Source organism: Cupressus sempervirens, chromosome 4 (assembly GCF_028749045.1).
Source record: "Cupressus sempervirens isolate cs-2001-9-10 chromosome 4, ASM2874904v1, whole genome shotgun sequence".
Lineage (NCBI taxonomy): Eukaryota > Viridiplantae > Streptophyta > Pinopsida > Cupressales > Cupressaceae > Cupressus > Cupressus sempervirens.
The window spans coordinates 746,417,028-746,489,116 of NC_143121.1; the positions used below are offsets into that span (position 1 = coordinate 746,417,028).

The window sequence follows — 72,089 nt, forward strand, 5'->3', positions numbered from 1 at the left end:
GGTCATGCAAGTACCCAAGTGTGCCCTAATAGTGCCAAGTGCACCCTATCAGTACCAACTATGTCATTGATGCACTTGGAGCAAGTTTGGGCGCAGTTGGTAGTTTCTAGGCGCAGTTGGTAAGCTAGGAAGAATGTTTGCTGATTCTGAGGGCTATGGTTACCAAACTAACATGCCAGGAAGCCAAGATGTTGGGGTTGATGTTAGGATGGGTTGGGAGATGAAAAATGAAGGTTATTACATATAGAATGATGTCTTAAGTTAAGGTGATGAAGATTAGGTGTTATAGAATGCAGATCTGGGCAAGCTAGTGCAAGGGGAGCTAACCAGGTACCTAAGGACACTGTTGAAGCCCCAAAATGTTATCTAGAACCCAAAACTGGATCTTAGGACCACCAAGTGCACCCATATAGTGAAAAATACATCAATGACATAGTTGGGGCCCAGTTGGGCGCAGTTGGTAGTTTCTGGGCGCAGTTGGTAAGCTGGACTAAAACTGAGGCAATTCTGGAGGCTATGGTTTCAAGATTGATGTCATAGAGAGATAAATGGTAGAGGATAGTGTTAGGGCCAGTTTGGATGCTCAAAATAATGATTAGGACACCCAAAATGATGGATAAAGTGCTCAAGATGATGAATAGGTATGCAAAGATGCAAGGTGGTGAATGCAAAGTGCTAATTTTGAGATGGGAATGCAAAAACTAAGGAAAGTACACTGAACCTAAATGGATGCAATATAAAAGGTAATAGATACTAAATGAGGACTAAAAGGTGCAATATGAAGTCTATATGATGCAAGAATGAAGCCTAGACTAGGGTGAATGCAAGTGAAATCTATGCAAGTGTGAGATCTACGTTTTGCCAAGCACATTTAAGAGCACAAGTCACCATGTTTTCCAAGGTTTGAGTGTGTTGAATCAATGTTTGGAAAGTTTGATAAAGGTTGAAATGTTTTGGCAATGTGTGAGGTTTTGACAAATTCAAATGATATCCAAGGTGTAAATTTAAAAGTTTGGCTTTTATCTTGATTATGTTTTACACACACGCAAGACACATTAAGACAAGAATAGTTGTTGTAAAAGTTAACAAACACACCACAACCTAGGCTTTTAGGATTGTATCCACTGAATTCCTACTTGAACCGAAGTTCAACCACGCTTATCCAGAGTGGACAACCTAGGATCTTAGCACCACAAGCTCCCCCTTACCACACACTCACTTCTCGAGGCTACCAAGATCCGCTTCCCAAGGGACTGTTGCCTCTACTAAGGACCACGAGAATGTAGGATGTCTTCATGGGCATGGGTGACCCCTTGATCTAGTAGATAGAAGGGATTTTGACCACTAAAACATGGTTTTAGTAAGGGCATTTTGTTCGGCAAGTTAATGATAAACTTTCGCAGAAGGCCTCCCAGCCTTGAGAATCGAGGTTTGACGCACCACCAAGGTACTGGAGGAGAGCTATCACGCAGCAATACCATCGACACAGCTTTCACTATAATCAAGTTTTATATAGCGACTGGAATGTTGACCTGGCTTTGGCCCGTTACCGCTCTAAGGTCGTCCCTTGGCATACCCAATATCGAGTATCTTGGTCCAAGGCAGGCCTCCTATAGAAGTTACACGGATTTCTCTTACACCCAAGATCCACGAATGGCGAGGGGAGAGGATAAGTCCAATGCAACTCCTAGGGATCTAACACCGTAGACACGCCAGGCAGAAAAGAAAAAGGTTCTTTTTAAGCACCAAACGAAATGTTATCTAATCTAGGAAATCCATACACATAGTTTTGAAAGACACACAAAGTCTTCGACAACGTCCTACAAACAAAGCATTAGTAGTTTATGATCATTTCTTCATCCCACGATTGCCACATGCTACAAATAGATCATCAGTAACATAAAATCACCTAATCTATGTCCTAGAGAGTGGTAGGAGCTTGAAATGCAGATTTTGATTGGTGCATGTGCTTACTATGAATCTAAGTGTGCTCTGACAGTGCAAATTGCTTCCCAAAAGGCCAAAATGGCTCTGTACATCCCCAAGTGCACCTAGACAGTGCAGACTACATCAATGATGTAGTTGGGGCCTAGTTGGGCACCGTTGCTAGTTTTAGGGTGCAGTTGGGAAGTCAGGTGCAGGGTGTGGGGAAATGGGTGCCTAGTCAAGACCCAGAAACTGAAATTTTCAAAGCTACACTCCCAAGTGCGCCCAAACAGTGTAGACTACATTAATGACATAGTTGGGGCCTAGATGGGCGCAATTGGTAAGTTGGAAACAACAAAAAGAGGTTTTGGTGGTTTTTGGACTCCTAAAAGTGCTCCTAGGGGTCCCAAGTGCGCCCTAACAGAGCAGAGTGCACCCTAGGACAACAAGCTAACAGAATGCATGAAACAATAGCATATAAGAATTTTACTAGACCCCCTAATTAATCTAGGTGTGAAAAGGAAGAGCAGATAGTCGTTATACCCTTCCAAGTGAGCTCCTTCCTTGCACCTACAAGCACAAAACAAGAAAACCCAAGTTAGATATGCATGTTCACGTCGGGTTCACCAAATGTAGGACCAGAAAAATGGGTTAGAAGCATAACACACTATGAGCAAATCACAAACTCAATCAACATGTATTAACACCCACTAGTCTACCATGAAAGCCAAACTAAACAAAAGAAAGCAAACATAATAAAAAACTCCCTTTTTCCATTTGTAGCTCCCATGTCCTTCTTTCTTCTCCAAAAGATTATAGTTCCAAAGTTGCCTATAGTGCACACAAAATTGAAGCAAAAGCCTATGATAGTGATAATGCCATGAGAATACTTGAAGTGTGATTTTATGTGAGAGAGAGAATGCAAAATGAAAATTAGTAGAGACTCAAAAACTCAAAGATTCAAGGACTCAAGACTTAGGCATTCGGATTCAAGGGACTCTAGGACTCGAAAAGAGAGAAAGAGTGTTCATTTTATAATTTTCATGGAGAGTGAGAGCATTGAATTTTCCACCCATAAATGTGCGATGTGGAAAGAGATTCTTATTACGCATATGACAGAATATGCCAATTTTGAGATTCTATGACACATGCAAGTCAAATTTGCAAGAGAATCTATGACACGTCATAAGATTCCTCAACCCACTTAAAGCCAAGAATCTATGACAAAGAAGCCAAATAGGGACATGTGTAAGAGGTAATAATAATTCCTATGATGCATATGACAGAATATGCCAAAAGTAAGATTCTATGACACATGAGAGTCAAATTTGGAAGAGAATCTATGACGCGTCATAAGATTCCTCAACCCACTTAAAGCCAAGAATCTATGACAAATAAGCCAAATAGGGACATGCATAAGAGGTAATAATAATTCCTATGACACATATGATAGAATATGCCAAAAGTAAGATTCTATGACACATGAGAGTCAAATTTGGAAGAGAACCTATGACGCGTCATAAGATTCCTCAACCCACTTAAAGCCAAGAATCTATGACGAATAAGCCAAATAGGGATATGTGTAAGAGGTAATAATATTTGATTATGACAAATCTCAGCCAAGTGTCAAAGGAGAATCCACGAGGTGTGACATCCAAGTGTCATGATGATGAAATATTTTATGGAATATTTGAATTAAAAATCCTTTTATTCGACAAAATAAGAATTAGTAGAAAATGGAATTAATGATGGAAAATGGAACTTAGGAAATTGTAAATTTCCATGGTTTGCATATAATGAATCAATTAATTAATAAAATTAATTAATTGGGGATGATAATCAGGAAGAATAATTAGTGAGAATAATAGAATTAAATTATGGGTTATTTAATCCTATAGAGAAAATTAGTAGATGATTGGCCAAATTGATTAAATGAATGCGACCGTATCTTTTGATGAAAATGTGACGATGATGGATATTGAATAAGATGATGAAAAGGTAGACCAAAGCCATGGTCAAATTAATTGATAGATTGAAATTGATAACATGCCAAGGACACATGACATGAATTAATTGATATGTAACATTTAACCGACATTATAAATGCTACAGGATTGAAATTGATTGATAAGGTTTGATCATAATAACATCGACGGAGACTGTCAATATTATTAAAATGGTTAATGATGCCATGATCCGACATTGAAAGCCTCAACAATGTCAAAAATTGGATGACATGAATGATAGTTTGACCTAGCACTGAGAGCCACGGCAGTACTAAGGTCAAATTGATAAGATTGATAAGTTGATAGGTTTCCAAGGCACTGAAAGCCACAACAATGCCTAGGAGTGGATAAATGATGATTGATTTGGGATGTTTGATATGTTTCGGGTTGATTAGGACTGATTTTGAGTGATTCTGGGTTGATTTGGGGTGATTTCGAGTTGATTTGATATGATTCTGAGTTGATTTGATATGATTTTGAGTTGATACTAAATTGATGTGAAAGGGGATACAAATGACGAAATATGGTCAATCTGGCCAAAAGATCAGAGTTAGTAGAATGAGAAAATGGGACAAATTAGTATGAAGAAGTGATGAAATCGTAGATGCCAACCATTTTTGAGCGTCTACAATGACTTGTAGAAAAATTCAAGAATAGAGAGCTGAAACATCCTACACCAATGTGTAGATCAGGAAATTCTACCCCAAAACAAAAAAATTGCTCACAAAAAGAAGTCCATATGAGGGAGATATATCTATTTGAAAATCGCCTTTGCAATTATTTTTCCTGAATCATCACCGTCGTGCCTCCAAAAATCAATTGACTCTAGATATCACCTCAGGTGTCCAATTTTGGTGAAACAAAGTCAATTTAGGGGTTTTTTGACCTTCTAAATATGATGTCAATATCTAATTAGCACCAGCAGGCACCAATCTTGTCTTGCAAAAAATCTCTCATCTACAAGCTTGATGGCCAAAAAATTTTCCAGACAAAATACACAAATTCAAAAAATAATGCAGAGAAATTGAAAAGACTAAAATAATAAAATATACATATCTAAAAATTAAATTCATAGATCTGAAATGATCATACCAAATTCTGCAAACAAAAATTTGCCTCAATTTTGACTATTGCCTAATACAGGCAAATTTATAGTCAATTTTTATTGAATCGACACTCTAGACACAATGGTGGGGTCCATTTTGGCTCTAGATGCTCCCAATATCGACAAATACTCCAGATCTGGGTCAAGGTGTTCTTAGAGAGGTGAAGCATGATCGGTCTCCAGTGGCTATGAAATGATGCTCCTATGGCTTTGATACCATGTAAGAATTTTCCTTAGGGAAAAATTCACCCAAGACCAAGAAGCACAATAACTAACACAAAAGGACCAATAAAGTATGATCAGAATAACAATATGATATTCAATTCATTTTAATTGATTGTATAGTACACTAGAGGTGCCTGTATATAAAGGCCTCTATGAAGCATCTAGAATGTCTAGGAGTTAGCCATATGATAAGGCTCACAACTAAGCACGTGTCCACCAGGAATGGGTTATCCTCCATTAAGCACATGAGTTAGTGCAATGATGAGAGGATAAGCCTACAAATGTGTGTTACATAAAATTATATTGTAGACACTGTGTGCTTAATTAAGAGTGTGAACAACTGTGTTGTCTACATGATGACTCAGTTGCTTATGCAAACTCCAGTGTTGCAGACACCATGTGCTAAATTAGAGTTGCTTACGCATGTGTTGTCAATAAGACAACTCATATGAGTATGCAAACTCCTAGGTCTCTAACCTAAGAAATAATAAAATAATGCATTTATCCTAAGTAAACTTAAGTGTAAATAATAATTATTTACACTAACATGGATGACAAATTTATTCCTGACCTATAAACTTTTGCTCACTGCAATAGTCTTATTTCATAATTGTGTTTCAATTAATGGGTCAAATCTTCCAATAGTTCCAGTTCTCTTTGTGAACATTCCTTTTAGTGTCTTGTTGGGAATTTTAATCTTCCTTATATTCAGAGAAGAGTTTATCATAAAAAAATAATAATTATTTAGATTCCCAAAGTTTTGAATATGCTCTAATACCATGATAATGTTTTAAGGATCGTTTCTACAAATGTAATAACATTGCCATGATATTGGTATGTTCCAAATGCAGATTTGAATATCATATAAATATGAGAGGAGGAGACATGTCTCATGGAGAGACATGTCTCTATGGTTTAATCATCATTTAATTAATAATAATATATTAACAAAAACAATAATATGTATAATAATATGTATAATAATATGTATAATTATATATATATATATATATATATATATGTATGTATGTATGTATGTATGTATGTATGTATGTATGTATGTATGTATGTATATTATATACAATAATATATATTATTTAACATGAATAAGTATGATTTACCAATAACAATAATGTATCTCAGATCAAATGAATTTGACTGAAGCTACAACCTTAACAGGGGCAACCTAGTTGCTTTAAAACCTTCTTCATGTTGTCTATTATTTGAAAATGTATTTGAAGTAGTGTTGTACCAACATTATATCGAAGAGGGGCAAAATGTAGACACCTAAATCTAATCACATAATTTTGTAATCAAATTTAGTCATCTTCTAAAGCATGTTTTAATTAAATATTAAATATTAAATTATTTTAACACTATCCCCTGATTAATTAATTTAATTAATTAATTATAGCCTAATTAATAAATTAATAGACAAAGAATAGTCTAATTTATTAATAAAATCCCCTTCCTCTATTAAACTAAATAAATGCAAAATCTATTTAATTTAATCTCCAAAACCACTCTCTATTTAATTCATTTAGTTAATTAAATCTCATGCACCAAATATTCCTCTTTTAATTAAATAATTCATTTATTTAATTAAATCTCATGCACTAAATATTCCTCTTTTAATTAAACAATTCATTTATTTAATTAAATCTCATGCACCAAATATTCCTCCTTAATTAAATAATTCATTTATTTAATTAAAATCTCATGCACCAATAATTTTCCTTTTAATTAAAAAAATTATTTATTTAATTAAGCTCACCCACCAATCTTTTTTTCTAACAAATACATCCACCTCCCACATCATCCAGTCAACTGAGCCACCTCACCCACCTTAATTGAAACACATCACCTCCTCTTCAATGTCTAAAATCCCTCTCTAGATCACTTGCATAAATTAAGACATGATTTATTCCCTCTTACTCAACCTCAAGTCCACTCTTATGTCACATCTCCCTCATCCATCTCTAAACACAAAAGTCCATCTCATCCGCTTATCTGAGTCAACTAAAGCCTATATCACAGCTCACTTAGCTAACTATTCATCATGAATTCTTATCTCCTCCTCACCCAATTGCCTATAAATTGAACCCTTTTCTTCTCACAAATCATCCACCTTCTGAGTAGAATGATACCGTTTTGAGAGCTAATTAATTTTAAACCGCTATTTCATGATATTCATATTTTCATGCATCCATCTATCAAATCCATCCATTGTTGGAGCATTGACCATACAATTGAGCACACATCCATGATCACGACCACATGAACACATCAAGGAGGCTACATAGTTATTCAAGTTTGCATTCTCATTGTTTGGGTTTCTTTATTGGTTTATCATATATGTTTGTTAATTGACTTAGTTTTTAGATGTTTGACTTTGGCTTTATATCTTTTGCATCCTAATTCTAACGCATACAATACTTAGACAATTTTCTAAGTCCCATAAAAACTTCATCTTCATGATTTTCTCACTTAATTTTGAATATGTGTTGCCATAATGACAACCTTACATCATCTACCCTACCAAATTGCCAACAGTCTCCCCCTTTGACATTGATGGCAACATATGGGAATATTGGTTAAGTCCCAAAAACTCAAAATTATAAAATTTCAAAACTTGTAACACTTATTACACGACCATTACAAAATTTTCAAAAAGTGGATCACTATCTTATTTATACCATCTTTGCATAAGGATACTCCTCATTTGATTATGCTCTTACTTATAACTCCCTTATACAATTCTTTACTATATTTCCTTTCATGTATATACAATTTTCCTTATTGTACTCCCCTTTTGACGTCAATGATAAAGGTGGTGTCAAAGCTTATATACAAATCAAAATTTGAACTTCTACATTTAAGATTGCTAGGTGGATATTTGTGTGATGCAATCTACAAAATTCTTCTTTGAGATAGAGAATTCCTTGTCAAACCTATTCTTGACTGCTTCAAATTGATTAAGGCACATAGCCCATATGATGCGATCTCTATTGCATTCAAAGCTATGTATGTAAATTTCTCATATGATGCTTTGGTTGAAAGGCATTCATCCAACTATTTTGCACATAGTCAATCTATAAGGTAAGGTGCTCTCTCAATAGCTAAAATATTTTCAATATCCTTTCCTTTTTCAACTCTAGTAGCTCAATGTCATCATAAATTTCACTATCTAAGTCCATTATCTATAAATTAGGACATTGTAGCTCAATGAAAAAGGTTTTCAAATCTATTAATTTGATTGTTAGCTCATTTGAGATATCTTGACAAAATAATGTTTTTGCTTCAGTCAAAAATCTCCTCAATTCCTTGATGCATATATAAAGACTCTTCAAGTCTTCTCTAATGTTCTCACAAACCTTTCTGAACATTTTAGCATCATGAAGGGTTTGAGATTTTATAGCTGTGACTTCTGATAATTGTGTCAACTCGTTATCAAAAGCCTTGAAAACTTCCTTTTCTCTTGTCCAAGGGTCTAATTTAGTAACTCTAACTGGTATGATACTCTGTATTTTCTCAATAACTTCCATCAATGCACCTTATGGATTCTTTACTCTTTTGCTCTTCTCAATGATCTTTCTCAAATATGATATCAATTCAATTTGATCATCATCATCTCTAGATAGAGTTGCCAAAGCTAATTAAAGTGGAGATCTTGAAGAACTCAGTTCACTTACCTTTTATGGAGTTTGTTGATCAAGTAAACTGACTTCTACTTCTTGCCTTCCTACCTCTATTTGCGTGGATGCTTCCTCTATTTCAACATGCTTTAGCTGAGGTTTGAAGTTGGAAGTGTCTTGAACTATGATTTTCCATTTATCTTTCATTTTCTCAACCACTTTCTTAAGCTTTTCTTCCTTATCTTCTTCTTCTGTCTTCCTTTCCTATTCTCTCTTCTTCCTTTCCTCTTCTCTCTTCTTCCTTTCTTCTCCCTCCTTCCCTTCATCTTCAGAGCTTGTGTAATATACCAAATTGTCAATGATAGAGGGGTCATAATCCTTAAAAGGATCTTATTATGTGTCCATTGTAATGCTTGTGTTGTCCACATGTATTGTATCTATGCCAATTGTTACTTGTGACATTTTTTATGCTTCTGAAGGTTTACTAGTTGTTGCCTCTTCCATCTCCGTGTCATTTGTGGTCTCTTCTACTGCTGGTTTAGATATTGATCTATCTTTTCTTATGCTTGTACCTTTATTGTAGATTGAGTAGGGATTTCTCCCCCTGTCACTTTATTTTCCTTTCTTATGCTTGCTTCATTAGAAGTCATGACCTTTACAATATCCTATTTGGTTTCTTTATCGACTTCTTCATAATTTCCTCCCATTATCAATATGGATCTTTTCTTTTTTCTCAGTAAAGGCTCATTATTCTTTCAAGGTGCTCATCATTTTCTACTTCACATAATTACCTTATTAGTATTTCCCTTATACACTTGTCCTCTTCAACAACTCTCTTCTTTTTGTTAACTAATTTTTCATATAGATCTTTGAGAATTTGACCTTGAATGTCTTGAAATTTCTTATTAGACAAGATCATATGTCTAATAATTGTGTTTTCCAATTGAAATTTGTCAAGATTATTATAGAGGTGGTAATATTTGTTTAATTATGTAAAGTTTCCATTCTCAATTATCATACAATTTAACATTTCAACCTTTGGTTTCCATCTAGTAGAATTTTATGGTTTTCTTTTCTTTATTTCTCTTTAGGATTCTTCTTCTACTCTCTCTTTCTTTGAATTTTATTTCTCTATATCTTGTGTAGTCCTCTTCTTTTACTTGTGCATATAAGTCACCAGTGTCTTTCTTTTCTTTCTAGGTCAAGTGGCAATTTCTTTCACTCTTTTATATTTAGGTGGCTCAATTGGTTCTTGTTTCACTTATGCAAATCTCGTAAACTTTTTGGTGCTTGGCAGAGTAATTGTTTGAACTTTTATGATACTGACACCTTCTTCATATTTTTTTGAACAGGTGGAACAAACTGTGATTGCACAGGTGCAACTGCTACATATGGTGCTATAGGCATATGTGCAGATGGAATTGCTATTGTTACACCCTTAGATCCGCTATCAATGGCAAATGGCTTAACAATAAGAATATCATATTACCCACTTGCTTTCATTTCCATTTTTGTTCCCATGGCTTCTATGAATTCTTCCTTGTTCATGCTTGATTCCTTCATGGTACTATCTATTTTCTTGTCAACTTTCTTCTTAATGTCCTTACTATACAACTAATTGTCTACTTCTTTGACTTTCTCTTCATAGGTGCCCCATCTAGGACACTCCTTATCCTTTTCTAATTCCAAGATTATCTTTGTATATCCTTGAATTAGTTCCTCTATCATTTCATATCCCATAGGTTTAATGAACTTTATTCTTGGTTCTACTGCTTCCATGCATGTGACATCAGTTCCTACCATTAAACAAAATCTTTGTACTTCTCTACTAGGGATGGTGGAATCCTAAATCTTTTCTTCATTTATGCTTGAGAGATTTTCATCATCCTTATAATATCCTCTGTCTTTCTATCCTTAGATTAGGTCCATTGTACATCTACTGGATTTCCATTCATAATCAGGCGTACCAGGAAACTTTCTTACTTCTTGGAAGAGCAAATGTGTCAATAAAGATTCAAATCTAGAAGTTTAATTCTTGGTTTTCGTGAGCCTGTCTATGTCATCTAGTAGTTGTTGTCTCAGAATTTCACACATATTAACTTTCTCTCTTTTTAGTGTCATCATATATGTTGCATGGATAAATCTAGTAGGTACATAGCCGATTCTAGAAGTGTAATTCATCTAATATCCAATTATTTTGCTAAAAAATCTAACTTCATGTCTCTTCCATTTGACATTGTTTTTAGGTTCTTTTCAACTAATTTCTTAATATTCTTTACATTTATAGGGTTGCTTCTCTCATTGATTAATTTAGTTAACTTGTGAAACATGTCATTGTCAATCATAACAAGTATGTCTCCTACCCATAACATATCTTCATGTATACGGCTTAGAATTATCCTTGTTGACTCATGGTTATCAAATTCTGAATAGAACATATGCTTAGTGATTTTTAAGTCTCTCAAATGTTAAAACCCTTATTTCAGTATCAGGTCATTGTTGTATACCAGGTTCATGTCTTTGTGAATGTCATTGTCTCCAATTAACTCAAACTTGCAGTGAATATAAGCACGAATGTCTTGTACGTGCAAAACACTATTAGGTACTTGTGAAAATGCTCCATATGGATCATCTCCTAGTGAAATGTATGGATGCTTCTTAAATTTATATCTAGGTCTCTCACTCACACCATTAACATTAGGGGTTTTCATTCCTTTCAAATTAAACTCTAAATTATGACTATGCAAGTGATAAATACCTCAAATTCATGAAATTATGGCTTGTTGAATTCACTTTCAAATCTACTTCAAAACACTTAAATTTCTTCTTAAATTTTCTCCAAGGAATCCTTAACTTATTGCACAATCAAATGGTAGCCAAAAATCCAATTTCAACCTTAAAATCTCTTTCAATTGACTTTTGCATTAATTACACAAGTACATAGGCAATAAGCAAGTTATTTTTGTTTACCAATGAACTTCTTTTACTTTGTGCACTCACATAGAAACTCTAAATCTCATGTGCTCTTAACCATAGCTTCCTTACATCCTTTTGTACCTCATACTAACTTCATAAGTCTCAATTCCTTCCCTAAGGTTTTCTATATTGTCATGGTCCTAATTCTTTTATATTAACTCCTCAATTAGATTGTGATTGGTTGGAAACTATCACTGACTTCAATCTATTTTTAGGTGCTTTACTCGATCAACTTTCCAACACCACATGTGAACTTGCTGGATCCATAGCTTTAATAAATGATTTAGCAAGGTTTCCTACAAGGTCTTTCATATTTTTTATCTGACCGTTGTTGTTATTCTCATTCCTTCTATTGTTGTTTATATTCCTTCTAAGATTAGGGTTTGTCATGTTGTTCCTTGTTTTGTTAGGAATTCTCATATTTTTCATCCACAAAGTCTTGTTGTATGACCCAAGTTGTTACAAAATTGACAAATTATAGCATTGTTTCCATATCTAGGTCCTAAATGTTTGATCTATGCTCTTTAATCTCTAGCTATATGCCCAAAATTATTGCACTTAGAATACATAATGTCATTCCTTATAATATTGGTTCCTCCAATAGGTCTTTTAGCTATATGATAAGTACCTGTAAACATTCTACTATTATCATTATTAAATTTAGGTTTCTTACATTCAATAACTCTATGACCAAGACCATGATAGTTATAAAAATAACCAGAGAGGGGTTAAAATGATTTACCTATACAATCCTTCTTCATGTGACCAAGTTCATTACATGCATAACATCTTCCTCTGAATTGGTTCCTTACTTCATTAGGTGATTCAACTTGTTCAAGTTTCTCAATACATCTTTAGATTGATTTGACTCAACCTTGTTCAAATCCTCCCTTTCATGCTTAGGTTGTTGAATCACAATATTTGATTCCGTTGTAACCTCATTTTTCTTAGATGATTCTCCTTCAAAATATCCAAGTGTAGTCTTATCATAAGAAGGCCACTATATATAGTTATGCTCATCAAGCTTCTCACTGCTTGAGTATAACTTCTCAAGATGTTGCTTAGACTATGTTAGTTCTCCTTTTACAACTGCATTATGCTTCTCAAGTTCTGCATACTGCAATTTACTGCAATTTTGATCATTCAAGTTCATATGTCATCTTCAAAAGTTTGGATCTCAGATCTCAAATTTGATTCAATCTTCTTGTCATCATCCTTCAAACTCAACTTTATATTTGTAATCTCTAGCTCATGTTTTAGGATTTCATTCTCTTTCTTAATCCTTGAAACTTCATTGCAATCCTTGGTCTAATATTTAGACTCTTTCTTGGATTTGATATGTTCAATCTTGTCCTTCAATTTTTGAATACAGTCCTTAGCATTTGCATACTTGTCTTTCAAAGTATCTCTCTCTTCTATAAGTACATCAAGTTATTCAAGAGATTCTTCTAGGTTTTTTTGCAACAGATCCATATCCATAGAGATCTTACTCAAGTTGTTAGGCCATTTTTGAGTAACTATACTCTGAAACCAATTGTTAGAAATAAGAAATATTGAGAAGGTGGGGGGGGTGTGCAGGGGGGATGAATCAGTATTTCACAAACTTTTGTTCAATTATGGATGCATTAACAATCTTATAACTTGCATATGAAAGTAAATTGATCAACCTAAATAGTAAAGACAACCATAAAGTAATTCAACACATAACACCATATTTTGTTAACTAGGGAAACCCTGATCAAGGGAAAACCCTAGTGGGGATGGTACCCACAAAATGATCCACTAATCAAAAGTTTCTTGTGAAAGATATTGACCCTGTTAAGAGCCTATTACATCTATATAGTGTCTCAGTCCTTGTTAGAAGCCTCAACCCTATTAGGAGTTGTTATTACAATTAGAGAAAGTATGCAAGATGAGTCCATTGCCCAAACATGCAATATATAGTCACTTTTTGTACACAAAAGGTATAGATACAAAAATCTCTTGCCAATGCTGATATCTTCAATATTTGATTTGACTTTGTTGCTCTTCACAAAACTAATCATATGTCTATAGTGCTATGATCTAACATCAAAATTCACATCTCAAAACAATAGAATTTCAATGTCATAGAAATCACAAAACGTTGCATCTAAAGTTTTTTCGTTTATACCGAATTATTTTGTTCTATCAACCTTCATGTCTTCACACATGTCCCTAAATACCAAACTACATTTTTTTTACTTAGAGTTAACATCTAGGATGTCATCCCTAATTAGTCACATAATTATTTTGATAAACAAAAGTATTCATTAACCTAAAATATCCAATTCCTTATCTTTACCTTATCTTGTTTGTTCAACACTATAACTGGAAAACTGCTATATCTTTGTTTGTATCATCTATACAACCAAACACTCTCAAATGTGGAATCCTCATAGTCAATTCTATTTGTCCTCAAGTGCACACGTACCAATATTACCTCTATTAACTACACCAATCAAAGTAGTTCTTGTGCTAATAGATAAACTTTGTGATACTTAGAAAAATTTCTAAGTCCTTCTATCAAAACTTCATCTTCATGATTTGCTCACTTAATCCTAAATATATGTTATCATAAATGACAACCTTATATCATCTACCCTAGCCAAATTTCCAACAAATTTATCATTGTGTTGTTAGTTAAGTGACTATTATTTAGTTTACTTGAAATGTTTAAGAGATTAACTAATTTTGGAGTCAATACTAATTCACCCCCCTCTCAATACGAGTTGAAGACAACACAAAGCAAGGTCATAATGCAAAGGGTATTCACAAGAAGAAGGTATAGATTTTGAGGAAACTTTTGCCTTTGTTGAAATATTAGAAGCAATAAGAATGTTTTTGACTTATGCATCTAACAAAGACTTCAAGGTATATCATATGTCCATGTAAAGTCATTTTTCTAAAATGACGAACTTGAGGAAGATGTATGCATTGAACAACCTGATGGTTTTCCACTTATTGAAGAAAAATATATGGCATGCAGACTAAAGAAGACATTATATAGATTAAAGAAAGCACCTAGAGCTTGGTATGTAAGGTTGGATAAAGATTTATTGAGTTTGGAGATTAAGAAAAGCAATACAGACGATATATTGTATTTATGGACAAATTCATATGCCTTTTTTTATCATTGTAGTATTTGTTGATGACAATTTTTTTGGAGGCAATGACGAAGCTAGTGAGATTTTTTATTATGAAATGAAGAATGAATTTGAGATTTCTATGATTGGAGAAACAAAATATTTCTTGGGATTACAAATAACACACAACAAAGATGGCATTTTTATATCTCTAGGCAAATATTGAAGGATTTATTAATGAGATTTGGTTTGGAGAATTGTAAACCTATTAGATCACCTATGGTGATTGGATGCAAATTATCAAGCAAGGACGAGTCTTCTAGTGTTATGTAGACTAGGTACAGATCTATGATCAATGGACTACAATATTTTATACACGCAAGTCCATATATAGCGAATAAAATTGGAATACTTGTGAGATTTCAAGCAGATCCTAAAGAGACACATTTATCAACAATAAAAAGGCTATTCTAATATTTGAAGGGAACATCAGATTTTAGTTTATGGTATGATCATTCTAATGATTTTACATTGTGTGCATATATTGATGCTAATTTGGCAGGAAATGTTGATGATAGGAAGAGTACAAGTGGTGGTGCATTCTTTCTAGAAGGAAGATTGGTTTCTTGGTTAAGTAAGAAACAAGATTGTGTAGTGCCCACCTACAGTTTGCTTTTCCATTATAATTACCAAACTCTTTTATACCTATTTCATGGATGTGTTAGTTTCAAGGATATTATTTCATAACTTGGACTAGAGATATATCAACGATTATTACTTAGTTGACTATATTTCATGTGTTGTTTAATGATTATGGTTACTAGTATATTAATGATTCTTTAATGATTCATAGTTAATAAATGTTATTCCTTTCATAGCAATGTCAGATGATGCTTTAATGATAATTAATTCATATTCGTAACAATGCATTATTTTATCTAAGCATTTGATGTTTGACTTATAATTATTATGGTACTTACCCCATACTTGCATGTGTATGGCATGTGTGTCTGTTTTATCTTTTTGTTTGTCGTGTTTGATGTGGTTAAGGGAGGGAGTCGTAGTTAGCTGCTAGTTGAGATCTACACGATGTACCACTTCCTGCCATTGCTTGTTTAGTTTAGATATATTTATTTACATGTACATGCTCATCTTTTATGCAGAATGTAGGTACCGAACATCGACTTTCCTGAATTGCCAGGATGAGTATGCCCTATCACAATAACTCAATGGTAAGAATGGAGAGATAATGTTCAGGTCCAATCCCATCCATAACCTAAATACTTGTCTTGCAAAGAGGACTCGTAATTGACTTTCCACTCTTTTTAAAATCCACGAGTTTATCTCTGTTTGTGTTGTTTGATTTTGAGTTTTGATATGTTTTGGTAATGTTTCTTTTATGTAGATTTTGCTATGTGATTTATTTAATAAATGATTTAATTATAATATTTAGGTTAATCATATAATTAAATATTATTTGATTAAAAAGAAAGTATTAAAGCATGAGAATATTTAATTAATTAAAAAATAATAATTAAATATATGCTTTAATTTAAAAGTCTTAATTATTTAGAAAATTGGTTAAAGAGCAATTAGAATATGATGATATTTAATTAATTATAAATTAATTAAATATGTACTTAGGTCTAAAAGAATTAATTTAAGAAGTTGGACAAAAAGAGATAATTAAAATATTTAATATTACTTTATTATAATTATTTTTTTAATAATAATTAAATTAGAGTTGCATTTAAACAATTAACTTTGATTATTTTTATTAATTTAAATAATAAACTATGCTTTAATTAGTGTTTGCACTAATTAAAAAGTGGAGGAAAAGAAAATATAAAAAAATATTTTAATTAAAAAGTTCTCTAAATGTGCATGTAAGAATTAAATTTACAAGATTTGATTAAAGTTATAATTTAAATGTATTTATATTTATTTAAGAATTTTATTTTTAATAAACTCTAAATAATATTATTAGTTAAATTAATAAATTTGAAAACAAATATTTATGATTACATGCATGTGAAAACAAATATGCTAAAAATAGAAAGCTAAGTATAGTATGGTTACATGTATGTGAAAATAAATATGCTAAAAATAGAAAGCTAAGTATAGTATGGTTACATGCATGTGAAAATAAATATGCTAAAAATAGAAAGCTAAGTATAGTAGGGTTGCATGTGAAAACAAATATGCTAAAAATAGAAAAATAAGTATAGTATGGTTGCATTATTTGAGAAATCAGAGACATGCAAAAATACTAATTGCATGTGTATTTTTATTTAATATAATTTAATTTTCAAACTTTTTTTTAATAAAAAATTAATTAAAAATAAATTAGTTAATTAAAAATAAAAATTTAAAATTATTTATTAATTTCTCAAAATTTAAATAAATATTATTCATTTAGTTAAAGTGAATGTTAGTAATATTAGTGATTCTTTAAGTCTAATTAAACTCTTAGTTGCATATAAATGATTTTATATTTATTAATGCAAGAGGGGGGTTAATAAATAAATATTTATAATTTTATTATATTTTAAGAGAAGTTGTGGTAGAGTTCACTTTGTAATCATTTTGTTAATAACTATTTGACTTTATGAGAGAAATTATAAATAATTAAATTAAATTTATAATTTTATCTCTAGTTGCATTATGAATTAAAAAGAAAATAAATATTAATATTAGACTTAAATAAAAATCATATTAATATTTTAGAAATTGAAATTAATATCAATATTTAAATATAATAGTATACATTTATGTTATTAATTAAATAATTTAAGATTTAAGATCATTTAAATTAATAACATGATAATATTGCATGATATTCTATATACACAAAGACTAGATATTTAAATACTTATTACTTTAAATAAGTATATTAGCATAACAATTTATATTAACATATATATTCTTACTTTATTTCTAAACACATTCTTGTGACCCAAGCTAAACAAGAGAAATTGGTGGATTTAAATCATGTGGCTAAAAACTATGTTTTTTATAATATTCTACTTATAGTCTAGTGATGTTTATTTTCTTGATAGTTTTTCTTTGTGGGTTGCTTAGTTGGCCAAGTTAGGATGTGCACTAGAGGCATTTTTTGAATTTTTTTTATGATTATTTGACTGGATGTCATGATAAACTTTATGATTTGAATTGAGATTTATGTTTTATGAGCTTTATGCTATAGAGCATTTATGAGAACTTGGATTTTGGGGAACCAATGTTATTTATGGGTTGCCTGTTAAGGAACCAAATTCAATCAATATTACTCTTGTGGTATGGGACACTGTTGTGGTTGTGATTTTTGAGAAGGTAGTTTAGGTGCATGTCTATGGGAGTGGCTTACAATGGGGGCTGGGGCCCAAAGTGGCTGCAAGGGTAACTCATTGTAAGTTGTGTAACAAGTGATAACATAGTAATTAAAATATCTTACTTAGCCCTTTTCCTTGAGATACATTAAAAAGATAAGTTAGAGATTTTTCCTCATCCATGCCTTGAGTGTTTGTATAGACTAAGGATGAGATGAAGATAATACTTTGAGATGTATGATTAGTTTCCTTGTTATCACGAGAGGGTATTTTAGTTCCGCATAGAGTCATTAGGGATCAGAGACTACTAGGGTAACTCTAGAGTTGACTCATGTGATGACACTCCATAGTATGTAGCTTGAGTCTCCTTCATGTTTTTTTATATTTGCCTCTAGTGGTCTACTTATTGAATATTTTTTTTGATGGTGTATTTATTGTGAATTATTACTTATTGATTGGATGTCATTTATTTTTGACAATTGACTTTTATTTATGAATGATCAGTTATTCATTGGTGGTTTTTTTTTTGGTTGAAATTAGTGATTGGTAGTTTACTTTTATTGATGATAGTTGTTATCTGTTGGTCATTGTGCTTGTGGCACTTGACATTGATTTTGAGGAGGTTGTATATTTTTGGTCTTGGTATTTATATGTTGACTTGGTATGAGATGTTAGTATTGGAATGAGTGTCCTTTTGATTTTGATTATCTCTTCTTCTTGAGTAGTTTGTGTTACCCTTGAGGTAGTTTTGGCTATTAGGATTCCTTGCCTAAGATTATTTTATGATTTGATTATCTGTGTGTGGATTGTACATTATCTCTCCTGCACGGTGGGAGTGAAGCCTGATTAGGTGACCATTCGGTCGAGAGGTAGTGTATTCTTACTATTTGGGTCCCCCTCAGATTGACAAATGTTTGATGCTCCTTGATATAGTGGTACCATTATCCTTCTTCTTCTTATCTTGAAGACTTATATCCATTTGATGTATCTATGTATCATGTGTTTTGAGATACTACGGGATATTGTATTGTATGTCGATGTACTTGTATCTATTTTCACATACCCTATGACATGTGCAGTGGATGTTATTCATTCAATTTGCTTTCATATTATTAGTTGTACTTATGAATTTTCTTATATGACTATATATGTGTTTATTCATTTTATGATTATGGATATTGTAATTGAGACTTAAACTTATTAATACAACTTTCTTAAATGTGACTCAACGTGAAGGAACCTTTGAGGAATTGAAACTATATTTGCAATTGATTACGTATTCTTGATGTGTATGTATATATTGCTTCCGCATTATTGTTACTTTGATGTTGTTTAAACTTTAAAAAAAATATAGTTCAGTAAGCTTTGTAACCTATTAGGTTTATTTCTTTTGGGTTTTTGAGCAGGACGTTACAAATTGTATATCATAATCCACACAAGAGGTAGAATGTGTTTCAACAAAAAACAATTGTAATTAGGTTTTGTGGATGAAACAAGTGTTGAAGGATATTGACATTGAATTTTTAGAACATATATTTTTTTACTATGAAAATATTAGTACTTAGAAGTATGTTAAAGAATCCATTTTACATTCAAAGACTAAAGATATTTCTATTAAGTATTATTTTCTAAAAGAGAAGGTTGTAGAAGAGGCTTGATTAGACAAGAATACATGAGCACAAGGGAACAAATAGTATATATCTTTACTAAATCATTAGTTAATGATACATTTGACTACCTCAAAGGTATTCTTGGGGTAATGCCCCCACCTGATTCAGAGTAATTGATGGAAGATTGCATTAATCCAATACAAGCAGAGTATTATTCATACATGTGGGCGTGATGCTTGGTGCTACTCCTATGGGGGATTCATCACATAGAGTAGAGTTAAATAAAGAATTCTTGTGTAATTTTTTTAGTACAATAGTGTCTGTTGGCACTTGGTATCATTTTTGTTTTGGATCTAGATAATCTATTGTAGATACAATAATGAGAGCACTTTAGATTTCTACTTGGCATATTGACACCTTTGTCATTAATATTAAAGGGGGAGAGTGATACATGAAGATTCTAAGGGGGAGAAATGAAATTGAGAAGAGTTACACCAAAGAGGGAGAGTACAAAAGAAAATTGAAATCAAATGAGAGATTGTATATGTTGCAGATATGTTGTTTATGGTTTTTCATCATATGTTGCCATCAATTCCAAAGTGGGAGATTGTTAGGATTACAAGATTGGTTGACACTTAGACATGTTGTTCATGTGTTGAATTGGTGACAAGTTTGTCATTAATGTCAACACATATGTTTGAGTTCATGACAGATAAAGATTCGGTACATCACATATGTTTATTGGGTCAAAGTAGTTGGCACATAACAAGTTAAGGTATGCAAGCTTGGGATTATGTCCACAGATGAGTATACACGCTACATATATATTCACTTGTGTTTATATAGAGTGTAAGAGGAGTTACAATTCATTTGGTGAAGATTGGTAGTAGGCTAGTTTGTAGGAAATAGGTTACTGGTAATTCGATTGTATCTTATCAGTGAGGTGGAAAGAAGGTTAGCGAGCTTGGATCATAGTCGAAGACATGTTTGTAATTCTATGTTTATGTTAGAATATCTTGGAGATCATTTTAGATAGGTCACAGATGCTAAATAGATGATATGTTTCACTAGCAAATTATTTTGTTTGTGTAGCACGTTGATCCTCATTGGATGAAGTGATAATTATATTGCAACAAGTGGAAACATTATTGTAATATTTGTAATGATGCTTTCAAAGGTGTGTATTCCTTAATGAGGTCCTATGTAATTATTGTATAATGAGAAAGCCTTAACAGGTCTACCTAATTAGTTGATAGGATAGGATATAAAGGAAACATATTTTCCTACATGGTTAGTGTGCTATTGTATGTGATGAATGTGTATCAAGGATGTGAAATTCATTAGAGTAGAGTAGATGATTAAATTGATGTTGGATTTGGACTTTAAAGGAACTATATGGAAATTAACTTGGAGTATTGGATAGTTTAGCTTTTGGATATGTTATCTTAAAGATCTATTCTTCGTTGTTGACTAAATTAATTTGGACAATGGTTTCAATTGTCTTCGTATCAACCTTTAACAGTGATGGAACCTTTTGATAAGAGTTCAAAGTCTCTTGACATGGACTAATATGTTGATTTCACTGTAATTGGTTCCTAACATGGTTACATCCTTTCATAAGGAACTTATATATTAGTACATCATCTTGTGGGTGCCTTCCCTGCTGAGGTTTTCACTTTGATCAAGGGTTTCCATAGTTAACAAATCATTGTGTCATTGTGTATGATTTATCTCTCGTTATTGTTCATTTTTTTGGTTATTGAAATTGGATTTAATACGTTGGATATAAGTTCAATTTGCTCACAACTAATTCACCCCCATCCACTCTCAGTTGTGTGCGTGGACTTTACCTTCTAACATAATTTTCCCTAATTGACTTAGTCCCAAGATAAGTACACCCCAACCAACTGAGTCCCTTCACTTTTGCCCAAAATTTAGATCTGGGGTTAGTTACAATCTATTCTTTTTGGATCATCTACTAGATTTCACTTGCCAATTTTCAATTTGCCTTGACATTTTGAATATCATATTCTCTCCTTATTTTGACCTAGCTTCTTCATTCATCTTCCATAATTAAATAAACATACTCTATTTTACTATAAAGTGCTATTGTTTAACCTTGTGATCAAGAATCCTTGAGCAACTGGATCATTTTCCTTCCTAAGGTAATTAAAGTAGAAATAGCCGTAAGCTTCCTATTTTTCCCACACAAGCTAGTGAATCGTTTTCCGCCATCAATATGGTAACCAACGACAAGAAACAATTTAAATTTGACATTATTTAGATGCTTACAATAACGATATTGCTATTAGACCAAACATCTTTCAATGGTTGTAAGATCATTAAACTTGACTATTAACAAATGACACAAACAATTCAAATTTGACATAATTAAGATGCTTACAATGATGACATTACCATTATAGTAAATACCTTTCGATGATTACAAGATCATGAATCTCAATTAGTAACAAACATGATGCTCACATAAATGATATTTACATTGGACCAATTGCCTTTCAATGACCACAAGATGATGAAACTTAACTATTAAAAAACAACTTTAGATATAATAACAAACATTATAAAATATTTAATATCCAATCAACTTAGATGCAATGAGCGAGTGCTAAGTGTGCCATTCATTCTTGTGAGAGACGAGTTCTTGTGAATTACTACTCATGAAAACAAGGGTGAATGAGTTTGACTTAGGAACTACACAATTGATCCACATAGAGCCTTATCCCAAAGAAAATTTGACACTATGGTTTACCCTCCTTTCAAAGCATATTAGAACAAATATATCTAAACATAAAGTATAAGATATATTTTATTTATATATTGCAACAATTCAAAGTTGACCTCATTTAGATGCTTACAACAATGGCATTATCATTAGACCGAGTGCCTCTAGACCATTACAAGACCTTGAAACTAAATTGTTGACATCCAACAAACTTTTCAAGACCCAACCTAAATTATTGAATATCCAATAAAAATAAAGATTTCAACAACCTAGTTGCAACACATGCTAAGCATACCATTTGATCTCATGGGAGATGGTGTTTACGAATCACGACTCATAATATATAGATCAATAAGGGTGACTCAAAAATTACATAAATGATTCTCGACAACCATATAATTATTTTAAAAACCTATATGCAATGAATACTAAATATAGCATTCAAAACAACAGACTTGGCTATCCTCCATCCAAACTGTACAGTTGACCAATTTTCAAAAAAAAAAAAAACCATCATGGACATTTATGAAAATTTTAGCATGATCTGCATAGTTTGTAATCGAAAACAACAAAAAAATTGAAAAAAAATCATTACTTTTAATTGTAACAGATTTCCACAATCCATAAAATTATGTATTCGAGCTTCTGGGTGTGATTCCATTCTTTTTCTTAGCTCTCTTATTATCATCCTGATGATGGATCATAGAGTATGATCCGAAACGTTGATGTTAATAATCATACACAACCACATCCAGAAGCTCGAATACAGAATCATTACTTTTTCTTATTTTTGTAAATTTGAAAAAAAAAAAAATTGACTTTATTTTGTCTTTAGTGCATTTTGAATGGAGATTAGCCTTTCCCCAAAACAACACCCTCACTTTACTACTATATACTACTACATATAAAAACCCTAACAACAATATTAAAAAAATACATTCTTACAACTCTTGATCCCATAGAAATCCTATTAGCACATCTACCAATGATACCTAACCTTTTTAACCATGACAAACTTTTGAAGAAAACCTAGGCTAAATGAACCAAATCTTGAACTACACGGCCCAAAATGAGACCCCAAAATATGGCGGATCCATCCCCCCACATGCGTCTTCTACGCTAACCAACCTAAACATGCAACGGTACAACTTCACCGATGTAACACATGGCACAATAATTACTCCTAAATTTTGAAAACAAATAACCGTAATCAAACTATATCACCCCAAACCCTTTTCCCTTAAACAAACCAGAAATGAAAAATCCGTCACCACCATAATAACTAAACGTGGAACATATAAACGAAGACATTTTAATCTCAGAAGCGACGGCGCAAATCAAATTATTAAAAATACGGTGGAAAAATATAAGTTTTTCAGGAAAAAGTGCCTGACAGAGACACTCGCTGCAGGAAATACTAAAATAATATCAGTTAAATAAAAATAATATTTTTTTCTGAAAATCCACAGAGGTTCATGGCGGCCATGGATGACGAGGCAATCGAAAAGCAAAAAGAGATATTTTACCAGATCGTATGGTCGTGTCTGCGAGATTATCCTCAGACGCGCCTGAGGCCTTTACCGGTGATGATCGCGCAAGGGAAGCATGTTGATCTTTTTGAGCTTTCCACCCAGGTTCGAGACCTGGGAGGCTTCGACGCCGTTACGCAGAAGAAGTTATGGCCTGCAATTGCTTCTGAAAGCCTCGGGCTTGATCCTTCCTGTGGCGCGGCTCTGAAACTGGTGTTTCTCAAGTATTTAAAGCAGCCGCAGAAATGGCTTCAGGGAGGCGGTACTGGCATGCCCCGCGGTTCAATTGCTGGCCGGGAAGTGCAGGAATTTAGGGCGGAGAGGAAGAGGGCGGGAAAGAGGCGGAGGGATTCTCTTGCGGAAATGATGGAGTTTGTGAGATTTGTTGCGAAGAATGCCGGGAGCGAGCTCAAGGGCGCCTGGGTTGAGGAATGCGTGCCTAGGGCTTTGAAGGCCAGGGCGGCTTTGTTTGGCAATTCTGGCGATTTTGCTCTAAAGGTGTGTAGTGGTTTCGCTTCGATTTTATCTTATTCGTCGTCCGCAAGAATACATTTTGGTTTTGTCTGGCACTTCTGGGGATCTTGCTGTAAAGGTGTGTCATGACTTTGCCTCGATTTTAATGTTTTCGTGTGCGCAAGAATGTATTTTGGTTATGTTTGGCACTTCCTGGCGATCTTGCTGTAAAGGCGTGTAACAATTTCGCGTCAATTTTTATTTTATTCGCGTGCGCAAGAATGCATTTTGGTTGACTGGCACTTCCTGGCGATCTTTTTGTAAAGCTGTGTAATGGTTGCACTTCGATTTTCATTTTATTCGCGTGCGCAGGAGTGCGATTTGATTTTGGTTTTGGCATATTTTGAATTTGTACGGAACTTTGAGAGCTTTTGTCTCATTGATTTTGTTTATTTTGGGTGGCGGATTTGTTTTGCGTGTTCTGGTTGTCCGTTTGAATTTTGAATGGTAAAGATCGAGATTTTTAATACAATTTACGGAAGTCTGATGGTTTTGACTAGTGTATCTATTTACCTGCAAATATTTTGTCTAGTTGAAGACTTAAAATTTCCATAATTATGATACTGACCTTATCTTTAAGTTCTTGCATTCTATGCCGTGACACTATCTTTCAATTTGTACATTTACAATCGAGGTCTCTTCTCCACCTTATGTCAAGCTTCATCCCTTAATTTATGCACCCTATTTCTTGGCCTCATTCTATAATCTATAAACTTTCAGTTTCCATTTTTAGAATTTTGACATTGTCCCTTGATTCATTCACCGTATCTCATGATCTCATTGTATAATTTATAAACTATTAGTTTCCAATTTATTTTCCCTCTGCTTGCACATAAAACCCTACGAACTTCAAATTCCCTAATGCAAGGATTTCTACTAGCGAAATGTCGATGTTTTTCAATCGGTGCCCTTAGATGATGCATGATTAGAGTGCTTGGTCTATTTGTTGTTGTTTAGTCGTTGAAAAAAAAAAATGAATGTTCAATTAATTTTCTTGAGGTTGGAACCCTAAAGCTTTTTATTTTCCTTTTTCTCGTAAAAGGGGGGGACAATGAATATCTTATTGTTTTTCATTTTTAAAAATTTCCTCCTTCAACGTTTGGTGGACCTCAAACGATTTATTGGGTTTTATGCCACGGTGATCATTTATGGACATTCAAGGGCATGTGCAGTTGTCTTTTCTTCCTACTACGAAAAATGGAAGTAGTGGATCGAGTGCTTATTCTTTTTTACTTTAGGTTAGGATTGTAGGTTTTTTATATTTGTTTGGTAATCTAAACTGTGTGAACTTGTAAGACTAGTGGATTTGTATTGTAAAATTGGTTGTTATAGGAAAAAAGGATCATTATATTGATTTGTATGTGAGTTAATTTCCGCAACACATTTCCATTTAGTTCAAGGCTTTTTCTTTTCTTTGCATTTGTTTGCAGTTTTTGAATTGTGATGAAGGTGGAGAACTTGTCCAATATAGTGAGTGCACTTCATTAAGGAGTGTTTAATAGCACTCAAAAGGCATTTCATATGGTTTTAGCCTTTACTTATGTAGAAGCCGCAAATCTGTTTTCTTTCTAATGTTCCTTCCATATTTTTTAAATGGATACAATTGATTTACAAGATAGTGCAATTTTTGGCAAATAAGCTTACACCATGGTTTTAGCCTTTACTTATGTAGAAGCCGCAAATCTGTTTTCTTTCTACTGTTTCTTCCATATTTTTTAAATGGATACAATTGATTTACAAGGTAATGCAATTTTTGGCAAATAAGCTTACACCTTATTTTGGCTGCCATAATTAGGAGAATTCATTTGGATTGCTTACATATCTTTTGGAGCCCGGACTTTACAAAAGCTCAGTACTCCAAAATTTTGATGTAGGCATTTGACTTGGCAAAAAATTGACAAATCTTGGTTAACTCTACCAAAATCGAAAACTATAAAAACCAATAAAATAAATTAAAATATCATGTAAAATTTTGTTACAAAGCATAAAAAGTGATTTCGTTGAAATACATGATTACTAATCTATTGAAGACTTATTTAAAATTTTAGCAAAAACAAAAATTGGAAAAAAATATGTGTTTTTTTCTAATGTTTGGAGAGTTTTATGGTAGAAACTTGCTATTTCTCACTAGTAATTCCATAAATAGCTCGGAAAACTAGGCAAAAAATTGCTAGTCACTTCTGGCTCATGAGCTCCATGAGTTTCAAAATTAAAATCCCTTAAAATTTTATTTACCTTGGCCCTTTCTGTTTGCCTTAATTTTCTCTTTTGTTGTTCTTGCAACACTGATGGTGTAGAGCTTGTATGTATTTGGTTTGTATTGGAAAGTTTTTTTTTATATTGAATGAGGTTAATTCTGTGATTTGTTATAGAGAGTTTCACAGTTTTTTTTTCCATATTACAAAGTACCACGGAATGGAATGTCCATGCATCTTGCATATTTGTATGGGCTGTTGCAGTTGTTGTTTGCCAATTTCCGAATGCCATAGATGTCCAGGGTATAAAAGTAAGTTTCTTGTGGAGGCTGCAATTTAGAACTTTGGCAGTTTTGTGATTTAATGTTCAAGGTACTTGAATCAAGTAACAGAAGGAGAAATTCGAAAGAAAATTTTGTTTTATGATAAGGTGTAGATATGTTGTTTCGATAACATTTTTGATTTTGACACAACCTGTACAAGAGATACTAACCCTTAACAGTCAGCTAGAAACTAGAATCAATATTCTTAGGGAACATAATTCTGCAAAATGCTTTGATAGTTTCGGTCAACTATGTGATGATCTCTCATTTCCCATTAAACATTGCCAAATCCTTAAGGCAGTAACTTGAATATTAAGTAGGGCATGCCAATTATCGACAATAATTCTGAATGCCTCTGGATGTATAGAGCCTATCAGTGATGGCAGAAAATTAGAGTAAATGCTCATGCCATAGTATGATTCTCATTTGGCAAACCAAATTATACATACATGTCTTGTTTTAATCAATGGGGAGTGATGTGTATGATTGCTTTCAGTTTTGACTGTATATATCTTTAACTTTTTACATTAAAAGATATTCACTGTCAAAACCAAAAGCAATCATACGTGTGGAAAACTCGGACCAGCCAATGGTGAGTGAACCCATTGAGAGCAGCACGAAGAAAGCTGTGAAGCCCACATCAGCGTACACCTATAGTATGAGATAGTAGTCAAATCTAGCATGATAAATTATATGGAGAATCATCAGGATCTGATGGAGAGATGATTACTAATTTATGTTGGTGTATGAGTGCTAATGATTAGTGTAATTGGTGTAGAGAAGAAGGTGATGGCATCTCCTCAAGCTTGGGTCAAACTGTAGTAAATATTTAATAGAAAGGTTCAATGCATATTTTCTCTCTTTCAAATAAATATTTTAATCAAGACCATAAAAAATAATTCAAGCATTCATCTTTTATCTTCACCAAGGACTGCTTGTAATAATTCTATACAATATCAGTGCAATTCCACATAGGAAGCAATAACCATGCCACACTTATTGCATACTAAGGTATTAAGCAGCTTTTAGGTATAGATAAGGCCAGCTGGTGTTATCCTCATGTTTTTAACTATGAATTCTGGGATCAATTGTGCTAGATGTAAAGCCCATACCTGATTTTCTTACCTAAGGTTAGCATCCAGGGGACATATGGCTAAATAGATCTGGTTGTCATGTTCTATCACAGCCAAAGAGAGCTAGTTTAGGACTGACGGGAAATTGATACGTACTTTGTTAAAGAGTTTCCCATCTTATTTTGTTGTAGTGGGCCAGTCTCTCTTGCAGCATTTGTGACATTGTTTTAACAACCGCCTGTGTCTTAAACAATTCTAGTGGTTGTATCAGGTATTAACATGTCAGTGTTTTGGCTGGGAGTTGGGTGATAAGCTTCATTACTGGGAACAAATGGAGGAGCAGGTGGAGGAAATCAAGAATAAAGAGCCCTCGGAGGAAGAAAAAAATGAAATGTCGAAGGCTGTGGTGTCCATTAAAGAAACAATCAGCCTGGGGAGCAAATGAACAATTTGGTCTCCCAGAACAATTTGGTTCAGCTCCAAATGGAGGAGGACATTGGTAGTTTGAAGGCCCAACTCAAGAAAAATCTGCAAAGAGGAAATGCAAGGAGACTCCGAAAAAGGAAGGAGGTAATCTTGAGGCCTCCCAGAGGTTGAGTGAGACAAGGCCTTTCTGTCCCCCCAAGTTCTCCTTGCTGGATCAGCTCAAGGAACTGCAAAGGTAATGAGCTGGTCTGTGTTTTGTTGCCTCTAGGTGGTGTATGCTGGGTCTCTGTTATGTATTGGTTCAAGATGGTGCAGGTTTTAAACCCTTGATCAGAGAGAAAACCTCGGTGGGGATGGTGCCCACAAGATGATGTACTAATATAAATATTCCTTGTTAGGGGATGGACTTTGTTAGGAGTCTATTAAAACATTCAGTACATATCAGTCCCGGTTAGGAGATTCCAACCTTGTTAGGAGTTGTGCCAATCCTGTTAGGAGTTGTGGAAGGTAGATGGGCCCATTGTCCAAACAACTTTAAGGGCAAGACCAATGAATCCATTGTCCAAGTGATCTCTGAATTATTCCTTGTAGAATAATAGAATTGAACTGTACTTCTTCCTCTTTCTCTGTCTTGTAAATCATACTTTTGCTCCTTTTGATCTTGATACCAAATCACAAACTTTGCATCCAATAATCCCTTGGATTATTTACTTGCATTTACCAAACACTTTTCTCTTGCTTGATCACTTTGCATACCATCCACACTTTACAATCAAGGAAAATACTTTCCTTTATACCATGTCCTCAAAATAATTCCTTGAGTCAACCTTGAGGCTTTCCTAATTAATTATAATAGACTACAATAAGATAATTAATTATTTCGCAATTACATATTACTGTCAGCTCACAGTCTATACAACTTCTCACACGTGCGACTCCAGGACTTGCGCACTTGCTGATGTCATCAAAAGACTGTCCTTTGCCACTGCACAACTATGCGTACCCTGATTATACCTCTATTAGGAGATACAATCCAATCATCAGAAATTGCTTATAAGGTACTTTGTCTCTGCAGTGCTTGCTGTAAATCATGTATATCTTTCATATTTGTTTGACTTATGTTACGTGCACTTAACATCAAGACATAGTGTGGAACATGTCGTTAACCACACGTCACTTGAATATCAAAATGTTGTTCGTACGATCACAATTTCTATCTGCTATTCTGCCAATCTTCACATAAACCATACTATGTTGTCATCAATGACAAACACAATCATGAATGCAACATGTTAGTTATTCCACATGCTTACTAATGCTTAGGATACTTCTCCAAAGGAATACCATCAACATTCATGCTAACAATCTCCCCCTTTGGCATTGATGGCAACATAGATGAAAAACATCTAGGTTCCAAGAATACCAAGCAACACTCTGTTGCTGCTGTTGCAATTCTCATCTTTTCAAATCCTCTTTATCAATCAAATCTAAAACCTTCTGGAACATTGCTCTGTTCTAATTTTTCTTAGGATTGGCATAAGATGTACACACACTAAACAACTCTTAACTTCTCCCCTATACATCATAACTCTTCATGCTGTATCTCCCCTATGAATCTTTCTAAATCTCCTTAATATAAATATGTTCAACTATCTTCCCCCATTGACATCAATGACAAAGGTCTGATTATGTCAATCATCTGCTGCAAGTCTTCAAACAACTCAAGTGTCCAAAGAAACTAATTAAGACCAATTTACCAAGAATCCTTAGTGACTCTGCTCATCACAGATACTCCCCCATATAGGAAGCATTAACATTCGGTCCAATCAAACAATAGTGCTCTGTACCACTAAATTGATGCAATTTCTACAGCATCATCTATCCCTTCTTGATGTGAATATCCTTTGCATACTAGTCTAGCTTCTTTTCTTACAACTTTGCCTTGTTAATTCATATTGTTTCTAAATACCCATTTAGTTCTTATAACATTCTTGTTTTTAGGCCTAGGAACCAATTCCCATGTGTCATTCTTCACAATTTGATCTAGTTCTTCCTTCATTGCTTGAATCCAATGATCATCTTTGCATGCATCATTTGCACTCTTATTCCTATTAGAAGTAGGAGTTGCTAACTCAACTCTTACCTCATCTCTTGGTTCAGATCTCTGTTCTCCTCTTTGCTCAACAATTTGCACATCATTTTGCAAATCATTGTTAGTTTCAAGAAAAACTTCCACTTTCTCTCTAACAATTATAGTATTTTCTTCATCTTCAACAAAATTGTAATTCATCATATTTTCCTTAATTCCAAACTTCTCATCAACTTTTACATTTGCACACACAACTATTGTCTTTGTTCTATGGTTAAAACCTCCGTAAGCTTTTCTTTTTAATGAATAACCAAGAAACATACCTTTATCACTTCTTGGATCAAACTTACCAACATCATCATCTCTCTTTATGTAACACTTGCTTCCAAAGATTCTGAAATACTTTATAGAAGGTGTATGACCAAACCATAATTCATAAGGAGTCTTATTCATACCTTTTCTGATCTATACTCTGTTCATGGTGTACACTGCTGTATTGATTACTTCTTTCCAAAATGTCTTGGATACACTATTCTCAAACATCATTGCTCTTGTTGCATCTGATATTGATGTGTTTCTCCTTTCTGCTATCCCATTTTGCTCAGGGGTCTTAGGTGAAGATAACTGTCTCTTGATTCCATTTTGTTTACAAAACATGTTAAATTCTCCTCTATCTAATCTCAAACATTTAATCTTAACATGAGATTTATTCAACTCTTTTCTTGAATATTTTGAACTTCTCTAATACTTCAGATTTCTCTTTAAGAAATGCCACCCACATCATTCTAATAAAATCATCAACGAAAATCATAAAATACCTTTCTCCATTGAATCCTCTTGTCCTAGTAGGGCCATTCAATCTGTATGAACAATCTCCAACTTTTCTGTAGTGGTGAAGTTCTTGCTGGGAAATGATACCTTCTTCTACTTAGCCATGATACATTCTTTGCAAACAACATTAGTAGGCTTTATTATCTTAGGCAAATCTCTAACTGCAAATGTGCTACTAACCTTTACAATGTTATCAAAGTTTACATGGCAAAACCTTCTATGCCATAATCGACTGTTACCCACTTTTGCAACCAAACATGTCATCTCAGACTGAAATACATTATCTTTGGATCTTGTGCCTGTTCCAATTAGTTGACCATCTTTATATTTGATAATGCAAGTCTTTTATGTGAATTGCAACTGATAACCCTTATCCACTATTAGTTTGTGGTGACTGATCAGGAAAACACTGTACATACATCATAAATTCTTTGGGGCTCGGGCCCAGGGATTGGGTGAACCACGTTAAATCTTGGTGGCTTGTGTGCTTTTCTGTGTGATCTATTATTTTTTGATATTGGTTATATTTGCATGTAATTGTTATTTTTGTCCGTGGTTTATTCCTAACAAGTGTTATTAGAGCGAGGTTGTTTTTTAGTTATCCTCTGCAATGGTAGATGAGGGTAAGCTGAGGCTTGACAGGTTTAATGGGCAGAACTTCCAGTTATGTAAGGTGCAAATGGAAGACTCTATATCAGAAGAATTTATGGAAGCTGTTAAAAGGAAAAGCCAAGAATCAGGGATCTATGTCAAATGATGAATGAGATCTTTTGAACAGAAAGGCATTTGGAAGCATTCGGTTATGCTTGGCACCATCGGTGACATTTAATATTATAAAAGCGAAGACAATAAAAGAGTTGATGAAAACCCTAGCGACACTGTATGAAAAGCCCTCCGCTTCAAACAAGGTATTTCTCATGAAGCATTTATTTAATATGAAAATGGCAGAAGGTGGATCTGTTGCAGATCATTTAATTGAGTTTAATACTATTACTAGTCAGTTATCTTCTGTGGGTATCAATTTTGATGAAGAAATTAGGATTCTCTTGATTTTGTGTTCTTTGCCTGAAAGTTGGAATGGCTTGGTAATGGCTGTGAGTAATTCTGTTCCTGGATCTAGTATCCTAAAATATGATGATCAGTGTTGTTTTAAGTGAGGAAACTTGTAGGAAAACTTTAGGTGGATCTACATCAAGAAGTGCTTTGAATGCACAAAGTAGGGGGAGAACAACTGAGAGAGGAAGTAATTCTGGAAATCGTAGGAAGTCAAGAGGAAAGTCAAAAGGGAGGAGGTCTCAATCGAGAGGATCGAACGACTGCTGGTACTGTGGGAAACCAGGGCACAAAAAGAAAGATTGTTGGAATTGAAAGAAAAATGAAGGAGATAAACTAGATGGAGACAAGGAGACAAATGTGGTAAGTAACAAATCTGAAGAGGATGCTTTGCTTCTGTCTTTAGAAAGTGTTGATGATTCATGGGTTTTAGATTCTGGTGCTTTATTTTATGCTACACCTCATAGAGGTTATTTCATTAATTATGTCCAAGGGGATTTTGGACTTGTTTATTTGGAGGATAATAAATTCTGTCAAATTGTTGTAAAGGGAAAAATTAAGATTAAGCTGCAGAATGGGAATCATTGGCTACTACATGAAGTAAGACATGTTCCAAGGCTGAGTAGGAATTTAATTTCAGCAGAGCAACTCGGTGATAAGGGTTGTGTAGTTACTTTTAATGATAAAAATTGGAAGGTTTCAAAAGGTTCCCTTGTAGTAGCAAAAGGTGTGAAAGTAGGCACCTTATATCTTTGTACAGGTGATATTGCTCCTATTTTAATTGTTTCAAAGAAAAATGAATGTTCAGGAATAGTTGCTATGGTTGAGTAGGGAGAACAAATAGCTGCTGTAAATTCTGATACAGTGTTGTGGCACAACAGACTTGGGCACATGAGTGAGAAAGGTATGAAAGTACTTTACTCAAAGAAAGTTTTACCAGGTCTAAAATGTGTTAATATGGATTTTTGTGAAAGTTGCATGTATGGAATACAAAAGAGAGTGAGATTTGTGAAGACTGGGAAGGAAAACAAAAAGGAGAAATTAGAGCTTGTGAATACCGATGTATGGGGACCAGCTTAGGTATCTTCCCTTGGTGGCTCTCATTATTATGTTACATTTATTGATGACGCAATTAGAAAGTTATGAGTTTATTTTTGTAGACAGAAATTTGATGTACTTCAAACTTTTAAGAAGTGGAAATGCTTGGTTGAAAATGAGACTGGTAAGAAATTAAAATGTTTTAGATTCGATAATGGTGGTGAGTATTGCAGTTATGAATTTGAAGATTAGTGCTCCACTAATGGTATTCGTAGGCAAAAAACTGTTCCAAGGACTCCACAGGAAAATGAAGTGGCTAAACGCATGAATAGGACTATAATGGCGCGTGCAAGGAGCATGAGGTTGCATGCTGGGTTGCCCTTACACGTGGTCGGAGGCTGTCAATACGACTGTTTATTTCATTAATAGAGGTCCCTCTACTCCTTTGGGTTGTGGTATTCTAGAGGAAGCATGGATTGGTAAGAAGTTGAGTTATTCTTTTCCTAAAACTTTTGGTTGTGAAGCATTTGCTCACATAGATTTTGAAAATAGAACCAAGCTGGAAGCTAAGTCAAAGAAATGTGTATTTGTTGGATATGACATTAATGAATTTGGTTATAGGCTTTGGCATTTTGAAAATCATAAAATTGTAAGAAGCAAGGATGTCATATTCAATGAGAAAGTGTTGTACAAAGATCTGTTGCAGTAACATGAGAAGAAAGAAGATGATTCTGTACTCTGGATGATACTCCAAAAGTTGATGTTCCAGCCATTCCTCATGATGTGCAACAACTGCAACAACAAATACCACACAACCAGTGAATGTTAGACGGTCAACAAGGCAAATTAGGCCTCCAGAAAGATTTTCTCCCTCTTTGTATTCAATGTTACTTATTGATGCTGGCAAGTTTGAATGTTATGATGAAGCTGTGCAGGTGGATACTAAGATTCGGTGGGAGTTTGCAATGAAAGACGAAATGGACTCTTTGCCGAAGAATAAGACATGGGATTTATGCAAGTTGCCTGTAGGTAAAAGAGCTTTACAGAATAAGTAGATTTACAGGTTAAAAGAAGAGGATGGAGGTAAGAAAAGATTTAAAGCCAGGTTAGTTGTAAAAGGATTTGCACAGAAAAAGGGCATTGATTTTGATGAGATATTTTCTCCTGTTGTTAAGATGACTTCTATCTGTACTGTTGTAAGTCTTGTGGCTACTGAAGATTTGCATTTAGAGCAGCTTGATGTTAAAACAACCTTCCTTCATGGTGATTTGGATGAATAGATATATATGGCTTAGCCATAGGGATTTGAGGTCAAAGGTAAGGAGAATTTAGTGTGCAAATTGAAGAAAAGTTTATATGGCTTGAAGCAAGCACCTCGGCAATGGTATTTGAAATTTGACAGTTTTATGCATGAGCATGGATATCGCAAGTGTCATTCAGATTATTGTGTTTATTTTAAGAGGTTGGATGATGACAGCTACATTATTTTATATTTATATGTTGATGATATACTTGTAGCTGGGTCTAACATGGATCATATTAAGGGCTAAAACGCCAATTAGCACATGCATTTGCTATGAAGGATTTGGGGGCAGCAAAACAAATCCTTGGTATGAAGATTTGTAGGGATAGGAAGAATAGAACATTGACGCTATCTCAAGGTGATTATGTGGAGAATGTGTTGCAACGTTTCTCTATGGAGAATGCTAAAGTTGTCAGCACACTTTTACCTGGTCATTTGAAGTTGACTAAGGAGATGTGTCCCAAGATACAAGAAGAGGAGGATAAGATGTCCAAGGTACTCTATGCTTTAGCTGTAGGAAGCTTGATGTATGCTATGGTATGTGCCAGGCCAGATATTACACATGCAGTGGGAGTTGTTAGCAGGTGTATGAGTCATCCAGGAATTGAGCATTGGAATGCAGTCAAATAGATTCTCAGATATCTGAGAGGAACATCCAATAAGTATTTACACTTTGGGGGCTCTACTACTGAATTATAGGGCCATGTTGACTCAGATTTGGTAGGGGATATTGATACCCGGCGGAGTGCTATAGGTTATGTCTTTACTGTTGGTGGGGTAGCCAGGAGCTGAGTTTCTAGGTTACAGAAGGTTAATGCTTTATTCACTACAGAGGCACAGTATGTAGTTGCTACAGAGGTAGCCAAGGAGATGATATGGCTTCAATTCTTCTTGGAAGAATTGGGACATCCTCAAAAGGATAATTATTTGTTTACAGATAGTTAGAGTGCCATTCATCTTGCAAAGAATTCAGTTCTGCATTCCAAGACCAAACACATACAATTGCGGTACCATTTCATTCGGTTAGTTTTGGAGAATGGACAGTTAAAGCTGGACAAGATACATACAGATTAAAATCCAGCGGATATGTTTACCAAGGTCGTGACAAGGGAGAAGCTGAACTCCTCTTCAGCTTCGGTTGGTCTTCTAGATTGAACATGAATAAAAGAACAGCAGAGTCCAGGGTGGTTTGATCTCGTGGGAGCCTCATGGAGTAGCGGCATACCTATAGGATCAGTCTCCACGTGGGAGATTGTTGTTTAGTGTGGATTCTGATCAGTCCCCAAGTGGGAGATTGTTAGTTTGTTATTTTATCGAGATTTTGGGCCGACATGTAATTATTAATTATAACCCTAAAGTAGTAAAATACTTGTATAAAAAGCCTTAGGGTTAGGGATTGTTTCAAAAGGTGATGTGAAAATTGGTTCTTGTGGCGGTATTGAGCTGTAAGGGATTACAAATTGTAATCAGGTTGTTATCACTAGATTGTAATAATATCGGACTTGCTGTTTGGTGGACGTAGCTCAGGGATTGGGTGAACCATGTTAAATCTTGGTGTCTTGTGTGCTTTTTTGTTTGATCTATTATTTTCTGATATTGGTTATATTTGCATATAATTTTTATTTTTGTCCATGGTTTATTCCTAACATCCACCAACTATCCAACACTCAACAAGCTATGCTTTAAACCATCAACAACGTAAACATCATCAGTGTTAGTTTTTCCATCAAGAGTAATAGATCCTATCCCTGTGATGTGATAGGCTGCATTGTTACCAACTCTAACAATACCTCCATCGTGATTCTTGAATCTAAAATCTTGTTCATATCACTAGTCATGTGACGTGAACATCTACTGCCTATTATCCAATCAAATTACTTTTCTACTTGTGAAACGAGAGCCTTTTCTTCTCTAATTTCTATGTCAAGATCATCTTCCTTTTTGGCTACAAATCGTAGCTCCTCATCACGTTCACTCTAAACTCTTTCCTCAGATTCCTCATCTTCATTTGCATACAAACAATTTCTAGGTCTTTTAGGCTTAAAATTTCTTTGATGCTTTCTTTTTTAGGACACTTGGATGCATAATGACCAAATTCATTACAAGTTCAACATTTAAAGATTCTTTTACCATCTAGTTCTCTTCTTACAAGTAGGGCTATACTTTCTTCAATCTTTCTGTCTTCTTTAGATTTGGTTCTACTATTGCTCTCAAAATCTCCATGAGTGCTTGGACTTCTAGATAAGCATGGACGAACCCTTAAGGTACTAAAAGCTGTCTCCACTCTTGTCAATTCTCCAAATTGTCTCAAACCAGCTTCTACTGCTTCCAATCTTCCAAGCAATGTTTCCTTGGTGAATTTCTCAGTACAAGGTATCAAAAGTTCAATCATTTGTGCTACTTTCTTGAATGGTGGTGTCAAAGTTTTAAAGATCTTCCATGCAACCTGATCTTCTTCCTTGGATCCACCATATGACTTGATCGCTGCAACAATCTCAGTTATCCTACCAACATAGCTTTTTACAGACTCATCTTCTATTGATTTAGCATCTTCCACAATCCTTTTGTTTTCCTTGGTCAAAAGCCAATATCATGGACCCATACATAGCAGATGAGTCTCCATGTTTTCTTTCCAGCCATCATAGTTAAGTCCACCAAACTTAGGACTATCTTTTCTAAAGTGACTTGCCATTGATCTTCCAAAGCTGTTAATCTTTCTCTTTAAGGACTTGAAGCTCTGATACCAATTGTTAGAATATGTAGTCCACTAATATAACTGAGAGGGGGGGGGGGGGGGGGGATCAGTTATTTAATTATTGTTGCAATTATCAACCTTATTAAATTTTAACCATATGAGCAATATAATCAGAAACCACAACAAGATACTCATGCACAATAACATCAAATATGTTAACTAGGGAAACCTTTGATCAGAGGGAAAACCCTAGCGGGGATAGTACCTATAAGATGACATAATATAAATATTTCTTGTTAGAGGATGGACCCTGGTAGGAGTCTATTAAAACATTTAGTACATATCAGTCTCTGTTAGGAGACTTTGAATCCTTGTTAGGAGATTCCAAACCTATTAGGAGTTGTGCCAACCCTGTTAAGAGTTGTGGAAGGCAGATGGACCCACTATCCAAACAACTTCTCGATACCAGATCACAAACTTTGTATCCAATAATCCCTTGGATCACTTGCATTTCTCAAATATTGTGCTCTTGTTCGCACTTGCTTGATCACTTTGCATACCATTCACACTTTACAATCAAGGAAAATACTTTCCTTTATACCATGTCCTCAAAACAATTCCTTGAGTTGGCCTTGAGGCTTTCCCAATTAATTATAATAGGACCACAATAAGATAATTAATTATTTTGCAATTACATATTATTGTCAGCTACAATTTATACAACTTTTCACATGTGCAACTCAAGGACTTGTGCACTCGTTGACATCATCAAAAGACTGCCCTCTGCCACTGTATAACTTCACGTACCTTGATTATATCTCTGGTAGGAGATACAATCCAATCATCAGAAACTGCTTATCGACTTATGTTACACGCGCTTAACCTCAACATTGGGACATAGTGTGGAACATGTCGTTAACTACGCATCACTTGAAGATCAAAACGCTGTCCGTACAGTCACGATCTCTGTTTGCTATTTTGCTAGTCTTCACAGAAACCATACTATATTGTCATCAATGGCAAACTTAGTCATTAATGCAGCATGTTAGTTATTCCACATGCTTACCAATGGTTAGGATACTTCCCCAAAGGAATATCATCAACATTTATGCTAACAGTTGTTGGTTTAGTTCAGTGTGGTGGTGGTAGTGTTCGGTTGTTGGGTTCGTCACTGCAACTTTATGCTGGTAGTTTGTGGTTTTTTGCCTTTTTGTTGGTGACAACTTGGCCCATTTGTAGGCCATTTTTTTCATGATGGCTAGGTTTTCATTTGTCTCCCAACCTGGTTAGGGGTTTTTAGTTTTAGTTTTAGCTTGGTAGTTGTTTGTTTTGGTTTTGGTTTTGTTTGGTAGGTATCATTTCTTGTGACCTTATTTTGTTGTCTATGGACTTGATGTTATTTTAATTGTAATGAGTCAGGCCCTTCCCGCTTTACTTAATCAGAACAGGTCAGTCTTTTGGTGCAACAACTACTGCTACTTGTAACTAGTGGTTTCAAGAGTTTGGTCATAGGTTGATCCTAGGCTGTGATGAGTAATGGTGGGAGGGGGATCATTGGCAGTGGGCTAGTGTCGCTCATAGGATTTGCAACATGGTTTAACATCCTTCCATGTCTTCTATAAGTCTAGTAGTTGTATTAGGCATTAGCATGTTGGTTTTTTGGTGCAATGATAACTGCTAATTGTAACAGTTTCGTCATAATGATTTTTGTACCAAATCAAAATTTATCTTCAAAATTGGAGTTGGAAACACAAAAGCTGTTTTTGGCATTACCATTCTGTTTGCAAGGTTTTGAGAAATCTTTATCGTCTAGCAAAATAAAGTTAAATCAAGTGAAAGTAGTTCCCAAGAAATGTTTGTTAGTGCATTTCTATAGCAGATCATAGTGGACCAAACTTTAGTTATACAGTCTAAGTTGCTATCTTACACATAAACTTAGCAAAATCGTGAAATTTAGATAAACTCAACAAAATCATGGAATTTTAATGTGCAACACAACTTTTGTGGCACATTATCATAATGCTAAAACAATGTTGTGGTGCAATCAAATTCAATAGATTAAATTCAGTTTGCGGATTGGCTCCAAATTTGGTCTTAAAAAAAAATTGGGCTTGGGTTTGTCCATACAAAACAGAGAAAATTCATATATATATATAGACACACACACACATTATATTCTCACTATTTCTGATTATATCTTCAAATCATGTGCACTTAATGGTAAAACATAATTCCTTTGTAACAAAAAAAAGTTTATCAATTTAATAATAGGTAGATAATAAAGCTTTTAAGATTAATAATAGATTCCTAGTCTACAAAATGTTACATTGCCAATAATTAGAAAATATGGCCCTTAAAAACATTTATATGTATTCATGGAATCAAAGCGAAGTGTATGCTGAAAACACAATAGAATTGAATCAAACATGTAAAGCATGGAGTATTCACCTACATATGATTAGGCATGAGTTATACACATGAATTTGTGATGAGTATGAGGTATTAACCTAACATATGGTGTAAAGCACATGAATACACATAAAGCAAGAAGCTTATAGCATGAGCATTTCGCTTAAATCACAAAGCATAGACGTGAATGCACGTAGTGCATTAAGTATGATTATACACATGAATTCACTCAACTCATGTAGTATACATGTAGTGCATTAAGCATTAATTATAGACACGAATCCAAAGAAATCATGAAGCATACATGTGGATACTTGTAGGGCAAAACCGTGAAGCATACATGTGAATACTTGTAGGGCAAAAGCATGAAGTATACACAATACATGTGAATATACGTACTGCAAAAGCATGGATCATATGCATGAATACAAGCAAGGCATGAATCATTTGCATGAATACATGCACAAGAGTATGCGTAAGGCATGGAACATGCACAAGAGTATACACAAATACATGTAAGGCATGAATTAGACAGAAGGCATTAAGCCATATAAATGCATGTAAGACATGAAGTATACATGTCAAGCATGGGGTGATAAATACACATCAGGTACATAAAGTAAAGCTAGAGACAATACACTAAAATAAATCATAGACATGTAAGGCATGAAGCAATACGTAAATATGTCACACATGTAAGACATAACCAATACATGATTAACATGCCAGACATGTAAGACCATTAGTCATGTAGAAAACACAATGTATAACCATGAAAAGCATGCATATAAAGTAAACATGAAGGAAGATTGGCTATATTAAACATGAAGTAGTTAAGGGCACATGCAAGCTTGACCTATTTTATTTTATTTTTGATCTACTTAGAAAAATGATGAATAGTTAACCTTAATTAGATGGCGATTATTGTCTCGCAGGCTGGTAGGAGTATGCTTTGATACTAATTGCAATACCCCCTTTTCATTTGCCCTAGAGTTTGCCCTAAAATCACAATTGCAACAAATTAGGGTTTAAGTTACATCTTACCAATTAAATGATTTTATAGCAGTGGACCTGAGGCGTGAACCCAATAATTAGAATCAATATATATAAATATATACAAATCCATGTGTATTCAATTACGGTTGGACAAACCAGAAATTGTGTTTTTTGTTGCAAATTCGCTATTGATTTCAAGCTTTTTTCAACCTAGGACATTTTTGTTTGAAACCGTAATTGTTGGGGCTGTTTTTTTTTTTTTTTTCTGATCACAGAATCTTGGTGGGTTTTTTGAGAGCTCAACTGGGTTGCCAGATTTTTTTGCGTGCCTTGATTTCCATGCCTCAATTTTTGAGCCAACAGATCTAGAAATTAATAACATTTTTTTTGAGTTTTTCGAGCTCTCTTCTAGGTACCCCTTCAAATTTTCTTGGTTTTTCATTTTATGCCTTGAAGTATGTGCCTTAACAGATTTTCATGCTTTTTCATTGAAAGAGGTGCTATGGGAGAGTAATTCAAAATTCAATGGTTGGAATTATGACACTTGAAAGTAGTAGATAATAACAATTTTTGAATATTTGAATACTGATTAGATTGTTCTGGGCGTTACACATCATCCAATTGCCCCTGGTAATGGTTATGATACATGGGATTTGAATAATTGGGAGGCGGCGATGCTTCTCAAATTATTTGTAGCTGATGATCAACTATCTCAGATTCCATTTTGCAAGAGATTTGTTGAGATATGGGCACATTTTAAAAATCTTCATGAGACTTTTGACAGAAGTACAGCTTTCTTCTTGAAGAATGCTTTGTTTTCTATTATCATGGATGAGCGAACATCGCTCTAGGCTCACCTGAATAGAACTCAAAAAATTCGCGATCACTTGTTTTCCATTGATTGCAAGATGGAGGAGGAGAACATTGTGGTCATCACTCTTAGGAGTTTACCCAAGTCTTGTGAGCATTTTATCGAGACTCTTAACATCACTTCTTTTTGTGTTGATCTGAAATTCACAGATCTCTACACACTCCTGCTTCAGTAAGATCTGTGGAAACAACAAGTCGGTAGCAGTTCCAACTCCACCTCCTCAGAGCAAGCCTTTGTTGCTAATTCCTTTCAGAAGGCTAAAGGCATGTTTCAGTAGTCTTCTCAATTGAAGTCCTCTACTCCAGCTTTACAAGGCTCCTAAAAGAAGAACATTCAATGCAACTATTGCCACAAGTTTGGTCACGTGAAGGTTGAATCTCAGAAATGCTTAGCTGCCTAATCTAAGCAATTAGGTTCGCGCCCAATGAACAGTGCATAGTACACTGAGCAGACAAAATTTGTCTTTTACGCCTTCATGGCTAAAAGACCAGCAGATCGTGTGAAGTCGTTTGCCTGGTATATTGATTTAGGTGCCTCTTGTTATTTCACTCATTGTCGAGACAAGTTCAATGACTACCGGCCTTAGATTCTGCTATTTTTGGTGGCGGAGAAGAGTACACCATTGTCGGCAATGGCAACATTCAAATTCAGTCTACTGGGAGGAATCTCATTTTTCTTGATGTATACTACGTTCTATGGATGGAACTAAATCTACTCCTAGTTAGTTAGTTGCTGTGACATTCTCCATGGTTGGATGTCATCTACATCTTTAGTTCACATAAGTGTGCCGCTGCTGATAGGATGACTCAATCTATTGTTGTAGTGGGTCTTGAGGATCATGGTATTTTCTGACTTACTGATTCTGGTGATTCTCGGGACATAGCTATGGCTGGTTGGGGTCTTCTATTGGTACACTTTGGCATCAATGGTATGGGCACTTAATCTCTCTTAGCTTGCTCGGAAAGAGCTTGTCCTCGATTTGCTAGAGATTTAGACTCAACAGCTTGGGGTTTGTGATGTATGCCAGATTGGGAAACAACATCACACACCTTTCACCAATGGCAATTTATGGCAAGCTTCTTAGGTTCTTCAACTTGCTCATGTCAATATTTGCGGCCCTATGGCCACTCTTGTTTTTGGGTCTTGGTATTTTCTGTTGTTTGTTGATGATTTTAGTAGAAAAATGTGGGTATATTTTCTTAAAAAGAAATTAGATGCATTTCTCATCTTTCAGAAGTTTAAACTTGTAGTTGAAAAAAGTGGGAAATCTATTATTACTCTTAGATTAGACAATGGGGAAATTGTTCTAATGAATTCTTTGGCTTCTTGAAAACTCTTGGCGTCAAATGCTAGTTAACCACACCTGACACACAACAACATAACAATGTAGTTGAACGTTAGAACAAAACAATCACCGAGATGCCTCGCTCGATGCTCGAACACAAACATGTTTTGAAGAAGTTCTGGGTAGAAGCAATTAATACTGCAGTCTATCTTTTGAATTGATCACCCATAATGGCAGTCAAAGTTAAAACTCTTGAAGAGGCTTGGTCAGCTCACAAGCTCATAATCAGTCACCTGAAAGCTTTTGGCTCCCTTGCTTTTGTTTGCATCGTTCATGCGTCATGCACTGAGTTGGATGCCAAGAGTCAGAAACTCATGCTTGCTAGATACAGTAGTCTTCACAGAGCCTACCACTTGATTGACATGGAGACATCTCGTCTCCTGTACAGTTGTGATGTAGTCTTTGATGAGCAACGAAGACCATTCATGTCGGTTTCTTCTGTTCTTGGTCGAACATGCCAGCCCATGGAGGCTCTTGGGAGTTAGACTTTCATTAGGTGCACCTGATGGGAGGGCTCCAGTAGCTCTTGCGGCTCCAATTATACAAGTGATCCCTGTACAGACACCTCTAGCTTCTCCTGCAGGATCACTCAGATTTGTAAATGTTTCACCTGAGTTTGATCTAGATTCTTCAGAGGATGAAACTGATCATAGAGCATCTCCTAATACTAATGTTGGTCATTCTCTTCTCTGGCCTAAGTGGTAGGCTAAGACACTTGCTGATCTTCGTGATGATGAGCTCATTGATGGGAGAACTGTATGGAAAAAGAGCAAATCTATAGAGTTTGTTTAGTTTGCCCCCATGGCCAACATTCACAGTGTGTTTGAACCTCAAACATATTTCGAGTCTAAAGGAACTCTAGAGTGGGAATAGGCCATGACACCTGAACACCAGAGCTTGCTGTAGAATAACACTTGGATCCTTTATGATCGTACGTTAGGGAAGAAATCCATTTGCTGCAAATGGGTTTACAAAATCAAATGCAAATCTGATGGTACTTTGGATAAGTACAAATCTTGTTTAGTTGCAAAGGGCTTTTCTTAGCATCTGGGTATTGATTATGAGGAGATCTTTGCCCCTACTACAAAGATAAGTACAATCAAATTATTCCTAGCCTTAGTAGCACAATTTGGCTAGAAGGTCCATCAAATGGACGTCAAGAGTGCTTTCCTGAATGGTAATTTTCACGAAGAGGTCTACATGATGCAACCTCTTAGTTTCAAGGTTATCGGTAAAGAACGTCATGTTCTGTGATTAGTGAAAGCTCTCTATGGCTTGAAGTAGGCCCTTAGGGCATGGTACATGAAAATTGATAAGTACCTCAATGATCAAGGCTTCTAGAGGAGTTCTTTAGACTCAAATTTGTACATCAAGACTACTGACAGTGACATCATCCTTTTGGTTATTTATGTGGATGATTTGATCATCATTGACAATTCGACATTTTTGATTTAGGGAATCAAACATAATTTATGCCAATCTTTTGATATGTACCTCAGTGATCAAGGCTTCTAAAGGAGTTCTTCAGACTCAAATTTATACGCTAAGACTACTGACAGTGACATCATCCTTCTGGTTATTTATGTGGATGATTTGATCATCACTGGTAGTTTGACATCTTTGATTCAGGGAACCAAACAGAATTTATGCCAGTCTTTTGATATGAATGATCTTGGGCTTATGCATTATTGCCTTGATGTTGAGGTTTGGCAACAGTCTTTTGGTATATTCATCTCTCAGTCCAAATATGCCATAACATTGTTAGACAAATTCCGTATGTAGGATTGCAAGCCTGCATCTACACCCATGGAGAAAGGTCTCAAGTTATTAGCCAAGTTTGAATCTCCTTCCATTGATGATACTATATACAGGTAACTAGTAGGCAACCTCATCTACCTCTCTGCTACAAGGCTTGATATCAGCTTTGCAGTCAACTACATCTCACGTTTTATGACATCTCCTAAGGCTGATCATTAGAATGAAGGGCCTTGATCAATTCAACCTTGGCCTTTTATAGTTGCTTTATTACTATGAAGGGCCAAGATTGACCCATTACAAACTCTAATTAGGGTTGCCACACTATAATCCAATTACATGAAAGCACCACCTTGTGGGTCAATAAGAATAAGAGCCAATGAGAAAATAGATTGGGTAGAGGTGCCACCTCAACATCCTCATCTCATAGTTTTGTTCAATTTTTTGGTGACGAAGAAATATCTCTTGATGCTCAAGATTATCAAGCTTCAATTGTAATGGCATATTTCCAAATTGTTCATCTTCTCAATTTTTCTTGCATCCTTGCTTTTGGAAATTCTCTCATTGCCACGATATTGGACTTTCTTTTACTTGCCACCTTGATGTTTCTTTTGATGCCTTCACCTTGGTCTTCTTGAAATGATGAAGTATTCATGGAGTTGGACTCCTCCAAGTAAAGTCTGATATTTCTTCTCCTTGTTCTTTGCCTTCGTGAATTCCATCTTGATCGTGCCTTGAATTTGCGCTTTGATAAGCTGATTTTGAATCTCCTCCTCATTTGAAGTGCTCGAGCTTGAACTCATCCTTTGATCATCTCTTTGCTCTATTTTACCTTGCAAAAACAAAGGAGGAATTGCATTGAGGTCACAAACTTGACGAGTATAAATGAATTAAAGGAAATCTGAAAGCTTGAAAGAAAAGAAGCTGTATCTATATTTGCTTTAAATCAACCTTATCTATATCAAAACAAAGAGGGAAAATGCATTTCGATCATCAATTTTCTTTGGTTCAACATAAAATTTTCCTTTTTTGCAAATCCTAAATTACTTCTTCATTTGTTTCTTGCAATAATTTGTCAATATTCCAGTGGGATAACATAAGATTGAATATAAGGAGAATTTAGTCATTCAATATCGGGAGAATTTGATCATTTTTCTGATTTTGATATAGAATGACCCCAACATCTGATTTCTCTAAATTTCTAGGTTTAATTGAGTCTGATGCTTAAATATCTGCTCAGATTTAGGTCTTCTCCACCAGTTTACACTTTTGAAGAAAAACAGTGAATGAATATTACTTCCTAAACTCCTCAACATTGTTTTCTTTATCCTGAAGTTGCTGTCCAATTGGGAATCACTGCTTTAGAAGGATACTGCTCCATAGAAGAGGGAAGTCTGCTCAAGTTGATGGAGAAATAAACTCCTCTTATATAGACGACTTCAAAAGTGAAGAGGCATGCCGCTAATTTGGGATGATTTGCCTCATTTGGACAAATAAAATCATTTTGATTTAATCCTTCAAATTTCCCACATAGGCTAACTTGTCTAAGGCAAAATCCTAGTTTCGTTGACCAAATATGTGTAAAGAAGCCTCCTTTTGACTCTTACCAATCTGATTTGTAAACCTGATTGAGTTGGGCGGATTAATTCAAGGTTTGTTCATTGAGTTCAAATCACCCTCTCATCTTTACTTTATTTTTCAAAATTCACCCATGGTAGAAGTTCTTTGTTCATAATCTGCATTAGGAACCACTTTGGTCTGATTATTGATTATTACTTTCTCAAGGTTTCATTCTCATTCCATTTTGTCCAATTTTGAATGATTGGGAGTTGGAGATATATGTCAAACATCACCCAATTGAGGGAGGAAATCTGACATGAGTCGGGATTTTGTCCAAGTGTTGGGGTGGAAATTTCATGTATGTTGGGATTAATAATTCCAAGAGGAGGGCAGATTCTGTCCCTCCCTTGGGGTTAAGAATCCTAAGAGGAGGGTGGATTCCGCCCTTCCCTTGTGATTATGAATCTTAAGAGTGCAGATTCCTTCCCTCCCTTGGAATTGTTCCTTTGCTTTTCTAAATTCCAATGTTACACCAGTTTTGGGGTACATCGGGATGACCAGACACCAAGATGAGTTTTGGGGACAAGGGGAAAATGGACTTCATCTTTCAGGACGACAAGGGAACGGCTAGGGGACAGTGGCTAGGGGAGGATAGGGCAGGGAGGGGTGTTGTATAGTATATATATAGAACTTGAAATACTTGTTATGAAATGAAGTTTCTCACAAACCAAATTAAAATACTTGAACATAGCAAAATTGCATGAACATGCAACATAGTAACATATTACATACCCCATACCCAATAATAACAATCAAAACTCAAAATTCAAATAGAAATCCAAGTACCCATTCCAGCGGCAGCATGGTTGGGAAATGTCGGAGGTGGAGGGTACTTGCGTTCGCAAGGTACCCGGTGCGGGGACGTCGTAGGGATGGATACTTCGAGGTTTGGGAGGGGGGTGCGAGTCCCCGTGTTACACTGCTAAATTCACAATTCTATGGGGCTTGATTTTTACTTTCAATCCTCTCATCCCACTTGTTTTGAATCTGATTTTGTTTTATTGTTGTTACAATCATTGTGGTTGCCTTCAATATCAATTTGACTTTCATTTGATTTTTTCCTGTTCACTGCTCTAAACTAGGCGACAGAAATACACCTTTTGTTGGGATTAGGAATTCTAACTAGGGGGCAGATTCCGCACCTAAGTAAGGATTCATCCCACTTTTACTTAGTTCCACTTTGCTCATTCAATCTTCCTCTTACATTTCACATTCCACTTTGCTAATTCAGCCTTCCTCTTCTTACATTTTACCTTCCACATGACTTCCAAGTGGGATTTTAATGCTTTGTCCAATTTGATTTGATAACTTGGAAAGTGAGTATGGAAAAATCATAACTTGGAAGTCAATTTCTTTAGCTTGGAGGGTGAAATGATTTATATAAAATACAACGTTTAAATTTTAAGTTATATTTTATATAAATGCTTTCAGGATGTTTGAGATAGGTATCAGGTTCATACGAGTAATAATAAAGATTTTAGATTGTGGGAGTTTCAAAAAAAATTCCAAGACATCTCTAAATTTTAGGATTCAGCTCAGCTCATCAGTGTTATCCCCCTAACGTTCGTTGACCTTTTAAGATGAAAATTGAAATTGGAAAAAGTATTTTCAAAAAGGTTCTCATCTCAACACAAATCCTATGATTCTAACTCCACATCCCTGAATAGCTTAGCCCACTTGACTACCCAACAAGCCAAAGAGGGGGTCCGATTTGCAATGGGGCAATTGTGTGAAAACCTCACAACAAGTAGCATTTATAGATTTTAAGAGTGATTTAGATTTCTTCATCTTGTACGGTTCCCATAGATCATTTCTTAACATTTGGCAAAAGGCCAAAAATTGTTAGGAACCAGGGATTGTTTTGGTGGAGGGTTGACTTGTGTAAGATCCACAGATATAATAATTGCAATAATATAATATATTAGACACATTATGGACACCATAAGATGTATGTGGGCCAAAATACTCTAATATTCAATATATGCAAATATAGAAATAACTCCTGATGTAAGGTAATACCATATGGGAGAAGCCACTCCACATTGTATCCCCAACGGGTCACAAACACATAATATTCAGTTCTTCACATTTCCTTAAAATGGTACTCATCTTTTTTAAAATAAAAGATTTTCATTCAATTTTGTTGCAATGGTAGTGATCACATGTGGACTTCTTTGTTAGCTAATTATGTACTTTGTGGGTCCATTGATTTATTAAGTAATGCATAGGTGAGAAAATCATGGATGAAATGGCTATGCATGGAAGTTAGGTGCAAAGAGAACTTAAAATTATGCTGTCAAAAATCCCACAAAATAGATTGTCATTTGAGTTGAGGCTGGATGGGAAACTCGTTAAATAATTTTCGGATGAGTGGAAATCCCTTTGCTGCCATCAATACAACCTGACAATAGTTCCGTTAAGGTGTTTTGATATCTATGCCATAATGGTTGATCTGTGGAAGAGATATAGACCCTGCGATGTTGGCATGAAGAGCACCATTACATTTAGGGCTATTCGATTCCAACTACTCATCCAAGTGTGACATGTGAGGATGATTTTGCAGCGTGGAAGGAGATGCATCTAAGTTTTATGTAAGCTCTCTTACCATCCAATTAAGAGAGTTCTGTGGTGCAAATGGAGACAAGAAAATGTAGTTTAACTAATATGCATATTGTAAGGATGGAGTCTCTTAGCAAAGCCAAAAACAGCTTTCCTATATTTTGACATAGAAGTCTAAAATAAGACAAGGATGAATAGAGGGGGATGTGATGTAAAGATGCAATTGAATATCTTACTAACTTTCGTTCGTCATCAATTAAGTACAAATACAAATTTTATAATAAGAAATAAAATACATCACACTAAAATATGTGATGCTTCAATACATGGAAGATTTTTTGAGTCGCAAGATAACATGTTTGAACGGTGGAAAAGTACATCAAATATTATTAGATTATGCTCTTAAAAGGCTTTGTTGTTTGATGCATCTTCAGCGCATCACAAAATAATTTAATATCCTTCTAGAAATCCTCTAGGGTATTATTGGAGTCATTATAACGGTAAGAACTCCAACCAACTTCCAGGACCTTAAAATTGCACTATCTTTTTCCAAACAAGAAGTATAGAAAAAGAGGGAAATGGTGTATCCACAATAAGATGCATGAAAAAAATGAATTGGTGGGATTTTTTTGAAAAGTAGTGATCTAATAAGTTTAGAAAACTGAATGTTAATCAGAAAATCGCTGAAAATATAAACATATCCTATTTTAATTATGAATTTAGGTGTACTTTTTGAGTTATAATTTTTTTCATAGATTAAATAACTGTAAAGCAAATTCTAGATTTATAAATCGGATTTTTGGTAGTAGTTTAATTCCCCAAGCAAAACATATTTGTTTCTTTCTGAAAAATGTTTTAATCAGCTTTTTACTTTGGGTTCAACAAAGCCCTTTTTGTGTGCTAAAATACAAAGTACATTTTTAAAAATATATCTGCAAATATCACTTATTTGTTCTACCTGTTTGGAGAGCCCATATGAAGGGAATGGAATGCAATTTCATAATTGTAAATTATTGCTGTCTTGCATCTTTTGTCTACTCATTTTTAACTATGTTGTCCTCTCCATCTTTTTTTGTCGTTGTTATTCAGAAGAGACAGAAGATTCATCATGCACGCAATGATGAGCATACAAAAGTGACGAGTGAGGATCTTGCAGGGCAGTTTGCTATCAAAACTTCTGTGCCAGTATATGATTTCTCTCTGCAGCCATATACACCTTTTGGTTCATTTTTGCCTGGGGTTCATCCAATATGTGGCATGGTTGCTTCTATTCAGACAGGAGAGGCATTGACACAAAATACTGATAGTCTACCAAGCATTTGCAATGATACAAGTTGTAAAGTTGATTATATTAAAGTGCACTTTCCAAGGAAGAGAGTTCGTATAGGATCAGAATTTCAGGCCAAATTACCTGATTGGGTTGGTCCACTAAAGAAGTCACCAGAACAGAAAGGTGATGGAGATTCTAGTTTCAAGCACTCCATGGATGATTCTAGGTGGCTCCTTAAACCAATTTGGCCCATGGAGAACAGCGATGTGGTGGTTAACGAGGAGCGAATTGGAAAAGGAGGGAGGTCTGATGAATGCTTTTGTGCTTTACGAGGCTCTATAGAATGCGTGAAGTTACATATTGAATATGAAAGAGAGAAACTCAAGAAAGAACTAAGTGTTGCCTTTTCAGAGTGGAGATTTGAGGATATGGGTTATACTGTTTCAGAGAAGTGGAGTGAAGAGGAGAAGAAAAAGTTTTCGGCTTTGGTGAGATTAAATCCTGCCTCTCTGGATAAGAATTTCTGGAACTACCTTCCAACATGCTTACCTTCGAAAAAGACTGAAGACCTGGTTAGCTATTATTTTAATGTTTTTGTTTTAACACGTAGAGGCATGCAGAATAGGGTTGAACCTTATGATATAGACAGTGATGATGATGAATCCGAGGTAGCCTCTGCTGAGAATGGAAATGTAAAAGCACTGAAACATTTAGGAAGCACAAATAAGGTTGGTATGCTTAATTTTGATAATTCAGAAAAAAAATCTGGTAGTCAGACTCGTTGTGTGAGCAGTCCCAATTTTAGTTTGAAAAGATTGTCAGCATGTGGGGAAGGCACTAGAATGCTACCTCATTTAGAAGATGATAATTCCATTCATTTTCAAAGCAGCATGGAGTGCTTCCTCTGAACTACACAATGGAATACCTACAGACATTGCAGGAAAAAGATTTTCAAGGTTTTGTTACTGTAGAGAAGCTTAACTAGATTGCTGAAAAGGTTATTATATTTATCATAAACTGCTTGACAGGGAAATTCAGGAACTACAAAGGAGATAATGGCACTAAAGTTCATGAGTTTACCCCTGGGATTTTTGTCATTTGAAGCTTAAAAGGATCCTGTATACATTATTTGGGAATATGCAGAAGATTTCATGGTGATGGGCTGACAAAGTTCTACTTTTGGTGATGGGCTCACAAGTTCTATAAAATGTTTTTAGCCAGCCCATTTTGGAAATTTCTTGAGATGACAGGCAATATCTCAAAGCCACATGCAAAAAGAAATTACTTACTGGTGTTTTCACATGTCATTGCGAAGATAATTGGAATGGGTCATATTTTTATAGCTTCTGGAATTTCACATGATTCTCAGGTCAGAAACTATTTTTTATCAGGATATTTAAGCTATATCTGCCACTAAAAATTGACCATGAGATCTATAATTTGAAAATATCCAAATATTTTAGCGTCTTTGAGAAGCTTAGAAAATTGTGTTCTCTATTCTACTCAAAATATTGCTTATTTATATGGATAAATAATGATTCAAGAAGTGGAATTGAAACCCACTCTTAATGGATATCTAAAATTCTCTCATGTTTCATTTCCTGCAGCGGGCTTACTCTATGGAGCAGAATTGATGAATGTGAGATGTTAACAGACAGTGATGACAGCCATATGATGAGTTGTTTCGTTCCATGCATTTTGGATAGTACTCCAACATTTGGATACTATTCCTGCCTTATATATGTTTCATTACAACCAAAGTTCTGGTTCATGTTCTTGTCTATTTATTTTGTCACTACTTCGCTTTTGTTAGCATTAGTGTTGCGTCATACATTTGATTCTTCTTAAAAGGTTGTACCTCCTGAAGGGTCAACTGCCATATTGTATTTATCCATTGACTTTTTGTCTTGGTTGAACTCAATGGCTGTCCTTAGTAAGGAGCAGTTTCCCTCCAAATCATTATATTTGGTTCAAGATGAATAGGTAATCAATCAACTCCTTAAAACACATCTATAAAATCAATGGATTGGCTGATCGCTGAAAAGCAACCCCCTTGCCCTCCCCCTCCTCTTCGCATATTTATAGAACCTACTCTTGACGCCTGTCTCACATGCATCCTTGAATTCTCACATCCTGATGAACAAAACTTAACACAATCATATCCACAAGCATACTAGCTACTGTAACAATATGCTAGAGATTTGTGAATAATGGGAAGTGACATAATGTACTGTGTCAATTCCTTGAGCTGAAGAAAGGAGCCTCCTTTTGCACCCTTTTAGACCTAAAGCAGATAGATCAAATATAGAAAATTAACTATTATAAATGTAAGTACTAAGTTGGATGTTTCTAGAGATTCAATATTGCCATTTGAATTAAAAAATAACTTATGACAAATCTCCCCTTGAACTTTGTCTCTCAACTTACTATTTGGCACCATTTTATCCATCCATGTAATAACACCTTCATCAATGATGCACCAAATGATTTCATAAATATTTTTCCTCTTTCCACTACAGTAAAGCAATACAGTCCTTTGGCCTTATCAATGGACTCATAAATGGTCATCTAAATATTGAAAACAAATCTTAAATTGTTACAAAATTAACCCTTAAGTAAACAGTGAATAGACTATTTTATTTCAAGGTCAATATATTCAGCCCCAACCTTTTAGTAAAAGATAAAACTACAGTAAAGCAATACAGTTCTTTGGCATTATCAATGGACTCATGAATTGTCATCTAAATATTGAAAACAAATCTTAAATTATTACAAAATTAACCCTCAAGTAAACAGTAAATAGACTATATTATTTCAAGGTCAATATATTCAGCCCCAACCTTTTCGTAAAAGATACAACTACAGTCCTTTGGCCTTATCAATGGACCCATAAATGGTCATCTAAATATTGAAAACATATCTTAAATTATTACAAAATTCAAGGTCAATATATTCAGCCCCAACCTTTTCGTAAAAGATACAAAGACTTCATGCGAGGCAGCTATAGACTTCAAGAACACCAATGTGCCATTAAGAAGGGAATCTTATTTCATCCACTATCCAGCCATTTGAAAAGATTTATAACCTTTTCTCTGTCATACTTTCTTTTGATTATCAAGCAGCCTTGTAGTTTTTACGGCTTCCTAGAGTAGTCCGTCCCATTCAATTCTTTAGCTGGTGGAGTCTTAAACCCCTTACACTCAATTGTCAAAAGCATTCACCAATCCTTTTTAATATAAGTTTTTTGCCACATTGAAGGGTAAATTATTATACTATAGAATATGACAAATCTAAATGGGCATATCACACCTCTATTCAATGAGGTAGTTTACTATTAAGTTTGCAGCTTCAGATAGCGAGAAAGAGCCGGTAGTCGTTAAGGTTTGATTTGAATTGTATATATAGAAGAGATGGGTAATTATGATCTGCAGATATGTGTGTTCGTATACATAATGGATTTTCTTTTGTTTAGGTAAGAAAATAAATTTCTTTGTTATTGTAATTAAATCGTTATTATTATGAATACGAGTCTTCCTTTGTATATCAATAGTGATCCTTGGAAGAGCGATTGGAACTCTAGTAATTTATTTAAATATAGTATACTACTGATTTATTTTTTCTTGATTGAATGAATTACTATTTCTTTTTATTAATGGATAGCCTATATATATCGAGAGGGGCTTTTTCATGCCACCCAAGCCTCGTGGTGTGGATGATGAAAGAATTCGGGCCACCGAAAGAACACGTGGTGTAGAACTAGATAGATACCGACTCATCAGTGCTGCCAGTGCTTCTTTTGTCCTATGCTTTTATGCCAGGATATTTATCTCTGACAATCTGTGAGGTTGATACAGGAGATATCTTCACATTTTGTCCAAGTATTTTATCAAGATGGTATTTTAAGTCTACAGTCTCGAGCTATCACGAATTTCCATGCACTATCTTTCTACCTCTTGTTTCTGTTGACCTTTGAACCTAAACAAAATAGTTGGGTTTTGAAGATTTGGGCCTAGGACTTGGTGGTACTTGCTAGGACTCTTCAAGATTTAGCTTGGCAAGTCAATTTGGCAAGCTTTAAGACACCCAAGTCAGTCTTGTCAACTACTCAGAGAGTCTTAAAAGATGGTGGAACGTAGTTGACATCAAGATATAGACTGAACTTTTTTTTGGTCATACACCTTGAACAAACAAGCTTTTAACCTGAACATGTATAAATAAATAAGCAACTTATAATGCATTGCAAATGCAAGTTTTGCAAATATTAAGAGATCATTCTAGTTCATACTTATTATGTGGTATGAGTTGTATGATAAGGATTTTGATAATCAACCAAGGACTTCTTTATTCATATGTAAATCCTTAGTTGAATTCTCGTACATTTATTTGCATCAAATGGTATTTGAATAGGGATTGTTCTTCAAGGTCTAGAGGAGATCAAAAGATTTGTAGAGCTTGCTCTATATGTAGTGTGGCACCAAGATACAGACTAAACTTTTTTTTGGTCATACACCTTGAACAAACAAGCTTTTAACCAGAACGTGTATAAATAAATAAGCAACTTATAATACATTGCAAATGTTAAGAGATCATTCTAATTCATACTTATTCTGTGGTAGGAGTTGTATGATAAGGATTTTGATCATCAACCAAGGACTTCTTTATTCATATGTAAATCTTTAGTTGAATTCTCGTACCTTTATTTGCATCAAATGGTATTTGAATAAGAATTGCTCTTCAAGGTCTAGAGAAGATTAAAAGATTTGTAGAGCTTGCTCTGTAGTGTGGCCTATAGTCACAAGATTGTTTGACCTATAATCAATAATATCACTTAGAAGAGTTGTTGCATAGCACATTTAAAAAATAAATCTATTATTCTTCATTTCTAAATGCTTTTATTCCATTAAGCTTTTGCATGCATACAATACATTGGTATCCTCATCTAGAGCATTGACTGCTACACTTGGGAACCAAATAATTGATACCATAATAATTCATCTTGAATACCACATCCAACACAATTAGAGTATGCAAAGTTTGACGTTGAATTGGAAGATACATTAGAGTATCCCAAGTTGCATAAAACAAATTTTGATGGATGTTGACATGGCATAAGATACAATCCACATGATGTTCAAAGACGAAACTCCTAGGGCTCTTTGAGAACAATGGACATTTTTGTTCAACTGTTTCTTGAATTTCTCGAATAAGTAGTTTTGTTGACAACCATTAGGTATAACTTTTAGTAGCTAGGTTACTTTGGATTTTTAGGGAAATTAGATTTTCACGGTACGAAGGAAATAGATGAAAGTGCAATAGACAATTGACAGCTGCGGAGATTAGTTAGTCACATTTTTTACTCTTGATGTGGAAAAGATCAACATTGCAATTTTGAAAGCCCATTTAATCAACCAATAAGTGGTGGTAGGAACATACAGAAAGAATATACGACTCACAACAGGAAAACTTTCTAGAAACCTTCAGTGATTGAGTCTTATCCTTAAGATGTATTAATGCCTACTATCAAGTGATGTCAATAATAGCAAGGATGACCAATCAGCTCATGACCTCATTGATCCCTCCACGACCTTCAAGAAAACAAAGCTGGGCACATTTGACAAGACCCGAGAGTTCCAGATTGTGGACGATGCTTTCATATTCCCAGTCATCCGTCACATTGAGGGTGACCATGCGAAGAAACTATCTATTGAAATTGTTGCCAAAGTCAGCTAATTGGGTGTGTACTACATTCAGTTTACATTAATTGAGTTTTCGAGTAGCATAACGACTGGTGTCTAATCGTTCACTCTAAAAGTTTTCCAATCTTAAAAACGACAAATAGTCAAAATAAAATCATGGTTATAATGAAAAATTAAAATATAGTATATTTTAATTAATGAAACTAAGAATTTAATTTTTATATTAAAACTCACATTTGTATAAGAAAAAATAAAATGTATTAAAATATTAAAATATTTTATAAATTGTTTAATTTTACACAGTTAAAAATTAAGTAATTTTTAATTATAAAATAATATCTATATAATTTAATATGTACATTTGTAAATAATAAGTAGATGTAATGCATATAAATTTGATGTTGATGAATAAATATAATGTAATAAATAAGAAATAGAATATAACTATTTAATTTGAATACATAGTTTATAAAAACTTAATAATAAATTACATATATTTTAGAATTGAATTATTTCTTTTTTGTGGTTATTTCCTTTAGTATGTTATTTTATTGTAAAATATAATTATTAATTTAATATTAAAGTATATATTAAAGTTTTAAATATATTTAAACTAAATGATAAATTGTTTAAATATAAAATATTAATAATAGTAAATGATGTAATTTACTAATTCTAACACTTATTATACATATTACAAACACTATTATAAAATATAATTAAAAAATAATATTGTTTAATTTATTTTTACAAAAATAAAATAATAGTAATAATTTAACTAATTTTATTAAAAAATCAAAGTTTTAAAAAAATTATAAATTCAAATATAAAGATATTGCTATTGAGAATTAATATTGATTAGAGATGTTATGTGAGGTGGAAGTTAAAATGATATAAAAAATAAAATCTTATCAACTTGTCACAAAGATAAAGTTGTAATTAATGCATTCATTAATTTGTTAAAAAAATTTGTATTTTTGTTGAAGAAAATTAATTTTCTCCCCCACCAAAAAATATAGTATGGACCAATAGAATGAATGAAAAATGTGATTTATAAAATAATAAAAAATTACAAAAAGATATAAACATTTGAAGTTTCTTATAATCTTTTAAATTCTTTGATTTGATTGGTTAGTGTTAATGTGATATTAGGATGACATGAATCCATAAGTATTCCTGCCATAGGCAGGAACTAACAATGGAAGAAATTTATGCTATGCAACTAACATTGAGTCAAAATCAAATGACATAAGAGACAAATCCATCACATCAAAGAAGGCTAGTTTAAACAAGAACAAAGTGTCTAAGACAAGTAAATGGTGGGTAATACAAATAGTCAACCACCCAATGTAGATTTGAGATAATAGCTCACAAGTGAAGTGGAAAACAAAAATCTTGAAGTTGCTTGGTCTTGACAGAACTACTATTCTAGATGCAAAAGCAAAATCACTATTTCATTTGTACATGTAGGTGCAAACTAGTCAACACTAGCAATATGACGAGCATTATCTCTAAAGCTAGTATCAAATAATTAAGTTTGCAAAGCACATCTCATATGCAACTTCATATTTTAAGGTTTTTTTTAGTTCTTGTCAATGTTTGTGTTATTCTTCCACCCCAACTAACTAATTTTTGATATAGCACCATTTGATTCTAGTGACATAATTCTTGTGCATTCCTGCATGCATTGTTAGCAAGGTGTGTGTAAAATCAATTCCTAGAGCATCACCATATCACTAGTTTGTAAGAGATTATATTTATAAAGCAATTTCTTACTTAATACATTCCACACAAACTCTTGATTAAAAACTTGAAATTTTGTTAACACAATTGGGATGCTTCTCTTTAAGGGTCACTTCTTGTGCATTTGCATTTGATCACTTTGTAGAACAATATGAAATCTTACATGTAGCTTCTTGTATGATGCACCACTTGTACAACAGTAAGAATCATGTCACATGACTAGAACTAACTCTTTACATGATAAATTGACAATATTTCATTTTGCATAAGTAGGGGAGAGGACCCAGTACTTGAATGGGTTCCAATGGTTGTGATAGAAATTGTTTACTTTATACCTACACTTACTGACTTAATGTCCATTTTTTTTGACAGCATTGCACCAAAACCTGTGACTTTAAAGTTGTTAGTACTGTGATGATTACCAAAAAATGAATGAAAATGTACCTTTTGATCTAAAAAGTAACCAATGATGTGATGCTATATCAGCTGTGCAAGTATGGGTACCCTTTTTGCACGACTAAAGGTCTCACTTTTTATTTAGGTTGTTTTGGACAACTTGGCAAAAAGCATGCTGATGTGGCATCATAATTGATGATGTGGATCTGAAAGCTTAGTTATAAGTAAAGGACTCGCTAAATAAGCTGTTGTAAAAAATTGGGAGTGATTTGAAATTTCCACGTAGGATTTTGATAAGCGCAAAGTTAGGGTGTTCAAGTACCGGGTCCTCTCCCCTACTCTTTTAGTTAAATTTTTGAATAATTTCTATGACAAGGAACCTTTTAGCACATTTTGTAACCATAATGCATTTCATAGGAAGCTTAATGGCACACGAGATTTAAACCATTGCAACTAATTCAACTTCCATAACAACTCTTCACTTTTTTGACATTGCAATGTATTGTTTGTAGGATTAGTTAGCAAGTAGATGCGAGGAAGAAAATAACTTGGTACATCTCCTTTGAGAATATGCTATTGACAAAATACATTAATAAAATTTTAAAATAGTTTTATTAGTCTTCCTCTTCTAAGCTAGCACTTCCATTTTTCTTCTACTTACATACAATGCATATAGATCCTTATTTAAAGCATTGTCCCTTGGGCCACTTGGGATACAAATATTTCTAATCAATTGTTAATGCCATAGAGGAAGATGTGATACTATGAGAGGATTTGACACAAGAATTTGCAAAAACATATTGAGCAAAACATTGAAGACAGGGTGCATGATGCTATAGTGAATGCATGCCATTAAGGATGTGTCTAGGATGAGCCAAGATGAAGGAAGGGAAAAAAATAGAGGGTTCAATTGAAAATAAGAAGATTATTTTTCTTTACGCTCTAGCCTATGTGCTATCTAATTTTTCTCAAAGGAGTAAATTAATGTGAGGTTTTGAACAACTTATGTAAGTTATCAAGAAAATGGGAAAATTTGTGTGAAAGTTAGATAAAATTTGCCTTGTGGAGAACTTATCAATGAAGGATAGGTACTAAGTTGAGATCATCGATGGTTTTAGTAGAAGCAACATGTAATATAGGAATGTTTCATGAATAGGAGGATGCTTTGAAAAGTAGATGCTTTATATGTTGACAATATGGTGATGATAATATGTTCATTCATATGTGTTGGACCTAGCATTGAACAAGCAAATACACAAGAAGATTGCCTAATAGAGATATTGAAAACAAGCATAGTTGCAAGAAGAAAAGTTGTTGGGAGGAAACTTAATTTGAAGTGGATAGAGTATGATGGAGTAATGCCTACTAAAGGAAGAAAAAATTGAAGAGGAATTATTGATACTTGTAGATTGCAACTATATGGAGTTACACATTGGAATTAATTCAAAAATTAATCATCATTTGCAATAACCTATCAAGATTAAATATATCATCTCCCTAACAAGGATCCCAAGCCCAATTATGGGTAGAAGCTGACCTATTACTATTGACTTGTCATTTACTATTCACGTTTTAACAAATTGGGGCAGTCCCCAAGTCAAAACATCTATAACCTTACAGTCCATGAAACTCTATGTAATAACACAAGATGGGATTGATCCAAAGAGCAAGAAGACCTAGGAAAAATATTTCTTTCTTTTGGACACCAAAGGTACCATAGGAAAACGAGGCCGCAAGTTTACTAAATATTGTCAATAGATTCTAAAGACTAAGAATCCTTCGAGACAAACTAAGACATCACCTCAACTGCAACCTCCTTCACAACCTCCTCCACTTTTTATTCTTCATTGACAAGGTCCTTTCTATCCAGGTAGCCTTGGAACCACTGAGTACCATCATATGATAGGTCTCCCATCTTATATCGTAGCAAAGCATTTCCTTTTTGTAATCATGTGATTGCCATGCCTTTGAATCATTAAGTAATCTTGCGGTAGGGGGACACTTCCCCATTTATCAACATTCTCCATAACCTCAAGCTCCCTAATAATACATTTCCTCATTAGCTTCCTATAGTATCCAAAACTAAATATTCATAAGTATCTGGCAACATCATTTCTCCACATGTAGGATGGAAAAATCATTGCCATGGGAAAATTTGATATTCGAGGGTTATGAATACTTGTAGAGGGTCGTTATACTCTCTCTCTCTCTCTCTCAAACACACACACTTGCACAAGAAACCATATTCTAGTCGATCCTTTGTAATGAAGGCACTTCAGAGGCCCAATTATTATTATTATTATTATTATTTTGAGCTCCAATTTTTTTCCAATCAATAGTAAACTAGAATTAGATGGCATTGGTAGAAAATGAACATCTGGGTGGTTGTTAGAATGGATGAATTCATACTTTTTTTTGTAACATTACACTCAAATGATAGAGACATTAAATCTAACCTTAGAACTCATCTGAGATCCACAAATTTGAGTATGCATACTCTTGATGAATTATAAAATCCTTTTTATCATCTAGAATTTGGATGTGTTATGAATTAGAAAATCATAATGTCAAAAGTTATAGGTTGACTAGTTGCCACATGGACTAAATATTTTTTTTTTGTAACTAATATATATCTTGTCATACAATGGGAACATGAAAAAATATATGTACTAGAAGATTCCAAGACCTATTCCCAAACATAAAACAACATCTCGATGAAGAGGCTTGGCGCTTATATCAATATCCATGAAAATGTGTGCAAAATAGAATTCCCATGTAGGAAGTGGAAATTTAAAGTTTCAAGAAGCGCACCAAACTGCTCTATTTATTCATACAATATTCTTTGAATAAGGTGACGTGATAGTTTCTTAAAGGTGAAATATATTATAATTTTCTAGATGTTTTTATAATTATATATGATAGTTAAGTGTTTTAATGACTTTATTTTGATCATATTAATGATCTAGGGTTAATGTATCATATGGTAAAATATTTTGCCAGATTTTTTATGCTTATTTAATTAATTTTAGCTGAGTTTGGTATTTTTTAATCTCCTCTGAATCTATTGATTTATGACATCTTTTTCTTTTTTATCTCCTCTAAATCTATTGATTTCTGACATCTTTTGCTTCAGTTGATTTATGTTGATCTTTTATGTATTTCATGTTGAAGTTGATTAGTGTCATCTTTATGCCATGATTTATGTGTGACATCTACTGTGTCATGTTTGCTTGTATTTATGCATGCCATCTTTCTTTGTCCATGTAAAGGGAGAGGTAATAATAATTTTCAACATGAAAACTATACTCAATATGATGATATTAAACAACCTATACCTTTTGTCATTTTATTTTCAAAAATTCACATTAATACTTATGTGATTAATGTAACTTGTGTATGTGTGCAAAGTAGCTTCTACTTATCTCAATTATTGTTTCTTTGATGTTAATTGACTAAATGCTACATGAAAAAAGTTTTAAATCCTTAAAATTATTTGAATATCTTGGGATTTTATAATTTTTTGAGTCCTTGCCAAGTCCGAATGTTGAGTCCAAGTTTGAGCTCAAAACTAGCTTGTCAAGTCCGAGTCTTGTAACTATGCTCATAAGAGCTCTTGTAGAAAGTGATATTCTTAGAGATGATATTTAAATGAACAACATTAGTATCTCCCCTAGGTTATATTTTGTTAATGAGGATAGAGTCAATACTCCAATTGATATCCTTCTGAAAAGAAATACCACATTTGAGAATAATAGGTCCTCTCCTCTCAAGGTGTCTTAGTGCAAGAGACTAAGCATATTCGTATAAGTACTTCTTTAGATCCTCTTTATTCTCCTAAATCTTATCTTTCCCAATAAAATATTTAAAATAATATGATTTTATGCATTCCATCCATGTTCTATCTCCTCACATAAAATAGATTGAAGATGATTCTTTTGATTAGTCTTCTTCTTTCTAACCTAATAAAGTGGATGCGAATAATGATAGTAAGATTCAACGTCTATTAAAAGTGATCAATCATCCACATATGTACAATGCTCTTTTCCATAAACCACAATATGGAAGCCTCTACCTTCTCAACTAAAGACCTATTATGATGTAGGAAACCACATTTTTTTTTTTCTAAACATGGATATAGTGGACAAGGTCTTGGAGTAACATAACAATTAATAAACTTCTATATATATATCCTCCTATACAAGTCACTAAAATTGATATTGGATATATAACTTAAGCAAATATTTCTCCTATTTCAAATCCAAATCCATCTTCACCTCTTTTACCAAAAGAAATAAACATTAATAAATATCACTTTCCTTAGTTGAAATATTTATTTGGAGACTTAAATATAACAAGAATATTAAATTTTTGTTTCACAACTTTCCCAAGAATCAAGAATCAAATAAAATGTTTATTTACAATTATAATATCTTCACCATCTATGAATAATAGCTTGAATTAATTGTTGATTCGAATGCGTAAAGTTTTGCACCAATGTTTCATATAACACTATGTGATCCATCATCAAGATCGCTTTAATCTTGATGATGGATCATAGAATGTGAGCTGAAACATTGATGCAAAAATTCAAACTATTGAATCCACAAATAATTCAAGCTAAAAATATGCATTGTCTTTTTCATCATACTTATACGCATTCTCTTGCTAATAGTGTTCAATTTAGACCTTCTTTTTAAAGATTTAGTAAATAAATGTCTCACAATGGATCTTACACTTTTTCTTAATATTAATGTTGTTCATTAGCATTCTATTTGACTCTTAGGTTTCTCCTCATAATGTAACCTTACAAGTTTTCCCTATTGAAGGATCTTTATTTTGCATAATGATAAACTTTCATTTACAATCATACCTTGCGTGCAACATGACACAATGCAAGGTCTAGAGAATTCCCAAATGAGATGTCCAAGCCCCCAACAATAACCACACAATAGAATACAACATAAGATATAATACCAAATCGCAACATCTTTATTCATAAAATAATTGATTACATGCAATGTGACGGGTTGTAAGGCCTTCCTGATTATGGACAAATACAAAGCAAGTAATAGTTCTGCAAGATCCCTCAAGATAAAACCCAAACCCTAGCTAGTCTAGAAAAATAATCTGATAGAAACTCCAAGCAAGATATAAACTTGTTCTCACAAGCTACTAAGAAATCTCCTTGTTTCTTAAGTCACAATTACTATCTCCGTTGACAAATTATCTATCTCACGTTCCTTCCTGAATATCTTCTATACTTCCCTCTACCTCCATCCCTAAACACCCAACCCCTCCTTAAATACTTAATTGACCACAAGTTGACTTGTTGCAAATAAAATAATCTAGAATAAAATAATCATAAAAATGCCTTAGTTGGCTTACAACAATCCTTAAATACATAGGATAAATAACCAAGATCCAAATAGGTCAACACACATCCCTACAATTTCTCTATGCTGTGATCACACACTATGTACATTAAATGCACCATGTTGACCAGTCAATCTCCCAAAAACACCATTTAGTGATCCAAACTACTGACCATCAAAAAATCTACTGAGAAAGCCAAGCATTGCCGAGAAAGCACATTCACCGAGCTCCCACAAACATCACTAAGCATAGGTTCCACCAGACATAATATCAACTGAGCACCACAAGCTTCACCGAGCTCCTCGAGGAAAAATACAACCAAGATCTCCCTTGTAGTGATCGAGAAACACCTTCTTCAATCGAGTTCTCCAAATTCAAGATCAAAACCACTCCATCATACAGGAATGCAAACTACCCCATGGTGCTCTTGCATCAAACACCCTAGGTGCAAAAAGATGTTCTTAATAGTTGGAAGAACATCTTCCAAGATTTAACACATAAACCCAAACTAGTTCTTCAGATACATGTCTCCCAAGTCATCAACTTGAAAAATCTTTCCTTCGTTCAACTTATGCCAATCCCTTCCTAAAATATAGAACTTATTAATCTTCTTCTTCACATCCTTTCTCACTGTTCCACAAGTTTGTTTCCCATGCCTATCTCCAACCCTTCCAGAATCCTTCAACTCTACTCGCCTACTGAAACTCCAGTTTCACCTACCAAGCTCTACATTCTGTAATGGAATTAGTAAAAATTTCATACCACTCTTCTCAACAATAAACACATTCTTGACATAATCATGCACAACCCTGCAATCATATTGCCAAGGTCTACTAAGTAATATGTGACAACTAATCATGTACACACAATATCACATAATGCCTGATCAACATATTGTCCAATCCAAAAAACAACAAGACATTTCTCTCTCACCTCCAAAACATGTTCATCTTCTAACCAACCAATCCTATAAGGACGAGGATGTCTCCCTCTTTTCAAACCAAGTTAATGAACCATCTCCTTAGAAACTAGGTTATCAGTATTACCACCATCCACAATCACATTCCAACATTTACTTCCAGATTTACAATGCATTCTAAATAAATTGTACCTTGGACAAGGTTTCAATACCCAGTAACACTTTTGAAACCAACAAGTTATCCTCCTGCTCAAGCTCATTTACTAAATCTTTAGCCTCATGCACCACAACAGTTCTTTGATCAACATCCTTTTGGGAACATTCAAAATCTCTATGTCCTTCACCACAATGAGTGATCTTGCTTCTCATTCCCTCAAGAACTACCTTGATGTCCTCTCTTAAGCTTATCTTCTACTTTCAGAGCATACTAATAATCACCCTCAATTGAATCAATCTTCAGCATACCAATCTTATCTCGAGTATTGAATCATAGGCTATTGACATACCTAGCCACCTTTTCCTTAGAAAGTCTTTGTGTCAACTTCTAAAACTCATTGGTATAATCCTTTACAAACATATCCTTCTATTTCAGATTCTACAACCTCTTCAACAACTCAAGTTCATAATCAACAGGAATGAACTTAGCCTTCAATTTAGTCACCATCAATCTCCACTAAGTGATCTTAGTTTCACCTTCCTATTCTCTGCCTCATTGCAATTCTTTCCACCATAAAGCTTGTCCTTTCAACTTAGTCTAGGCCAACCTCACTCTGAGAAGATCATTGATATCCTCTAACTCAAATTAGTCTTCCAACTCACTAATGCAATCAATCAAGTCTTTGAGATTCGAAGTACCTAAGAAATTAGAAACATTCATCTTATGCTTCAATTTTCTTTGAGCATTAGATCTATCCAATTGACCATTTTTGTCTTCCACAAATCTCTCCATGTGACTAGTTTTGTCTTCTCCACTAGATCTAGTAAACTCAAATTATTCATCAGCTTCCTCATAACCATCTTCAGTACCCACACTCCTCGATATACCAGCTATAGCTCTCATGATCTCAACGACCATAGCATTCTTCATCAGCTCCATCTTAGCTTTGAAATCTGATTGAAACTTCTCTATATTATTTGACTCCACAACATCACAAAGATATGCAATCTCCCTAGGGTCCAATCTTCTCTGAGGCATCTTCCAAGACCTTTGTAAACTAAAGGCAACAAATCACCACCTAGATAAACCTTGCTTTAATAAACTTCACCCAACCCAAGCTCTTGGTGAAAACTACCTCACCTTAGGTGATCTGTCCACACGCTCAAGAAAGACTAGGCTATGCTACTACTTGACGTAGTGCGAGGCCTATAGAATCCCCAAAGGAGATGTCCAAGCCCTCATCAATAACCCACAAAAAAAAAAAAATACAACACAATATATGACACCAATATCAATTTCTTATTCATTAAACAACTAATTACATGTAATGTCTCGGGTTGTAAGGCCTTCCTGGTTATGACTAAATATAAAGCAAGTAATAGTTCTGCAAGATCCATCAAGATCCAACCCAAATCCTAGCTAGTCCAAAACAAAAATCTAGTAGAAACTCCAAGCAAGATCTAAACTTATGCTTGCAAACCACCAAGAAATCTCCTTGTTTCTTAAACCGCAACTACTAGCTCTTCTCACAAAATTCACTATCTCATATTCCTTCAATCTCTTCTACTCTTCCCTTTGCCTCCATGCCTAAATACTACAAAACCCCTCCTAAAATACTTACACTATCACAAGTTGGCTTGTTGCAAATAGGATAATCTAGAATCCAAATAACCATAAAAATGCCTTAGTTAGATTACAAGAATCATTAAATACACGTAGGATAAATAACTAAGACCCAAATAGGTCCACACACATCCCTATGATTTCTCCACATCACTATCACATTATAAAACATTAAATGTACCAAGTTAGCTGATCAATCTCCCAAAAAAACCATTCGATGAATCAAGCTACCGAGCATCAACAAGACACCAAGCAAACTGAGCATCGATGAGAAAGCACATTCATCGAGCTCCCACAAACATCACCAAGCATAGATTCCACCACAAAAAGTATCAACCAAGCACCACAAACTTCACCATGCTCCTCAAGAAAACTACAACCAAGAACTCCCTAGTAGTGATCGAGCAACACCTTCTTCAACCATGTTCTCCAACTCCAAGATTAAAACCACTCTAGAATATAGAATTGTGAACTACCCTAGGATTCTCCTACATCACAACATAATAATACCTTTCCTTCACACTTGAGAGGAAATATGTCTTTTCTAAATGAGGATGTACAAATCGTTAGAATGCATTCCACATGGAGAGCATGATGGGAGGTAGCCATTTATATGAACAGTGCTAGGGAAATGCAATAAAAGTTATTGGATCACTTAAGATTCCTTTATTATTTTAATTCATTTCAATTAAGTCTCTGCAATACATGTTATTGGTGATTGATACCAGAAGGTTTCCAACTAAGTGTCAAAGCCATTACTAGGGTTTAATTAGATCTATTATGCAAATTAAGTGGTGACAAGGCCTTAGAGAACATAGTTCCATATCACAGTTTGAAGCTTAAATGAATCTTATGGCCATTCTATGAATGTATGTCTTGATTCTCATAGAATGAGACCATAAAATATTGTATCATGATTTACTAACACAAATTTGCAGTGATAAGTGGAAACAAGGGTGTACACCATGTCAAGATTGTCAAAACTTTAAGGAATTTGGTGCCATGGCTATAGCAGCAAGGGATCTATCTTAATGATGGTAATTTAAAAAAAAGTTGGAAGTCATTTATTTATGTTTTAGATTACGGTAAAAGAAAGTAAAGATAAACATTAAAGCACCACTAGGTTTTACAAGGACTTGAAACCTAAATTTAAAACAAATCAAAACTAGATTTTATAGGGACCTGAAACCAAAAGTTTAACCATAAAAAATGACCAGGTTTTAAAAGGACCTAGAACCTATAGTTTTAAAACATGCTGAAAAGCAGAAGAAAAAAACTAGGAAAACCACCCATACCAGCAACCAACAAACCCACTCCACAACCAACACCTAGAATAGTAGCTCTTTGACAATGTTTGCCACCTCTTTACCTACTTTTGTAGTACTCTAGATAATGTTAGCTGGAGAAGTAACATGAGCCTCAAGAGCCTCAACAACCTTTTTCCTTATGCTCCGCCTGGTTCTCTTACTAGGTCCACCTGGACATTACCAAGAGACATTATCTCCTCATTAATCTTCTTACCCAGATTGGCTACTGCCACATAGATTAAAGGTGACATGTTCCATTTTTTGACCAATTTTTTTAATAAGGTGACGAAGCTCCTGTTCATACTCTTTAAGCTTATGAGGGATGTTACCAATTTGCACTTCCATCTGGGTTGTCTTTTCTCGTTCAACATCTAATTCTTTCTGCATAACCCTAATTTTCTTCTTGAGAACCATTAATTAATAATACAACCAAGAATTGCTTTGAAGAGAAGTCTCCACTTTAAGCTTAGTAGTGTGAAGGAAGGAGAGTTTAGCATCGTGGGAGTCATCCCTCCCGTCAACCACATTCCTAGGCTCAGAAGTGGTCATAGTATTGATCTAGGTATCAATATTAATGTCCATATTCTCCATCCTTTCCTCATTTTCACCTTTACTCTAGCTATTATCCTTACCCATAGGACCTTTATCTTCATTCTCCTTACCAGTTTCCTCCTCTATTTTCTCCTCATTGGCATTATGAGAAGGGTGATCACTTTTTTTATCATCATCCTCCCCAAGTGCTTTCGACCCCACATTTGAGGTAGTATTTCTATCTTGACTTCCCTCCACATTATCTTTACTAGAAGAAACTCCTTTACTCCTAGAGTAGCTATCTAGGTTAAAACTAAGATCCCTCATTTCCGTTTTCTCATCATTGTTTGAATTCTTAGATTCAGTAATTTCCTCAACATGTTTCTTAGTCCTTTCCCATTTGAAAACCTTCTTGGTAGCACTAGCCCCTTCTTCCAACTTAATTCTCTTATAGTGGGTCTCACTTCTAGTCACTTTCGTTTTCACAAGAACTAAAGAGGGCTTTATAGCCTTACTTTTACATTAGTTTTCAATTAATAAAATTAAACCTTCATGAAGCACATGATGCGACTCTTTCTTTCTATGTGCATAAAGGCTAAGAAGCAGAGAATATTTTATAAAAAATGAGAAGCAAATCCTATCTTTGTGCCTAAAATGATTTAGGAAAACAAAGCAAAATTTATGGAGTCTCTTAGCCCTACCATCAAGAATAAAATACTCATGGATTCAAGACAACACATCCCTCCAGATAACTTTAATTTGATTTAGTTCGTAGAAATCTCTATTCTTCTCCAAATTGTTCTCTTCAGCTTCTGTCTTTGGAAATTTCTTGAAAGCTGCATTGGAGATGCTAGTTTCCTTACTGAATTCGATCCCTTCCATAGAAAATCCCATAACCTTAGAAATAAATTATTTAGTCAATTTCACCGTGACCCCATGCAAAGTAACCCTATCTTCAAACCATTTTTTGAAGAAAGTTTCTATAATGTGGGGTTTATACCTATGAAGTCTCTCAATGTAGGTCGTCACATTACCTTTCTAAAAAATTTCCCACACATAGGCCTTAGCCTTCCATGCCCTACAATTGCTCAACTCTTGCTTTCTTGGTTCCTCGCCCATCTAAAAAACCTAATAATCTCTATAAAACACCAGAGTAGCAAAAACTAGAAAAGGTAAGAAAGTAATGAAGGTTAGCGAGAATGTAAGAAAGTATTGAAGGTTACTGAGGAACAAATAACTTTACTTACGTGCCAAACACAAGTCATAAAATTGCAAAGGTACTTCCTAGGGAATCTCAAATTATCCTCCATCAACCCACCACTCTTCTTCATAAATTTTCCAATCTTAGGTAATCTTTCCTTCTCTAGCATGTGTCCTGTCATTATTAATAATCACTGTTAGCTCCACGTCCTTGCATAGGTCAGCATGCCACCTCAACTTGCTCTCCTAATAGACAACTTGATTGGCAATCCAATCGGCAATAGAATTACCCTCTCAAAAAATATGGTAGAATATAACATTATCAAATTTGTTAATAAGGTTTTTGATTTCCTTAATACTTGCTTCAATAGTCCAAGTTACTAGATTCTTGTTATTAAGCATATTAATAATGTTGAGTGAATCTCCTTCCATCCATAGATTCTGATAACCAATTTCCATAGCCAGCCTCATAGTATATAGCGCTGTCGTAGCTTCAACTTTATGGCTAGTAGAAATCCCAATAGTGATAGCAATAACATCAACAATTCTACAAGTATGGTCCCTCAAATTCACTCCGCAATCAGTTTTGCTAGGATTGCCTTTAGTAGAACCGTCAAAGTTACCTTTAATCCAACCCAATGGAGGAGATTTCAATTTAACATTTTGCCTCTAATTAGTTTTGATTTTATAGCCTTTAGTCTACATAGGATTATTGATTAGGAAGTCATAACTAAATTTTCTATAAGACTTGAAGTTTTCCTTGATTTCTCTAATTATATTATGACCAAGAACCTACTTAGGAATTTTTTTGTTTCTAAAAATTCTATTATTTCTTTCTTTCCAAATTCCCCACCAGAGATGGGGAAGAGTAATTTTCCATAGAAAACTAGTGTTAGCCTCCTTAGATGGACATGTCCAACTTTGGAAGCACTATCAACATTTCTCTGTTGTACCCAATCTAAATTCCAGTAGTTAAAAGTGTAACTCCACACTTTTTGACTATAATTTCAATTTAAGAAAAGATGGTGAAGAATGAATTTTCATGAACTGGAAGTGATATTTTAATAGGGTTTTGAGAAAGTCCCAGTTGTACAAGATAATTTGTGAGGGTTTTGTGGTTTGTGTGTTTAGACAGGGTGGCTAAATAAAATAGTATTTAAATCATTTCATTGAGACATAAGTGGAGACTATCTAAAGTTATAGGATCAGGGGGAAAATATTCAAGGGTGTTGTTTCGTAAAATATGCCTAATTACACATTAAAAATAGTCAATTTGATGATTTATGGGTGTATGTACCAAAACATCTATGCCTAAGTTTGAGATATGTTGTAAAGAATACAAATGGGTGTCTAAATCCATCTTTACATTGTCAAGTGTTTTGGGGGTGTTTTGAGTAAAATTCAATAAACATGCTTTGGAGGCCTAATTGGGAGCCAATAGGCTAAAATAGGACAGCTTGGTGAAACTAAAATAAATATTTTTTTGGGGTGCATTATGTCTAGAAAATAAATTTGATGCTAAGGAGACCTTAGGAAGGTTTAGAATGAGCCACAAGGGTGGTTTAGAATAAGCCATAAGGATTGAAAGAATGGAGAAATGTGTTGGGTTATTGGACATATTTTGGAGTCTAGTTGTCAAGGGTTCAATAGGCTTTGCACCATTCTAATATCAGACTAAGGCGAATCCTTTTAGAGAAGGGTAAGTGCACATGTTAGAAGAAGATTTTGAAACCTTGGAAGAAGAGGCTCAAGAAATGTCTCTTAGGATGACTAATGTTGAACTTGGCAAGATTGTGACAAAAAAGGCAGAGGAATATAGGAAGATGAAAGAATAATTAGAAAGGTTGATGATAAAGGTGGGTAAAAGGTAATGAGATAGTGAATAGGGGGATCATGAAGAAGAAGGGTGAAAAAGGAGAGAGAGCACCAAGGAAAGAATTGGATGTTGGGAATGCAAGGATAACCAAGTTTTTCAAGGCCATTAAGGTAAGTCTGATATTCCAATTTATGATCGTACAATGAATGATGAAGATTTGGCTTATTGGTTTAGTCTTGGTAAAAATTAGTTTGATTGTGGAGATGTATAAGATGACCAAAAGGTGAAAGTTACTAAGTTAAGATTGAAAGGGCACACATTGCTTTGGTGGGATTTCTTATAGGTAGATGGGTGGAAGAAGAGAGTACCTAGAATTACTACATGGTCGAAGATGATGGAAAAAATTAAGGAGAAGTTCCTCCCTAAATATTACAAAGTACAGTTATGCAAAAGAATCCCAAGTCTAAAACAAAAGGATGTGGATGTCCAAAAGTATACTAAGGAGTTTTATAAAATTGACATCAGGGTTGCACATGATAAATATGAGGAGGAGAAAGTGGCAAGATATCTAGTGGTCTAAGGTGCAATATACAAGATGAATTTAGTATTATTCTACCTTGTACTATGGAAGAGTGTTATAAATCAACCATCAGGGTTGAGGACAAGCTGAAGAGGAGGAAAGAGAAACAAGGAAGTGGAAGAGGCCATGCAAATAGAGACAGAGGCAATGAAAACAATAAAATCTAGGGGAAGACCAGTAGTGATAAGGAAAATAA

The 72,089-nt window shown here is 34.4% G+C and overlaps 1 pseudogene across 1 annotated transcript; it reads left to right on the top strand.

Annotated features, from left to right (window-relative positions):
- Positions 1-23,980: 23,980 nt before the first annotated feature.
- On the top strand, positions 23,981-51,697 carry LOC149563514 (AT-rich interactive domain-containing protein 2-like; annotated as a pseudogene). The gene is made up of 2 exons (XR_016364079.1): positions 23,981-24,686; positions 50,372-51,697. The product of XR_016364079.1 is annotated as an AT-rich interactive domain-containing protein 2-like (transcript).
- Positions 51,698-72,089: the final 20,392 nt, after the last annotated feature.